Source organism: Enhydra lutris, unplaced genomic scaffold (assembly GCF_002288905.1).
Source record: "Enhydra lutris kenyoni isolate GAN:26980312 unplaced genomic scaffold, ASM228890v2 scaffoldscaffold13, whole genome shotgun sequence".
In the NCBI taxonomy this organism is placed as follows: Eukaryota; Metazoa; Chordata; class Mammalia; order Carnivora; family Mustelidae; genus Enhydra; species Enhydra lutris.
This window is the reverse complement of record NW_019154097.1, coordinates 40785409-40853683: the sequence shown is the minus strand read 5'-3', so window position 1 is coordinate 40853683 and position 68275 is coordinate 40785409. Positions and strand designations below refer to the sequence as shown.

The 68275-nt window shown below is 41.6% G+C and overlaps 1 protein-coding gene and 1 pseudogene across 1 annotated transcript; both read left to right on the top strand.

The window, feature by feature from the left end:
- Positions 1-33643: 33643 nt before the first annotated feature.
- On the top strand, positions 33644-66168 carry LOC111145487 (annotated as a pseudogene).
- Positions 66169-66495: 327 nt separating this feature from the next.
- LOC111146003 (nuclear protein 2, transcriptional regulator) lies at positions 66496-67335 on the top strand. The gene has a single exon (XM_022501366.1). It carries the CDS (start codon positions 66513-66515, stop codon positions 66807-66809), a length of 297 nt encoding a protein of 98 aa, XP_022357074.1. The 5' UTR covers positions 66496-66512; the 3' UTR covers positions 66810-67335.
- The last annotated feature ends 940 nt before the right edge of the window (positions 67336-68275 follow it).

Sequence of the window (68275 nt, the reverse complement as noted above, 5' to 3'; positions counted from 1 at the left end):
GAGAGAGAAGCAGGCTCCCTGCTGAGCAGAGAGCCCGATGCGGGACTCGATCCCAGGACCCTGAGATCATGACCTGAGCCGAAGGCAGCGGCTTAACCCACTGAGCCACCCAGGCGCCCGAGAAGCACTTTTTTAAAGGTGTATTTATTTATTTGAGAGACAGAGATCATGAGCACGGGTGTGAGCAAGTACGCAGAGGAAGGGGTGAGTGGAGGGGCAGAGGGAGAGGAAAAGAGAAAATCCCCAGACTCGTTTGCTGAGCACAGATCCCATGACCCTGAGACAGGACCTGAGCCGAAGAGTCAGTGCCCAGCGAACAGAGCCACTCAGGCGCCCCAGAGAAGCAGATTTGACACTTGCCGTTCACATGCTAGAGAGAAGTCAGGCATACTTTTTTTTCTGAAAATGGTCTGACTTTCCTATGTAATTTGAATATCTCAGACCTCATCAACTTGTAGGTACAAATAAGGTCACAAGAAAATTATAACTGGGTCTTGTGAATTTTGAACACTAGATGGTTATGCAAGAATTAGTTTCCCTCCCCAGGTGTATCTGGAGATCTCGGAAAAAAAAAAAAGTGCTTTCCTGTACGTATGTGTTACCTTTTTGTTCACCAGACTGATGGTTCAAATTTCAGCCTTACCACCTACAAGCCTTGGGCAAGTTGTTACTTATCTGTTGCTGCATTATAAATTATCGCCAAACTTTGTGGTTTAAAGCAACAATGATCACTGTATTATTTCTCATGGTTTCTGTGGTTGCGACTTTCAGAAGGGCTTGGTTGGCTCAGTGTCCTTCATGTGGTTGCAGTCAGACAGGGCTTGGAACTGGAGCAGCAGGGAATGGAGCAGCTGGATTCGCTGGGTATCTCTCCCTCTTTCTTCTTGTGGTTTTGGGACCTCTCCATGTGGTCACTGCATGTGGGTTAGTTTGAGCTTCCTCACAGCATGGTGGCCTCATGGCAGCTCAAGGCTGCAGGGTAAGTATTTCTTTAAACAAGGTGGAAAGTTCATCCCTTTTCTGACCTAGCCTTGGAAGTCACATTGCCTCATTTCTGCAGCATTCTCTAGACTACAAGAGATTCAGAAGTCTGCTCCGATTCCAGTGGAGGGGACCAGACCCCATCTTTCAATGGTAGGAGGTTCCAAGTCACACTGCAGAATAACATGTGGGTTAGGACATGTTGTTGCGGCAGCCATCTTTGGAAAACACAATCTGCCACATGTCCTGGCCAAGGCCGAGTTGTAGAAGGAAGATGATAATAATATCTACTTAGTAGGGTTGTGAGGGGGCGCCTGGGTGGCTCAGTCAGTTAAGCCACCAACTCTTGATTTCAGCTCCAGTCATGATCTGGGTCCTGGGATTGAGTCCCATGCCAGACTCTCTGCTCGCTTCTCCCTCTCCCTCTTCCTCTCCTCCTCCCCCTCACTCTTGTGCATGTTCTCTCTCTCTCAAATAAATAAATAAAATCTTTTTAAAAAATAGTGTTGTGAGAACCAAGTGAATAACTCCATGGAAAGCACTGAGAGTAGAATCCGGCACGCTATTATCATCACCATTACTATCATCAGGCACTGAACAAGGAACCATGCAGTCGTGACCCCCATGGGTCCTCAGAAGTGCCTCTCTGAGGCCAAGTACACAACTGCCTCTGGCCCCTATTTCCCTGAATCACCCTCACTGACTGTAAATCTTCCACCATTGCTAGTGGCATGCTGGCTGAGCTAAGACCCTGCAGCCACTGGTCCCCACACCTTCTCAGACATGCCAGTGCGTAGACCCCACACCGACTCACTGTGGTTTGCTGCTGCTGCCTCAGCACAATTATTGCCCCCAATCCCAAATTCTAGCAGGCAGCCCAACGGAGGAGTCACCTCTGAGTTGACCTGCCCCTGTCTCCTGCTGTCACCCCATCCCTGACTGAGGGTACCTGCTGATTCCCCAGCCACAAATGCCCAGGAAAAGCAAGTAACAGAACCAAATAAGCAAACAACTCCCCCTCGATACTATGCTCACTTATGGAGGCTGGGACACTGTCATTTGGGCCCCAAACTGATGGATAGTAGTAAAACTGTTTTCTTAACTGACAGACATGATCATTCTCCCTGGAGCAGAAACAGTCCTACGATGGTTTCTGACATCAGAGGCAAGGCTGTTTCCCAGGTCCACCTGCTCTTTCCTCTTTAGCCTGGCCCCATTTAAACATCTGGTTATCATACCAGGTGCCATTAAGAATTTGATAGTTTCCATAGTCTGCTTCTACTGGTCCCAACAAGTCCTTCCTACAGATTTATATAGTCTAAGTTGTGAACAAAACTGAAGTTGATTTTTCCCCGGAGTCCCCCTGTATAGTTCAGTAGATGCAGATGGAAACTTGGGAGGAAGAGAGCGATTTCGACCCAGACCCAGAACACATTTCAGTACAAGCTCATTTCAGTACACTCTGTCACACCTGCAAGGACCCCCTCATCCACTTGCTTGTTCAGAAAATAGGGGAAATGCTCCATGTAGGAAAAAGTTTTCATGATTTCCTTGACTTCCAGTATGGTGGGGGAGTTGTTACCTGGGTGGCTGAGATGGCTGCTCCAGGAGCGGATTGTCAGCGGGTGTTTTGGAGAAGGTAAGGAGGGATGAAGATAGCAACAGGAGTCAGACTTTGTCCTGGCGAATGAGGGGCCACAGCTCAGGCTGAAGGGGCAGTTCTCACACATGATCCTATGGGCACTGGGGTCCACACCATGCACTTTGGTGCCCAAGTCTCACGTGGCTCAGAGAAGGCTGGAGTGTCAAGTGGGGCAGGGGATCTGGTCTCACTGCGTGGACGGCTGGTTCTCTCCCAGGTACCCAGGATCTAAACTGCTCCTACAGTGGGCAATCTCCCACCTAAGGAGGCAGAGCTCACCTCTCACTGAAAGAGCTGAAAACATCAGACACTTGCTTTCCCAGCTTTGCTGGGGGTGAGGTATAGGGAGACCCACAGGCCTCGTGTCAGGGAGGGTAGATGCGTGGCAGCATCTCTATCTAGTTTCTCCTGGAGGTGACAGTGACAGGGTTCTAGCGTCAGTGGGGACAGGCTAGGTGTTCTGCCAGGCCACCATGGAGAGCAGTTTCTTCATTATAATAGCTCCCAGATAGGACCTGGACATTTGTTGCTATCTACAGAGCTTCCCATTATATTTTCCCTGGCCATTCCAGAATTTTGAAAACTATCCAATATCTAATATCATTTTAATAAGAAGTTCTTTTCCTTTTTAAATTAGCCCAAGTTGGAGTGCCTGGGTGGCACAGTCAGTTAAGTGGCCTACTCTTGATTTCAGCTCAGGTCATGATCTCAGGGTCTTGGGGTCCAGCCTCAAGTCCCAAGTCAGTCTCCACGCTTAGCAGGGTGTCTGTCTGAGGATTCTCTCTCCCTCTTCCTCCCTTCTGTCTCTCAAATAAATAAAAATAAATCTTAAAAAAACAAATCGTGATGCTTTCCCATAAAGCTATGACCAATAATGGCACTTTCAAACATTTTTTAACTCCAGAGGTTTCAGAGCACAGTGATCTCAGCAGGGATACCTGTGTCTACAGGGATGCCACTAGCTCAGCAGGGTCAGGCTTACCAGGGGGCTGTGGACATCAACCAAGGAGGCCAGAGCAGGGGCTGGGGGAGAACACGGGGGATGCCCTGGGGTAGCAAAACTGCTAGTTCTCAGGAGTACCAGTAAGATACCCTAGGAGAATCCCCTTAATGGTGGAAGGATGATCCTATGATAGTAGGTAAGGGTAAGACCCAGAGACATTTGGGATGTTCAAGACTATTGATGGGACCTCCATCTATCCACAGGCTGATGCAGCCCCAGGAAATTGTTACCCAACAACAATCTCCCCTGAACACTAGAGAACCCATCAACCAGGCCCTGGCTACAGACTGTAACCTCAAAATCAAGGCTCATTAGAATGCCTGGGGCTGAGAAAGAAAGAATTCTGGAATTTGTTGTTTGTCTACATTTTTAATTGAGGTATATCAATCTGGTTTTAGTAAAAGCAGAAAAGAAAAAGCCTCTTCTAATGTCTTTGCTTATAGCAGGTTACAGAGGAAGGAGAAAAGAAGGAAAGCAGAAGAAAAGCAAAGAGGGAAGAGTTTAAAGCCAACAGTATGACTTTCAAACTGTCGTGGAGATTTTAGGCAGCAGCATGACATGTCCAAGTTGGGCCATCCAGGGAGGGCTGACAGCAACGCCACATTCCTAAGCTTAGGAGGCCTAAAGTTCGTTTCCCAATGAAGCTAGTTCAGGGTTAAGGACGCCCTACCATTTGAAGGAAGGAAGTCCAGGGTTTGGCCACCACTTAACCTGTCTCTGTCTCAATGCCCTCAAAAGAAGAACAGAAGGGAGAATTCAGGCACTCTTTTACTATAAGTTCAAATGCTCTTTCAAAAGAAACAAGAAAGACATCACAGATATATCTAAACTAATGCTACAAGACAGGAACCATAATAGGAACAAATAGTAAGTGAGTCAGAGCCCTCCCAGATGGGAGGCTGGCAGTGAGGACCCTGAGCTTCTCCAGAGCGGAGATGGGAAAGGAGCTTGCAGGGATCAGGAAGCACACCCTGCTCCTGAATCAGCTCACAGCAGCAGCCCCCTGCACAGCCAGATAGTCTTACACCTGCAACTGTGGCCAGTTCACCCTTCTTATTTCATGAGGGTGAAAAGGTGAATGATTTTTTGGTGGGAGGAGCAAAGAATTTGACTCAGAGATTTACAGTTGAGGGGGACTTTGAAATGACTGAGTCCAACCCATTTAATAGCAAATTCAGTAAAATTAAATCTGTAAACGAAACACTTGACACATGTGAAGAAGTTCTGGAAGAGGAAACAGTGTTAAGAGAGTGAGGATTCTTGACCATCTTGGGTGATGTGTTGGTTATTTACTGCGGCACAAATTATCCCCAACCTTAGACTCTTCAGTGTCTTAAAATGACAATACTTATCATCTCACAGTTTCTCTCAGCCAGGAGTCAGGCTTCCAGAATCCACAGCCTGGCTATGTCCTCTTTCTCAGGGTTCTTACAAGGCTGCATCTAGCTGTCAGCCGAGGCTTCAGTCTTACCCGAAGGATAAGGATCTGCCTGCGGAAGGATCTGCCTCAAAACTCCCTTACGTGGTTTTGGCAGGTTCACTTCCTCACTGGTTGTTGGACTAAGGGCCTCCATTCTCTGATGGCTGGTGCCCAGAGGCTACCCTCTGTTCCTTGCCATCCATAGGGCAACTTGTTTTATCAGAGTGAGCAAGCAGAAAGAGTGAGAGAGGATGCCAGCATGCTAGTGAGACGGAAGTCCCAATCTTTTGTAACCTAGTCGTGGAAGTGATATCCCATTCGCTTTGTGTATTCCATTTCTTAGAAGCAGGTCACCAGGTCCAACCCACACTTAAGAGGAAGGCATTGTACGAGGGAGTGAATACCCAGAGGCAAGATTATAGGGAAGCTTGTCAGCCGCTGCCTGCAACAGACATATCTAGAAGGTAAGAAAGGGGTCAGAATCCTAGAAATGTAGAATTTTCTGATTGAAATGAAAAGGCCCTGTAGACCTAGCCATCCATGTGCTGCCTGAATTCCTAATACAGCTCCATGCCAAGTAGCTTTTTATTCTACATCTGTACAATGATGTGGTTAGAAGTGGTATCCTTGTTATACCAGGCTACGAACCACCTTCCTGTAACATTCATCCATGCCCATGAAGGCATCCTATAACCTGTGAGAATGGTAGAAAGGTCAGAAGTTTTTATTCTCTTTCAGTGATGGCCAACTGCTTTGATGAAAGCTAAAAAGTAAATTGTAAATAAAGATTGGTTCTCGGGATGCCTGGGTGGCCACAGTGAGGTGTCCACTCTTAGTCTCAGCTCAGGTCTTGATCTCAGGATTGTGAGTTCAAGCCCTGCATTGGGCTCTATACAGGGCATGGATCCTTACTTTGAAAAAAAATTTTTGGTCTAATTTTTAAAGTAACCTGGAACATGTAGAATGTTTCTGCAACCATTAGTTTACATAATTTGACATATAAAACACAAAAGATCTCTCTAAGAAGCTGAATGAATCAGCACGTTTTAAAGAAAAAAAATAGTGGGAGTATCTAGTATTACCAGAACCAAAGTCAGCAGTTAAAAATTCCAGAACCAAGAAAATAAACAGATCAAACAAAAGAGAAGGCCCTAGTGCTTTAATCCATTTGACATTCGGAATATTTTTTCATATGGAATTCTGAATTTGGCAAGAAATGTGAACTGTGGTCCCATGACTGGCAGGGAGCATTTCAGAGTTCACGGCGTGCTCTCTGGGAACTACTGTAGCCAAGGTGGTGACATCATGCTTGATCACTCACTTATCTACAAGACCTACCTCAAATGGCTATTTGTAAATGTCAACTCTAGTCTCGAAAGAAAGACAATTAAGTTTATCAGAAAGCAATAAAGCCAGGTTGGAAAGGAGGTTGGAGGGAAGGAAGGAAGTGGGTGGGGGGAGGAAGGAAAGAAGGAAGGAAGGAAGAAGGAAGAAAGGAAGGAAGGAAGGAAGGAAGGGAGAAAGGAAGGAAGGGAGAAAGGAAGGAAAGGAGGGAGGGAAGGGAGGAAGAAGGAAGAACCTTTCCTTTGAATAACACCTTTTATTTTGGGTGATTACAAGATTATGGGAACACACATAAGGCCTACATTGAGGACCACAGAACTATTTTGGGTGGGTGTTTATTGGAAAATAAATCTCACTAATTAACTCATAAAACAGCCAAGATGAAAAGATTTTAGGGAACATGTGTTCTCACCCCTAATTTTGAAGATGAGGAAATTGGGTCCCAAAGAGGCTAAGTAACTCACCAAGTAGTGGGAGAAGACTGACAGACAAGCTATTCCCACTAGGGATCCAATGTGGAACAGCTACAGCCAACTTGGTAATGTCTCTATCCCAGGGGATCAGTCCGTCCTTTGCCTTGTGCACGCACTCCAGCAAGAGTTATTTCTCAACATTGTGTTTATGCAAACTCTTGAGCAGCACAGACTCCTGGACTAAGAGACTCTCCACTCCGTGTGCAACTGAGGGCAAAGGCTGGGATGGCTTGGCCCTGCTCCAAACTCCTTCTGCAGAGGCCTGAGGTGACAGAAAAAACACATGTATTTTTCCCAGTTAGGTAAATAAAGACCAGGCTCATCAAGTAAGAGTGAAAGTTACTTTATGAAGTAAAGAAAAGCATTCAAACTGGAGGAGAGCGTCGACTGTCTCCATGTGTGTGAGACTTTACAACTGGCCCACTGTCAGGGAACAGGTGGGACAAAGGAGAAATCTGGAAATGTATTTCATGTCTGTGCTAGTGGAGATGGAAGTAATTCAACTGCTTTTCTTTTCTTTTCTTCCTTTCTTTTTTTAAGTTTCAGAGGTAGTGTTTAGTGATTCATCAGTTGCAACATCTGCTTTTCTATCTGCTTTCTCTCAGCCCAAATTAAACTTACTTTTTATTTATTTTTTAAATTTCAGAGTAAGCATCCTGCATTTTCCCAAGATGCTTTACTCTCTTTTTTAAAAGATTTATTTGTCTGTTTTAGAGAGAGAGAGCACAGGGGAAGGGCAGAGGAAAAGGGAAAGAGAAAATCTCAAGCAGACTCTGGACTGAGTGTGGAGCCTAACTTGGGCCTTGGTCCCAGGACCCTCAAGATCATGACCTAAGCTAAAACCAAGACTTGGATGCTCATCCAGCTGAGTTACCCAGGTGTCCCTGAAACTTAGCTTTTAATTCCAAATACAAAATAAGCAACATAGAAATGTAAGACAGCACATTAAAAAGACCCAAGAGTCAAAGGAGAAAAGGTATATCCAGAGGTTTCCATGAAGTTGGATGCTAAGAGATAAAGAAAGGAAAAAACGGAGTGTGAAGAAAGCAACATTTTGAAAGCTGAGCAGGTATTTCTTTTTTTTTTTTTTAATCAGAAATAGTGTTTATTGGACTCCCCTCCATTAAAATATTGTCTATGGAAGTAAGTTTAACATCTTGTCTCTTTGGTTCACAGAACACCAAAAAAGGAGGGGAAAGGAAGAAAGGAGATGAAGGAGAGAAAAAAGGACTTGGGTGAGAACTGGAGAAATCCCCAAGAAAGTTGGGGGAAAGGTCCATGCTTTTGCTTCTCTGCTCTCCCTTCCAATTCTATAATTAGCACAAGAAAGGATTCCAAGGCCCACTTTGGCTTATCTCTTATATCCCTAAATCCATGCCTGTTCCTCAAGTATTTAGTTAGGAAGGAGAGCTGTGAGCTAGTAAAATCTGCTCCCCCACCACCTCTGGAATTTTCCCCACAGAAATAGGACACAATAAAGTCAGACAATGAAAGCATTCACTCCAGGGATGCCTCTGTTCTGGTGAACCAGAATGAAGCTTAACCAAACAAGCTGGGGAGCAACTTAAGCGGAGTGGAAAGAGAAAATGGTTTTCCACTTCTAGATATAGTGAAATACATTAGCAATAGCTTTGGGGTCTAAGAAAACCCAATGAGTTACAAGTGATCAGTTTCATGATGGCCTGATGAGATCACAGTTGAAGTACATTAATGACGATTAAAGTTAATGAAAAAGGTGCCTACATAGTTTGTTTTCTTTAAAGTGTGTCTTTTTTTAGCCCCACTTTGTTGAGGTACGAATGACATATAAAAAGCTGTGCATATTTAATGCGTACCACTCAATGAGTTTAGGAGTCAAATCATGTCTTTTTGGGATCATGATCAATTAGAATGCTTAAACATTTTAAACATACAGAAATGCTATGCAGATCACTTACAAGGCAGTGCATGGTAATACTAAGTGTCTAAATGTAGCTATTTTGTAAAGAGCTCTCTTTGATTAGAAGGAGTTTAAAAGACACTAAGTAGGAGTGCTCTAGCCCAGAAATGATAGCGAGATTGATACAGTGGCCATGGGCTGAAGGAGAGGGGAGGTAGACGGGAGAGGTGATCTTGAGGTACATCAAATAGGACTTGGAGAACAAGCAGACCTAGTGGGGAGCATGAAAGGAAAGCCAAAGAAGGCCCAGGTCCCCAGGTTAGATGGCCAGTGTGACACACGGCATCAGTCGCTGAGCTTGCAGGTGACAGAGGAGGAATTCATGCCACTATGCAGCCAGTCCACCGTGCATCTAGCCAGTTAGGTGGACTGACACCCTGGTTAGGTGCTCTAACCACGCACCTGCAGAGGGCTGTGTGTTCTCCAGATGGGTGACAGACTCCTGCCAGATTATGGACAACTCACTCACCCCGGCTGCCTATCTTCACAGTTACAAAATGATGCTTGTTTTAATATTCTAATAACATCATTGTGTTTAGCAGTTAGTGTTGATATTCAGAAGCCCTCAGATGATGCACACATTTTATGAATTTTACGAGTAGAACAGTTAAATAAAATGAACTCTGTGAAACCAAGAATTATGCTTTTTGGATATCCCATTTGGTAATCCCTTACCGTACATACCAGGCCACATAACAAGCATGCTGGGAGAGCAGTCCTTGGTGGGGTGGGGGGATGACACGGAGGATAGGAGACTAAGGAGGTGATAAGGAACAGAGGGATACAGCCAGAGTGACACCCTCCTCTGCGTTGTCTCCAGTCTTTGTACCCTTCCTTTCTATAATCCAATAATTTAAAAATGGTTTCCCAAGTGTATAATATTTGCTTCATTCAGTGACAGAATAGACACTCAATGTTCAAATTTACTGAAAGGGAAAACAATTAAAGTGCCATTTGGAAACTTCTAAAAAACACATAACCAAGAAACTGAGAAAAAGTTCAATCGAAAGTTATTAGAGAAAGTAAAAAACAATTTTAAGGAACTCAGTGTTCATACAAATCAGTCTGATTGGTTTCTTGTCCTTCTCTCTTTCCAATTTCTTTCTCCCTCTCAAAGTGTGGGTTTCATTGACAAACTTGGGAAAAGAGGTGTTGGGGGAACATTCATTATTTAGAAACCCAAAGCTGCCCAAGGGGAGTTCTGAGTCATAATCAATATACTTCACCTGGGAGCCTGTAACAATGATTTATCTTTGTGTGAACTCTTGAGCAACATACACTCCTGAGCTAAAAGACATTCCACTCAGTTTGCAACTGGGTGCAGCAGATGTGTGACGAGGGACAGGCCGTTGTTTCCAGCGTCAAAGGAATGAATGAAGATAGTCTTGTTTGAAAGACTCCACACCCAAACTACTAGAACTCATACAGCAATTCAGTAATGTGGCAGGATACAAAATCAATGTACAGAAATCAGTTGCTTTCTTTCTTTTTTTTAAAATTTTTAATAAATTTTATTTATTTGACAGACAGAGATCACAAGTAGGCAGAGAGGCAGGCAGAGAGAGAGGAGGAAGCAGGCTCCCCTCTGAGCAGAGAGCTGGATGCAGGGTTCAATCCCAGGACCCTAAGATCAATGACCTGAGCCGAAGGCAGAGGCTTTAACCCACTGAGCCACACAGGCGCCCCCAGTTGCTTTCTTATACACTAACAATGAAAATAGAGAAAGGCAAATTAGAGAATTGATCCCATTTACTATAACACCAAGAACCATAAGATACCTTGGAATAACCCTAACCAAAGAGGTAAAGGATCTGTACTCGAGGAACCACAGAACACTCATGAAAGAAACTGAAGAAGACACAAAAAGATGGAAGACCATTCCATGCTCTTGGATTGGAAGAATAAACATTGTTAAAATATCTATACTGCCCAGAGCAATCTACACTTTCAATGCCATCCTAATCAAAATTCCACTGACATTTTTCAAAGTGCTGGAACAAACAGTCCTAAAATTTGTATGCAACCAGAAAAGAATTGCTAAGGAAATGCTGAAAAAGAAAAACAGACCTGAGGGACTCATGTTGCCTGATTTCAAGCTTTACTACAAAGCTGTGATCACCAAGACAGCATGGTACTGGCACAAAAACAGACACACAGATCAGTAGAACAGAGTAGAGCCCAGATATGGACCTGCAATTCTATCATCAAATAATCTTTGACAAAGCAGGAAAAAATATCTTGTGGAAAAAAGACAATCTCGTCAATAAACGGTGCTGGGAAAATTGGACAGCTATATGTGGAAGAATGAAACTTGACCATTCTCTTACACTATACACAAAGATAAACTCGAAATGGATAAAGACCTCCACGTGAGGCAGGAATCTATCAAAATCCTAGAGGAGAACATAGGCAGTAATCTCTTTGACATCAGCCACAGCAACTTCTTTCAAGACATGTCTCCAAAGGCAAAGGAAACAAAAGCAAAAATGAACTCTTGGGACTTCATCAAGATCAAAAGCTTCTGCACAGCAAAAGAAACAGTCCACGAAACAAAGAGGCAACCCACAGAATGGGAGAAGATATTCGCAAATGACACTACAGAGAAAGGGCTGATATCCAAAATCTATAAAGAACTCCTCAAACTCAACAACCAAAAAACAGATAATCATGTTTAAAAATGGGCTAAAGACATGAAGAGACACTTTTCCAAAGAAGACATACAAATGGCTAATAGACACATGAAAAAATGTTCATCATCACTAGCCATCAGGGAGATTCAAGTCAAAACCACATTGAGATGCCACCTTACACCAGTGAGAATGGCCAAAATCAACAACACAGTAAACAACATGTGTTGGAGAGGATGTGGAGAAAGGGGAACCCTCTTACACTGTTGGTGGGAATGCAAGTTGGTGCAGCCACTTTGGAAAACAGTGTGGAGATTCCTGAAGAAATTAAAACTAGAGCTTCCCTATGACCCTGCAATTGTGCTACTGGGTATTTACCCCAAAGATTCAGATGCAGTGAAAAGAAGGGCCATCTGTACCCCAAAGTTCATAGGAGCAATGTCCGCAGTCACCAGACTGTAGAAAGAACCAAGATGCCCTTCAACAGACGAATGGATAAGGAAGATGTGGTCCATATACACTATGGAGTATTATGCCTCCATCAGAAAGGATGAATACCCAACTTTTGTATCAACATGGACGGGACTGGAGGAGATTACGCTGAGTGAAATAAGTCAAGCAGAGAGAGTCAATTATCATATGGTTTCACTGACTTCTGGAGTATAAGGAATAACATGGAGGATATTGGGAGAAGGAAAGGAAAAATGAAATTGGGGAAACTGGAGGGGGAGATGGAGCATGAGAGACTGTGGACTCTGAGAAACAAACTGGGGATTTTGGAAGGGAGGAGAGTGAGGGGATGGGTAAGCCTGGTGGTGGGTATTAAGGACGGCACGTATTGCATGGAGCACTGGCTGTCGTGCATAAACGATGAATCTTGGAACACAGAGAAAATGAAATAAAATTTTTTAAAAAGACTAAATAAAAATGATCCGAACGGAAAAACTATATATATTCGTTTGAGAAGCCAATGATTTCCCAAGAAGCCTCCAGAGCCTGACCCCACTGGGCCTTCACAGGCACTGAATGTGAAGATGAGGGGATTCGGGATGGGTCATATTTTCTTAGAGGCCCTGCTCAAAACTTGGCCTGGAATGATCAAAGGAAATTGATGGGGTGGCTCTTCACCATTGTTGTTCTCCTTCTCTCGTCCCGCCATGTCCGATTTCTCAACAAGCAGGTAGAATGTTCTTAAAACAATGACTAGTTACTCAACCCTCCAACAATCTCCAATACTCTTAGAATAAAAACCAAAGACCTTATTAGGGGTCCAGAAACTCTTCCTGACAGGCCCCCATTATCCCTCAGTCCTCATATCCTGCCAATCTCTCCTGCTCTGGCCACATTAGTCTTCCTGCTATTCCTCAAACACGCCAGGCAGGCACCTTTCTCAGGGACTCTGCACTTGCGGCTCTCTGTGCTGGAAGACTCAGATCTTCACCTGACTCCGTTTCTTGCTTCATTCAAGTCTTTGCTCAGTTCACCTCCTGAGAGATCTTTCCTAATCCTTCCGTTTATACAGGGCCCCTCACTCTCTATCCCCTTGCCCTGCTTTATTTTTCTTCTTAGACTTATCATATCCTAACCCCACATTATATCTTTAATGCTTATTGTTTATTTATCCCACCTTCTGGGAGAAGGAATCTTGTACTTGATAAAGAAAGAAAGAAATTGATAACAACCAGGAAAAGGTTATTCCCTTTTAATTAGTTTAAATTCAATAATAGGAAATGACACCAGATGAAATGTTTCAATGGTAGGTAAGATTCTCATATAAAGATGGCAGATCCCAAAATCTCCTTTCCCTGGTACTCATTCATTCTAAAGACATTTATTGTATGCTTACTGTATGCCAACCACTATGCTAGGTTCTGAGAAGGAATAAGATGAAACTCCTGTTATATGGTGCTTATGTTCTAACCTGGGGAGGAGAACATGCAGTTTAGAAAATAAATAACAGGGCGCCTGGGTGGCTCAGTGGTTAAAGCCTCTGCCTTCGGCTCAGGTCATGATCTCAGGGTCCTGGGATCGAGTCCTGCATCGCCTGCCTCCTCCTCCTGTCTCTCTCTGCATGCCTCTCTGCCTACTTGTGATCTGTCTGTCAAATTAAAAAAAAAAAGAAAATAAAAGAAAATAAATAACAAACTATTTTTTAATGTGATTTAATGAGATTAGTTCCCTCTGTTTTGAAGGAAATAAGAGCGTGATTGATGGGAAAGAGGATAAGTTCCTTCTTTAGACAGGATGAGAAAGACTCCATAGAGCTCGTGCTTGAGCTGAGGCATGAGAGAGGAGAAAGATCTAGCCATGGCATGGGATGTTCATTTCATGCAAGGAAGAGCATGTGCAAAGGTCCTGTGTAGAGAAAGCACTTGGTATTTACAGGAGCAGAAAAGAAACCCATGGGGCCAGAGCACAAAGAGCAAGAGGGAAGGGTTAGGAGATGGCAGGCAGAACCAGATCTAGGATTTGCTATTTTATTTTATATTTATTTTATTCATTTTAAACTCGATTCTAAACCACTAAATGCTGTCAAGTGGAGGACTGACATAATATCATTTATATTTTAAAATCACTCTGTGTATCAGTTATCTATTGCTTTATAACAAACAACTTTAAGCTTAGTAGTGTAAAATAACAGCAATACTCATTATTATTCTCACAATTCTGGGGGATGACTGGACTCAACTAGGTGGTTCTTGCTCAAGGTCTCTTATGTAGTTGCCTGTAAATATTGACTGCGGCTGGAGTCATCTCAAGGTTTCCTGGCTCAAGTATCTGGTGGGCTGTTGGCTGGGACCTTAGCTGGGGCTGCCTGATAGAACACGTCTATGCAACCTGTCCATGTGGTCTGGGCTCTCTTAAGGAGTGGCAAGTGAGTTGCAGGACAAACAGTCCCAGGAGAGCCAGGTGGAAGCTATATCATCTTTTATGACTTGGGCTTGGAAGTCATGGGCATGTGACTAAGTCCACATTCAAGGGAAAAAGAACTAGGTTTCACCTCTTGATGACAGAGTGTCAAAGAATTTGCAGACATGCTTAAAACCAGCACATCCTGGTTCCTGAGTGGAAAAATAAATTGTATGGGAGCAATGGTGGAAGAAAGGAGGCCAGCTAAGTGTCAGTGCAGTGTCTGGGGAAAAATGACAATGGGGTGCAGATGAAAGACATGCAGAATGCCAGGTCACATTTGAAAGGTAGAAATATCAGGATTGGGTAATGGGCTGGATGTGGGGCATGAGAAGGATGGCCTTTGGTTTGAACAACAGGATGAGTATTGGTGGTGCCATTTACTATGATGGAGAACACTGAGGGAGGAACAAGCGAATGGGAGGCAGGAGATGAAAACCAAGAGTTCTCTATAAGACATTTGGCTTTAAGATGCATTCTCAATATACAAGAGGAAATAGCAAGGAATCGATTTAAATTTAATTTGAGTTCAAGAGGTAGGTGTACCCTTAAGGTATAAATATGCCAGTTGTTAACATATAAACAGCACCCAAAGTCAAAGGTTAGAAGAAATCATCTAGCCAAAGGATATAGACAGACAAGAGGACTAATCTTAGAGATGCTACAATATTTAGGACAATGTTGGAAAGAAAACACAGTCCAAAATTAGAAGAAAACGTCCCTACAAGTGCTTTGCACTACAGGTGAATCGGAAAATAAGAGCACAAGAACAAGAAAACAGCAACACAGAATGAGATGAAAGGAAGATTATAGAACCAAGGAAACAAAGAGAGGACAAAATACCACCATTAAAAATCTAATTAATTAGTAACAAGGAAGAGAATCAAAATGGTCAAAAATAAAAATCAGGGTGGGCACCTGGGTGGCTCAGTGGGTTAAGCCTCTGCCTTCGGCTCAGGTCATGATCTCATGGTCCTGGACTGAGCCCTGCATTGGGCTCTCTGCTCAGCAGGAAGCCTGATTCCTCCTCTCTCTCTGCCTGCCTCTCCGCCTACTTGTGATTTCTCTTTCTGTCAAATAGATAAGTAAAATCTTTAATAAAAATAAAAATAAAAATCAGGGGTACCTGGGTGGCTCAGTCATTAAACGTCTGCCTTTGGCTCAGGTCATGATCCCAGGGCCCAGGATAGAGCCCCACATCGGGCTCCTGCTCTGTAAGGAGCCTGCTTCTCCCTCTTCCACTCCCCCTGCTGTTTTCTTTCTCTCGCTGTCTCTCTCTGTCAAATAAATAAATAAAATCCTTAAAAATAATAAAAATAAAAATAAAAATTGATCTTGAGATAATCATAGTGAATTCAGAGGATAAAAGAAATAGATTAAAGTACCCCCTAAAAATTATTGATTATGGAAATTAGAAAGAGACAATCCAGGGTGCCTGAGTGGGTCAGTCAGTTAAGCATCTGCCTTTGGCTCAGGTCATGGTCCCAAGATCCTGGAATCTGAGTCCCTCATCAGGCTCAGGCTCCCTACTCAGTGGGGAGCCTGCTTTCCCCTCTCCCTCTGCCTGCTTCTCACCCTGCTTGTGCTCACTCTCTCTCTGTTTCACATAAACAAACAAACAAACAAACAAATAAATAAATAAAATCAATCTTGAGAGAAAGAAAGAAAGAATCCAGGTTGTTAACTGGTGGCCCTGAGGTAGAGAACATGAAAAAATGAAACAGGAAAAGTTTGCAGAGATATAAAAGAATGTAATCAGCAGTCAAAGGGCACACCATATACCTGGAAAAATTAATATAGAATGACTGGCCCGGAGCCAGTCCTGGCTAAGCTATTGAACTTCAAGGATAAAGAAAGCATTCCACAGGCTTTTGGGCAGAAAAGCATGACCTTCACATGAGAAAAATCTTCAGCCAGCCCCAGAACTATGCATAGCTACAGCCAGTACCAGGTGATACTGAAGTTATAGCTCGAAGGAAGACTAGAGTCATAGCTCAAAGGAAGGGAATCTAGAATATTCCACTCATAAAGATGTCATCCAAGTATAAAATCGTTAAGCAGAAGCTCTCAAACATGCACCAACTCAGGAAATAAAGCACATATGAGCTAAAATGGAAAGTGCTCATTAAGAGAATCATCATACTTTCATTATCTTTTTTATATAATGAATCTTGAAGAAACAAATCTCATTTGTGCATAAGCATTTATCTGAAATTCAGAAAATCCCCCTTCATTAGTTTCATTTGCTTCTGTTAAGCAAAATTAAAGTTAATATATATATTTAAAATACATGTAAGATATGTGGGGGCACCTGGGGGGCTCAGTGGGTTAAAGCCTCTTCCTTGGGCTCAGGTCATGATCTCAGGGTCCTGGGATCGAGCCCCACATCAGGCTCTCTGCTCAGTGGGGAGCCTGCTTCCCCCTCTCTCTCGCCTGCCTCTCTGCCTACTTGTGATCTCTGTCTGTCAAATAAATAAATAAAATCTTAAAAAAAATAAAATAAAATACATGTAAAATATGTAAAGTTTTTTTTTTAAGATTTTATTTATTTATTTATTTATTTGAGAGAGAGAGAGCAGGGAGTAGGGATCAGAGGGATCAGCTTAGAGCCTGATGCTGGGCTTAATCTCACGACCCTGAGATCATGACCTGAGCTGAAAGCAAGGCTTGAGGCTCAAATGACTGAACCACCCAGACTCAGTTTCTGTAAAGTTATTTTTAATCCATTTGTCTATCTCCCTGTTAAGTTACATATTTGTACAGAAAAAGGTATGAAATGATTATCACATAATGCTAAAACAGGTGTTTTTTTAAATGGTGGTAGGAAATTTCATGATTTGTTATCTTCTTCTTTGTACTTTTGTATATGGCTTGAATATTATATAGTTACAAATTATTTTTACAAAAATAATAGTCATTCTAAAATTTTTTAAATTAAGGAGTCATTAAGAAAGTTACAGACAATAATATTTGCTCAGCTCCTATTACATACTAGATATTTTACACATATTGGTTAATATAATCCACATATAACTCATCAAGTAGGAATTATAAATTCATTACCCAGAAGAGGGAACTGAGGTCTATGAGTATTTGTTAATCTTCTAGAGTCACGCTGCTAGTAAAGACAGAGTCAGAACCTTGCCTGATGCCAAAGCCAATGTCCTGCCTACTTGGCCTGCCTTCTGCAGATTTTATCTAGCTCAACTCCTTATCCCCACCCCCTCTTGTGTGCACATGAGTGTTCACACACACGCATATTTCTGCAGTATTCCATCTGCCCAGACCAGGAATTGTCATGAGAAGTCAAATGCAATACCCATTTCCTGACCAATGCCGTTACTCAGTATCTCTGTGATTTGGGAAATAGCTGCTGCAAGGGTCATTCTTAAGTCTTAAGAGAGGGAGCAATGACACAGCCTTCTGATCTATGTGGAAGTGTATGATATGCTGATATATCCAGCCCTTTGAGATGCTCTGTTGGCAGGTGGTTGAAGTGCAAAGTACTATTGACTCATGGTGCTCTCTGTCCATTTTCATTACTGATGATATTTTCTTCTTCTTTAGTGTTTTTTCTAAGAATGGTTTCAAAAGTCCAAGGGAAATTTATCAATTTCTTGGTATTCAAATATCTCTTTCACATTGAACATTTGTGTGATGATATATACATATAATATACTCACATATTCATTGTGTATTCATTCATATATATACAAATCAAAAAGTGAATTCTTAATGCAAATAGCAATAAAGGTGTAACCCATGCTTCCCAGACCATGTTAATGTTAGCCTGGAGATGAAAAATGAGGCCACAGCCATGGTCCTAGGAGAATGTCATTGGTTTTGTCCTGCCCACTTGTTTTCTGGGAACTCCATCTGCTATAAAATCCTGATCTGCTCAGGGCATGTGTCACATGTGTTCTTGGCTAATCCAATGGATCTTCCTCCAATGTGGCACAAACTTAATTATATCTTGTGGCATCGTTGGGGCCCCCTATAGCAATGACTGCCAGGGTTATGGCCCGCCTGAGGCCGCACTGCTAATATTCACACAAAGCTAACCTCCTGTCCCTCTAAATCTAGTTACCAGAAGATAGCCAGAGTGGGGCATATGAAACGTGAAGCAGACCATGTAATTCCCTGGTTCCAAACCCTAGAGAGGCATCCCACTACACATCCTAAATGGCTCTCGTGGCAGGGTCTGGTCCTGTCTGCCTCTCTAACAAATCTAACATGACTGTGGGCTGGAGGATGATGGGTGATGAGAGGAACAGACTAAACAGGCCTCTTAGAATTACTTTTCCCTTGATTTTGGTCCATTACTCTTGAACCACACATGTGTGCTGTAGTTTTCTTCCTTTCTGTTGAGTCTTCTTTTAATAGACCCTGACAGCCCTGCACCAGTCTTTGGGATTTGCCAAGGGGTGGGTGTCAGGAAACTTCAATACCCTCATCGTCTTCAATATCCCTTCACTAAAGTCATGCTGGATAAATCACTATAATTTAAGTCAGAACTTAGGACAAGTCAGGTAGCCACAACTCCCTCCAAATCCAACCACCTCACCCAATTTCTGCCTCTAAATCTTCTGAGGTGGAGACTCTGAAGCTGCCAGAGATGAAAACCATATGGAAAAAATATGAAAAAAGGACTATGGGACCATAAACAGAAGTCTCCAACGTCAACAGAAAAGTAAATAAGATGGCATAAGTCTTTAGCCTAGTCAAAGAAGAGTCATCATGAGGGCTTTGTATGTTAAGCTAAGCAGTTCTTTTGTCTAATTAATTAGTTGTATTTGAAGTAGGCAAATACTCCCCAAGAGATTCCAAAAATAACTATTGGGCATAAAAACAAAATACAAGAAACTCTATTTATAATAATTTTTATTTTGCCCATTTTCTTTCCTCCTTTTGTATATATTTTATACTCATAATTTTGAGTAGAACATGTATATAACTTAATGTGCATATTGTGGTTGCATGGCCAAAAACATTTTCCTGATGCGGGTGCGGGAACGAAGTACAGAGACCACAGCTATGAAAAATGGGAAACTATTTGAAGAATTTAAGCCAGGGGATGATGAGATCAGATTTTATTGTAGTAAAATCACCCTGTCCGAATTGTGGAGAGTGAATTAACTGAGGAGAAAATACAGGCAGAAGCTCTAGCTATCCAAATCCTCCAAGTGAGGCTTCAACTGAAGCAGTGGGAATGGGAATTGAGAGGGGGCTGAGGATAGGGACAAAGGGATTAGAGGATGAGAAATATTCAGCAGACAGAATCAACTTGACGTGATGATCAATATATAGGACAGCAAGGGAAACAGAGAAGTTTCATATGACTCTCAGGTTTCTAGCCTCTGTGACTGAGTGGAATCAGCACCCAGGGTATGGAAGTCACGAGGCAGGAGCTGGATACTAGAGAAACTGCCCATGTCACAGAAGTCTGCCAACGGGAACAGATCAGAAGGAAGAAGGAAAACTTCTTGCAATGTCTTTCCTTTCACCCTCTACTGACAAAGCTGAACATCATAACAGCTGGCCAAGAAAACCTATTTAAAGGGCCCATCTTTATTTCTACAGACCAGGCAATGAGGAACGACTTTGAGTTGAGAGACAATAAATTAGTAATAATGTATAATTCACCTTTGGCTTCTCAGGTTCCTTGAAAGATTTGCAGTTTCATCTGGGTCCAAATATATGTTCCTATTCCAAGTTTTAGGGTCCCATTCTTAACCAAGTGATGCCCCAACGTTTATTCCCTAGTTTCACATGGGAATTTTTTGCTTTCATTTGGTGAGACTGTAAATTCTTGTTGTAATTCAGCAATCCACATACTTAAATTTGTATTCAATTTTCAAAAATAGCCCTAGAGATACAAGAAATAAGGAATTCTTTCAAGGCTGTCATGGCAACTCTTGGGTTCAAAGACCATGACTTAAGCTGAGTGTTAAAGACTTGAGATTGTTGTTTTTCACTCTGGAAGTGCTCAAGTGCATCCATTTCACACCATATTCTCCCTAGTCGTCATTACTGTCATAAAGGTCAAGTGCCACAGTCGCTTAGCCTCCAAGGCATTTGTTTCAGTTGGCATTTCACCACAATAAACAACAAGTGATAGCTTGATTAATTGTGATGTCACATCACGTCATAAATTACCCGTATCCCAATTTCCACTGACAAAGAACAGCACTGCACGAGAGTGAAAGCATAACCAAACTCGTCATCAAATCCCCTCTTTGTGGGTCTATCACCCAGTACGACTCCTTACGACTCCTGATACCAATTCTGTGTCTGTCAGGGTCTAATCAGGAGACATGAACCACACAGAAGTTGAACAGGTAAAGTTTAATATAAAAAATTATTGTAACAGGATCAGAGTAATGAGAGACTGGCTAGCAAAAAGTAAAAAGAACTTTAAAGAACGCAAGAGTAGACGATATCGGGAGTAGTTTCTATCCCTGTGTCAATATACAGTGCCCAAGGGAGGGATCCCCTGCCCCCAGGGCTGAGATCCAGACCTTTTGGAGGAGGCACAGTTGTGCATTATTGAAGGCAGAGAAGTCACACTAGTGGAGTTGCTAGAAATTTGCCCTTTGGAACTTGCTGGAAATCTATCGTTCAGGGTCTTTTTTTTTTTTTTTTTAAAGATTTTATTTATGTATTTGTTGGAGAGAGAGAGCAAGCAGAGGGAGAAGCAGGGTCCCACTGAGCAAGGAACCCGATGTGGAGCTTGAGCTCAGGACCATGGGATCATGACCTGAACAGAAGGCAGACACCTGACTGAGCCACCCATGTGTCCCTATCCTTCAGGGTCCTACATTAAACTGTTAATTAAGAGATATCTTACTGGAGGTGCTCCACTATAAAACCACTCAAGTGGAGTACTGGGGAAACGTGCTGACTGTTAGGTGTCGCTAACCACTGTGCACTGCTGGGACTGGGTGCTGGGAAGCTCTCTACCTGTGGACATTAGTACACCAGAACCAGACCAAAAAAAAAAAAAAAAAGTCCCTTGCTCTTGCACTGTTTCTCTAGCATCCTCTACTGACAGCGTTTCATATTGCGTCAGCTGGCAAAGGAAGGATGTACTTCCATGTTCACAGAGCAGGCCTTGAAGGGTGAATTTGGAACTTAGAGGCAATCAGTTGGTAACCGGTACATGATACATCATCTCCACCTGCCAAGGAAAGAAGGAAGAAAAGCAGAGTAGAAGGAAGAGAATGGAAGTTGGGTCCTCCAGGTTTGCAGACTCAGTCTGAGGAGGACGGGAGAAAGACCATCATAACCACACAGGTTAGAGCCACCATAACTTCAAGATTGCCATCCTCCGCTGGACCCTTGATGCTTCCAAGAAGTGGTCTGCATGTTTTGAACCAGCTTTTCTTTCTTTTTTTAAAAAAGATTTTATTTATTTATTCGACAGAGAGACACAGTGAGAGAGGGAGCACAAGCAGGGGGAGTGGGAGAGGGAGAAGCAGGCTTCCTGCAGAGCAAGAAGCCCGATGTGGGGCTCCATCCTAGGACCCTGGGATCATGATCTGAGCTGAAGTCAGATACTTAATGACTGAGTCAGCCAGGCACTCCTTTAGCCAATTTTTCATTTCCCCTGTTCCTCCGGATGCTTCTCTGTGTTCTTCATGTCCGTAGCCCCAGGAGTCTGCCCCTCACTTGCAGACAAAGACTCCATCTTCTATTTCACAAGAATTTGGAAACCATCAGACAGAAACTTCCTCAACTTTTTGCCCCTAAATCTACCTACTATCCGTTATTTCATCTTTTTCACTTAGGCTATAAAGCAAGCCTTAATACCCCATCTGGTGGACCCTGTCTCACCTTCTGGAACCTTACATCAAATGTTTTCCCACTTTCCTGTATCTTTAATCCATCCTCTTTTTCAGTTCCTTCCCATTTGCATTTAAGCTACTCAGGTTTCTTCCATTTCAAAAAGCCCTCCCTGAACTCAGTTTGTTCCTCGGTAGCTATCACCCCTCTTTCCTCCACTTCACAGCCAGATTTCTTCATTGAGTTGTCTGTGTTCCTGTCTCTGCTCTCTCACTTCCCATTCCTTCTTCAGCCAACCCAGTCAGTTCTCGCCAGTGACCTCCATAGGCCCTGATCTGCCAGACTGTCAGGAATAGTCAATGTACTTGACCATCCTTGCTCTCCCAATACAATTCTTTCTTTTGGTTTCCACTATACTTGTTTGACTCTCTCCCATCTCTAGCCCCTCTCGTTTTTCTCTGTGTTTGGTAATCTACACCTCATTATGTGAAGAAGAGTTTATTTGTTCACTATTTAGATCATGAATGTCTATATTTTTCAATTGGTTTTAACGAATTATTATCATCATTTACTTTGATAGTCAAATTGTCCCAGATCTGGCAAGTGCGAGCTCCTTCAAATTACCTTCTGTGTCATTTTTAAAAAAGATTTATTTATTTATTTTATATATCGAGAGAGCAGGAAAGTAAGTGCAAGTTGCAGGGGATAGACAGAGGGAGAGGGAGAGAGAGAATCTCAAACAACTCCTCACTGAGCGAGAAACCTTACATGGGGCTTGATTTCGTAACCCTGAGACCATGACCTGAGCCAAAATCAGGAGTCATATGCTTAACCACCTGAGCCATGCCGGCACCCTCCCTTCTGTGTCTTTTGACATGTTCCCATCGTTATTTGAACATTTTCTTCACAACAAAATTTTCCAGCTCCATCTTATACATTCTCTGCCCAAGCGTTGTCAAATTCATCATTTCTCAAGGAGCTCTGTTTTACTTTTTGTAGGGAGTAGTATTTAGAAGCTGATCTGGGCAATAGGCATGCTCATTGTGTTAGGTGTCACTGCTCCCAGGCCTTCTTGGGACAGCACAGGATATAACTGTATGTCACCACTCCCCGACACACACTTTTATATCTATACTTACATCTCTCTCTACATCATAAAGCATGAATTTGCACCAACAGTTCCAATTCCAAGCCAACAACACAGGGCTCATTCTAGTTTCCCCTTTCCATATCTGTACCAATCTTCAAAAGTAAGAAACATGGTTCCCAGTGTCCCTAATATATCCATGTCTCTGTGAGCTCAATCCCTTCCATGGAGCCACCACTGGACACCACTGGGCTGTCCCTGCCACCCCACTCTCATGCTGTCCTTAGACAGGCCACCATGACAACCTCATTTGGTCTTGTCAAGCCTAAATTGAATTAGAATGCAGCGAAGGGAAGGAGGAAAGGAAAAAGAAAGAAGCAAAAAGGGAAGGAAAGGAGTCACGGGGTCGGCAGGAAGGGAAAGGAAGCTGGCCTCTCTGATTACCAGAGGCCTACCCTGCCTTTCCAACCTCTCCAGCATTTGTGCTCCTTACCCTATGACCTCTTTTCTTTTTTCTCCACCACCTCTCCCTAGATGAAATCACCCCCTCTCATGGTGTTCATCTATTTGATGATCACAACAAAATATGATTCTCTATTCTATACTTCTCTTGTGAGCCTCTAACTTCACATATTTATCTACTAGAACCCAGCCTAGGATGGTCACAGGCATCTCAAATTTAACATGTCCAAAAAGCATCTTATTATAACACTTCCCCAAAACATGACCTATTTCTGCACTTTTGTCTCAATAAAAAGCATAAACAGAAGCACCTGTTGCTCACAAGAAGCCTAGGCATTCCCTTTAACTCTGTTCACCAACTCTCATGATTCTGCCTCCTCAGATCTCCCAAACCCACTCATCTTCTCCATCTTCACTGCCTCTCCCCTGTTGGGGTCTCTGAGCCATCTGTTCCTATCAATGCCTCCTCTGCACAGCAGCCTGAGGAATGGTTCTACTCCATGAATCTGATCATGTCACTCTCCCATTTAAATAGTGATCCCTTGTCTCCTGGACAAAGTCCAAACTCAACAGTCCTACCTTACAAAGCATCATCACTGTCTTCCTCTCTCCATTTTGTCTGTTGTCTAAGTCAACAAGATCTCTTCTCTGCCCCCCAGATGACCCATTCTCTCTCTTCAGGGAGACTCTGGAGTGTTTTATGCCCTCTGTTTGGAACACTCTTCTTAAGCCACCTACTCTCAACTGGGCTAACTTCTGCTCATCTGAATCTTGTCAGCTTTGACATCACTTTCTCCTGAGCACCCTACCTAATTCCCTAAAGCTAAGTGAGGTGCTCCTCTCATGAATGAATGGAAATTAGGGAGTGTGTCTTCACAGGAAGGGGGAATTAAGGGTACAGATGAAATTAAGGGTGCTAATCAGCAGGCTGGAGACTAGAATTTCTTATAAGAGCCAAGCTCTCTCACTGGACCAATTTGGTCTCATGCACATCCTTGAACAAATCATTGTGGCCACAAGGATAAAATGAACTCATTGAAAAATGTTCATTGCAGAAGGACTCAAGAAGAACAGAGGTCTTTCAAGGTAGGCCATGTGAGTAACCGGAGAGATAGCTCATCAGGGCCCCAGGGAAGGCTCTCTGAATAGGCCAAGGAAACACAAAGCCTGGAAGGAGGGCTGATGTTTGTGTCTTTTTCAGCCATAGTCAGGTTTCTCAGGGGCCTCAGGAGGACCAAGGAAGAGAGGAGTGCCGGCTCATGAGATGAAGTTTGGTTAGGAAAGGGAGTGAGACCAGGAGGAAACTAATGGGCCAGGTCAAGGCACTAAAGATGTCAAGAAGGTTGAAGAGTTTGTGGGATAAAGGAGTCAGGGAGGAAGGGATTTGCAGAAAATAAGATTAGAGTTCAAGGCTGGAGTGAAGAAGCAGGTCCATTCAAAGGTGTGACTCTGGGTGTGGCCATGGAATGAGTGGCTCAGAGAGTTATAGGTGGAAGCTCTTGAGATCATAGTCATCATCATGATGTAATAAGCACCTACTAGGAAGTTTTTGTTTATGCCCAACTTTGAAACAGAAAGGATTTAAGGTGGTTCACAAAGATACACACAACATGTCAACAAGCTAAGGCTGGGGGGGATGGTGCTAGAAAGAGAAAATAATGGTAGGCAAGGAACAAGGAGACTGGAAGTAAAGCTAGGACATGAAATCTATGCCATGAATTCCTACACACTTGATATTCAGGGCCACAGTTTTGACTATAAGCTTTCCATTAGCCACTGTGAAGAAGGGAACAAAATAAGCAATTCCCTTTATGCCCTAAAGGTAAAAATAAACCAGTGTGTGATAAGAAATATAACTAGTGCTGGTACTGACTTCAGAAAATGTTTCCTGTTTAGGTCCCAGAGGACAAAATCCCCATGACATCACAGGAGCTTGGGAGTCCCACAGAATTTACTACATCATATCCTGGTTCTAGAACTGAAACAATTTCATTAAGATCTGTAAGCCCCAATTATCTTGTCTCTTAAATCTAATAACCCTCACTCTCCTGGGGTTGCTGTGAAGATAAAATAAGGCATAAGCATATTTTCTGTGAACATAAAAGCATATTTTATGTATGTAAAGCATATTTTATGTGAACAATTTTGAGTAGCTATTGTGAATGTCCCCAGATCAACAAACTGTTCTATTCTCAGGTCTGTGTCTTACAGCCAGAAACTTACAAGGCGTTTACACTGCCTCTTATTGCACTTTTTGGAGAACGGCAGCCTTAATAAAGATGAAAACACAATGGTCCAAAACCTCTGGGATACAGCAAAAGTGGTTCTAAGAGGGAAGTTTATAGCACTACAGGCTTACCTCAACAAGTAAGAAAAATCTCAAATAAACAACCTAACCTTACATTTAAAGAAGCTAGGAAAAGAACAACAAAGAAAACTTAAAACAAGCTGAAGGAAGGAAATAATAAATATTACAGCAGAAATAAATGATATACAAACTAAAAAAATAATAAAGCACATCAATGAAGCCAGGAGTAGGCTTTTGGGGGAAAAAAAAGCAATAAAATTGATAAAACTCTGGTCAGACTTGTCAAGGAAAAAGAGAAAGAACTCAAATAAAATCACATTTGAGAGGGGAGAAATAACAACCAACACTACAGAAGTACAAATAATTATGAGAGAATATTGTGAAAAACTATATGCCAACAAATTGGACAACATAGAAGAAATCAAGAAATTCCTGGAGCATATGAACTACCAAAACTGAAACAGGAAGAAACAGAAAATTTGAACAGACCAATAACCAGCAAAGAAATTGAGTTAGTAACCAAAAAACTCCCAACAAACAGAAGTCCAGGGCCAGATGGCTTCACAGGGGAATTATACCAAAATTTTAAAGATCAGTTAATACCTATTCTTCTAAAACTATCCCAAAAAATTGAAAAGGAAGGAAAACTTCCAAATTCATTCTATGAGGTCAGCATTACCCTGATACCAAAACTGGATAAAGACACCATTAAAAAAAAGAATTACAGGCTAATATCTGTGATGAACATAGTTGCAAAAGTTCTTAATAAAATACTGGCAAACTATCCAGCAATACATTAAAAAATCATTCACCATGATCAAGTGGGATTTATTCCTGGGTTGCAAGGGTGGTTCAATATTCACAAATCAATCGATATGATACATCAGATCAATAAAAGAAAGGATAAGAACCATATGATCATTTCAATACATGCAGAAAATGCATTTGACAAAGTACAACATCCATTCATGATAAAAACCCTCAACAAAATAGGTCTAGAGGACAATACCTCAACATAATAAAGGCCTTACATGAACAACCCACAATGGATATCATACTCAATTGAGGAAAACTGAGTGCTTTTCCCCTGAGGTCAGGAAGAAGACAAGGATGTCCAAATCTCACCACTTTTATTCAACATAGTACTAGAAGTTCCAGCCACAGCAATCAGACAACAAAAAGAAATAAAAGACAACCAAATTGGTAAGGAAGAAGTAAATACTTCACTATTTCCACATGACGTGATATTCTATACAGAAAACTCAAAGACTCTACCAAAACACTGCTAGAACTATAAGTGAATTCATTAAGCTCTAGGATACAAAATCAATGTACACAAATTCATTTCTCTTCAGATGAAGCAGCAGAAGAAATTATGAACACAATCCCAAAATAACAAGATACCTCGGAATAAACCAAATCAAATAGGTGAAAGACCTGTACTCTGAAAACTATAAAACACTGATGAAAGAAACTGAAGTAGACACCAAAAAATGGAAAGATTTCATGCTCATGGATTGGAAGAATAAATATTGCTAAAATGTCCCTACTACCCAAAGCAATTTACACATTTAATGCAACCCCTATCAAAATACCAACAGCTTTTTTTTGCAGAAATACAACAAACAATCCTAAAACCTGTATAGAACCACAAAAGGCCCTGAATACCCAAAGCAAATTTGGAAAAGAAAAGCAAAGCTGGATGCATCACAATTCCGGACTTCAAATTATATCACAAAGCTGTAGTATCAACACGGTATGATACTGGCACAAAAATGGATATACCGATCAATAGAACAAAACAGAAAATCCAGATATAAACCCACAATCAATGGCCACAATATGGCCAATTAATCTTCAACAAAGCAGGAAAGAATATCTAATGGGAAAAAGACAATCTCTTCAATAAATGGTGTTGGGAAAATCGGACAGCCACATGCAAAAGAATGAAACTGGACCACTTTCTTATACGAAAAAAATTTCAAAATGGATTAAATACCTAAACAAGAGACAAGAAACCATTAAAATCCTAGAGGGGAACACAGTCAGCAACCTCTTTGACATTGGTCATAGCAACATTTTTCTAGATATGTCTTCTGAGGCAAGGGAAATAAAAGCAAAACGAACTATTGGGACTTCATCAAAATAAAAAGCTTCTGCATAGTGAGGGAAACAATCAACAAAACTAAAGGAAACCTACAGAATGGGAAAAGATCCTTGCATATGAGATATATGCTATAGGGTTAGTTAGTATCCAAAATATATAAAGAGCTTACACAACTCGACACCCAAAAAATCAATAATCCAATTTAAAAATGGTGAGAAGACATGACCAGACATTTCTCCAGAGAATACATACAGATGGCCGACAGACACACGAAAAGATGCTCAATGCCGCTCATCATCAGGGAAATGCAAATCAAAACTGCAGTGAGGTATCCCCTCACACCTGTCAGAATGGCTAAAATCAACACACAAGAAACCGGTATTGGCAAGGATGTGGCAATGCAGACTGGTGCGGCCACTCTGGAAAACAGTACGGAGGTTCCTCCGAAGGTTAAAAATGGAACTACCTATCCCCCTGTTGCACTACTAGGTATTTACCCAAAGAATACAAAAGTACTGGGGCGCCTGGGTGGCTCAGTGGGTTGAAGCCGCTGCCTTCAGCTCAGGTCGTGATCCCAGGGTCCTGGGATTGAGCCCCGCATCGGGCTTTCTGCTCAGCAGGGACCCTGCTTCCTCCTCTCTCTCTGCCTGCCTCTCTGCCTACTTCTGATCTCTCTCTGTCAAATAAATAAATAAAATCTTAAAAAAAAACCTGATGAATGCATAAAGAAGGTGTGGTATATGTGTATGCAATGGAGTACTACTCAGCCATACAAAAGAATGAAATCTTGCTATTTGTAATGACATGGATGGAGCTAGAGAGTATCATGTTAAATGAAATAAGTCAGTCATAGAAAGACAAATACCATATTATTTCACTCATATGTGGAATTTAAGAAACAAAACACACAGTAAAGGGAAAAAATGAGAGAGAGACAAAGCAAGAAACAGGCTCTTAATTACAGAGAACAATCTGGTTACTGGAGGGTAGGTAGATAGGTGGATGGGTTAAAAGGTGGTGGTAGGGGTTAAGCACACTTGTTGTGGTAAGTGCCGGCTGGTGCATGGAAGTGTTGAGTTACTATATTGTATACCTACAACTAATATAACACAGTATGGAATTAAAATAAAACTAACTAGAATTAAAAGTTGGAAAAATATCAGCCTTTATTCGTATTGGCCTTTGGAAAAAATGTCTAGCTATGCTAGACAGACTTCTCTGGGCCAGAGTCTGCACATTTGCTGGGTCCTCTATATTGGATGGTGAGTCTTCTCCTATCTAACCGAGTTTTCCGGTTGTGGATCTTCCATTGAATGGTGACTAATGGATCCAATCAAAACCCAAAGAAGATTTGTGATGATGGAAATCAGAGAGAGAAATAAAGACCCCAAGAATAACAGAGTAGCTGGCTGGATACTAGATTTCCTTACAAGAAGTCTCCCAGTCTTCAGGTTTCCCATCTCTTCCTTGTAACCTGAAAAAGCCATATGGAATCAGTCCCTCAAAAAGAGAGCATATGGGGCACCTGGGTGGCTTAGTTGTTGAGTGTCTGTCTTTGGTTCAGGTCATGATCCCAGTCCTGGGATCGAGTCCTACATCAGTCTTCCTGCTCAGTGTGGAGCCTGCTTCTCCCTCTCCCATTCACCCTGCTTGTGTTACCTCTCTCTCTGTTAAATAAATAGATAAAGTCTTTAAAAATTTTTAAAAAAGAGAGAGAGTACAGCCTTCTCCCATAGCCAAGCCATTCTCCATGTGGGGGAGGGGCACAAGGACATATCAGGAAGCCAGGATCTATACAAACAACTGCGCACATACTGTAAGGGAAGTGTTATTACTCCCTTTCACAGATAAGAACTGAGACTCAGAAAGAATAAACAGAAGTGGTAGAATCCAGATGTATGCAGTTAACACCTTGAGTTATAAGCACAGTATCTCTTGTTATTTCATTCTTCTGCACTGCACCATGAGCCAGTTGAGGTCAAGACCAGTCCGACTAATCTTTGTGTTTCCAGCTCCTGGCACAAAGCCTAGCACACAGTAGGCTCCCACGAGAGGCTGAATCAATTAGTTGATAACTAATAACTCAATATTAATTAACTAATTGACATGGATTAATAACTATATGTCCCAGACAGTTACATTATGATATAATGCCACCCAACCCATAAATCCAAACTCTAATAAACCCTTGGGACTTGTCCCTTGGCTCCGCTGCAGCTTCTAAAGAATGCTGCGGTCCCGTGGAGCAGTCTACAGGTTCTTGGTAGAACAAAATGCATTACCGTGAGTGTGAGTCCACGGCACCGGCGCTTTGAACTTCACTTCAGCATGCCTAAATTCCTCAGGTCATGGAATAGTTTAGCAGATTTCTTTTTACTTAAAATCATCCCTCCCTCCCCAACCATCCCATCCCATCCCTCCATCTCATCCCTCCATCCCATCCCTCCCTCCCTCCACTCCCCACACACTCTAGATAGAGTCCATCAAAATTGTTGTATGTAATTTGAATCTTTAGGGATTGCCCCCAGTGAGAAGTAGGATTTTTTTAAGTCCCATGAAGCAAAATGTTTCATGGCCACCAGACGTGTCATGTTTGTGCCTTGCTGGAAACCAGTGCTCCAAGGAGCCCCCAGCGGCTCCTCAGTGTCCGCTCAGTGCCCCTCTGTGTCAGAGCTGATAGGCTCTGGTCCTTCGCCATGGCCAAGCATTCCCAGGGTGCACCATTTTGTACACTATGAGTCACGAATATTTTAAACTGAGTGCCTGTTGCTGTAAAGGCCCAGTAAGTACATTTATAACTTTCCAGTCTTCATGACTTTTGAAGAACCAAAACCACCAAAAAAAACCTGTTTTATTTTATTTTGCTTTATGATCAGCTACTCTTTTTTTAAAAAAAGATTTTATTTATTTATTTAGCCTGAATGGTAGGGAGGGGCAGAGGGAGAGAGAGAATCTCAAGCAGGCTCTGCATTGAGCACTCAAAGTGTGCCAAGGGGCTCCATTTCAGGACCCTGAGATCATGACCGGAGCCAGAACCAAAAGTCAGACGCTTAACCCACTGAGCCGCCCACAGGCACCCTATGGTCAGCTACTCTAAAAATGCAAATTGATACCTCGGCATTAATGTATTACTTCATAGTTTATTAGAAAGTATTACCCCATAAGTTGGTTTATTTGACCCTTGGAACAACCTGGGAAGTATTATTATCTCCATTTTACAAGTGAGAAGTCAGAGGTTGGAAGAGGTTTTATAATTTTCCCAAGGTCACACAGCTAATAACTGGCAAAGCCAGGACTAAAATACAGGTCTTTGAATAGCAAATAGCATTCTCTTTACATTGGAAAGAACCTTAGTGGTATTTAAGTCTGAGCTCAAATGAGAAACTGGAGCTCGGAGAGGCTGAATGAACTTCTCCATCCAACTCATCTTTCTGGGAGACTTGCTCATAGCAGAGGAAGAACATTCAATCTCCATTCTTCACAGTCTATCTTAAGAATCCACCATGTTTGGGGGCGCCTGGGTGGCTCAGTGGGTTAAAGCCTCTGCCTTCGGCTCAGGTCATGATCTCAGGGTCCTGGGATCGAGCCCCACATTGGGCTCTCTGCTCAGCAGGGAGCCTGCTTCCTCCTCTCTCTCTGCCTGCTTCTGTGCCTACTTGTGATCTCTGTCTGTCGAATAAATAAATAAAATCTTAAAAAAAAAAAAAAAGAATCCACCATGTTTGAAATCACACATATACCTAGAGGTGCAGGAATGATTTGTATTATTAATCATGTAGTGATTAGGCTGAATAAACTGAAAAATACTGTCACATTCCTCATCACAAACCTCGAAGGGAATCTCCAAATATCTCAGCTGTGTTAAAATATTGTATGGAGAATGCTTTAAAAACAGGCTGAAACCATTTTTAGATGGTGCTGTGATATTTCTGTGGTGCCCAAATAGTATGTACTTTTCTGTAGTTTGGACAGTAAAATTGATGCTATAGGGATTTTGTGACTGCTATGCCTGGTGCCAAAGTAGATATGTCCTAAGAGAGCAAATCCCCGGACACTTGGGACAGGAAGGACCAAAAGAAACTTCTTTGTTAGAAATACAATGAATAGTATTTTGGGGCGCCTGGGTGGCTCAGTGGGTTAAGCCTCTGCCTTCGGCCCTGGTCATGATCTCGGGGTCCTGGAATCAAGTCCCACATCGGGCTCTCTGCTCAGCAGGGAGCCTGCTTCCCTTCCTTGCTCTCTCTGCCTGCCTCTCTGCCTGCTTGTGATCTCTCTCTCTGTCAAATAAATAAAAAAATCTTTATCTAAAAAAAAAGAAATATAGTGAGTATTATTTTGATATTTGCTGTGGAAATTCAAGAAACATATTACTTTATTTGTTCTAAATGCTCCCTAAAGCACTTACTCTGAGCCAGTCACTTGAAATGTGTCAAACATACCCCATTTGCCCCTGTTGCTCCCTGTCTTACACAGCAGTGTAAGGTTATTTGGCAGGGCTTTGGGCCATATGGCTCTCCGGGCACCACTCAGTTCAGCATCCACCCACCCCCACTGCCAGCTCCCTGGGTGGGCTGGACTTTTTCAGGAGTCTCAAGGCAGTAAAGCACAGGCCTCAGACCCTCGCTGAACCCAACCCCAGAGGCCATCCCCCAAACTCCAACTCTTGAGTTTGCCATTGCACTTCCTCCATCCTCAATGGTCTCTCTGAGCTGCTTTGTCGTCTCCCAAACAAAAGCCTTATGGGGCGGGGAAGCAGGGTAAGGGCTCCTGGAACTATAAATTTTATCCTCCACTTAGGATTGTCAAATTGAGCAAATATAAATACAGAATGTGCTGCTAAATTTGTATGTCAGATAAACAATAACGGGGGATCTTATACTAAAAAATTATCAGTTGTTTATCTGAAATCCAAATTTAACCGGGCATCTCTTACGTTATCTTCCAATACCACTTGCACTCCTCTTTCCCCAGGTTTGCAGCATAAAAGCCATCAGGAACCTTCTAAGGATGGGGAGTGAAAACTCAGAACACAGAGACTTCCTGGATGGGGAAGCAAAGACTATAAAAATATCTCACCTTTGTTTGAGCCTCCTATGGCAGCGACACTAAAGCACAAAGGAATGGCTCAATGATTACCCTGCCAGTGAAGCAAGGTGATGGTTAATGACAAGGTTTTTATAAAATGCTGTCTCTGTGACAAGGCAACTTTAGGATTTGGACCGAGGGTAGATTCTTGGCATTCACAGGTCCAGTCCTGAGACCTTCACAAATCCCCAAATTCATGAGTATTACTTCAGTGTAGTTTAGTTGAAAATTTTAAGTTATCCTTCAGACTCTTAATGATTCCTATAGATACAGGATTTGAAAGTCAGTTATCAAATAGTCTTCTGGGTAAAAAAAAAAAAAAATGAGTAGATGCCTCTTAGCTTTTCCTAAATTTCAGACACCAGATCTAGCACTGACTTTCATTTAAGGCCACTTTTCATTAAGGTGCACCTTGTACCTGAATCTGAGTCTGGCCGAGGCCAGCAAGTCCTCGGCTTGGGGCAGGAGCCACAATGTCTCAGGCTATGCAGACAAATGGAACTCAACCATTAAGCAGAATATGGGAACTCAGTTTATATGAATTACAATGAACACCTAAGGAGGCAATAACAGATGGCTTAGAAAGTGTGGTTTCATCTCCAAGTCTACACAGTGAATTATTGTGCCCAATTTGTTTGGATATGTTGAAGAACACCATGACTTCAAAAGAGTGTTTACACCGTTTTTGTGCAGATTGCATTATTACAGCCCTTGGAAGTGGCAATGAAGAATATCCTGGGGTGCCCAAGCGGAATAGTTGGCTGAGTGTCCGACTCTTGGTTTCTGCTCAGGTCTTGATCTCAGGGTCCTGGGTTCGAGCCCCAAGTCAGGCTCCATGCTAAGCGTGGAGTCTGCTTGGGATTCTCTCTCCTTCTCCCTCTGCCCCTCCCACTTGTGCTCTCCCTCTCTTTCTCTAAAGTAAATAAATAAGTCTTTAAAGCAAGCAAGCAAAGAATATCCTCCCTGTTGGGAAAAGCTAGTTTCTAAAAGATTACTAAGGCCAGCCCAAACACTGATGCACTTATCAGCAAAATTTATCCACGTCGTGGTGAGTATACTCTCAAGAGAGCATGATGATCTCATACTTCATCAAGAGAGAACTAGCCAGTGTCAGTAAGCATGATAATCAGCAAGCACTAGGTGACAGCACTGAGGAAGGACTGAAGATACAGGCCGTGCACAGATTGCAGTGAGGCAAGAAACAAGAGCCTGAAAAACGGGAGCGGGGCCGAAGACAGTGGTGACAGTTCTCACTGTTCGCAGGACCTAGTACCAAACGGACCGAGACATCTGATGATTCCTGGTGTGAGCTTGGTAACAGCAATGCAACAGTGGCAGTCGGTCCAGTACTGGATATTGCTAGTGAACGGACTAAGTATTCAGGTCTCATCCCCCACTGATAGAAGAAGATGATAGGGCACAGACGAGATAAAGCCACTGTTGATCCCTTATCCAAGTACCTGGCTATGAGGTCAGCTTTAGAAGAACGTGAAGCCAAGGGAAACCAAACCAGATGACCCTCCATACAGTGAGTGACAAGCAGGAGTATATCATTTACGTAGCAACACCGGTGGGCAGTTCACTGCATTAAATGGCTCTTTTTCTTTGGAATTGGCCAGTGAGTAGTACTGGAAAGTGCACAAACCCATGGAACTTTATTATGGACCCACAAAGTAGCACAAACGAGCTTTTACTAAAACCATGTCTGAGAATGAATTTTTTATAGCCTTTTTCCTTAATATTAAAGATGTAATGTCTTTACTTTTATAGACAGAATCTTGGATACATTGTTTGGTTTGCTTTCTGAGCCAAGCTCATTTACACTATTAGAATCTTATCCTCTTAATTTAAGATTTCCTTTTTGGAAGTAACTATAATTATTTAGTATTTTTTCTTTTATTTTAAAAATATATCTAAGTTATATGATTTCACAGACTTGTGATTCCATTTGGAGCACCCTTTTGACCCAGCAATTTTTCGTAGTTCTGTATTCTTCTTTTTTTCCCCCAAGATTTTGTTTTTAAGTGATCTCTACATCCAACCTGGAGCTTGAACTCACAACACTGAGATCAAGAGTCCCACGCTCTACCAACTGAGCCATCCAGGTGCCCCCATAGGTCTGTATTCTTAAGTGAAGATTCAGTTGGCTATTCTTTTTCCTCCCCTCAAAAGTTTTCTAGGCCTACAGAATGTTAAGTAATATGTATTTTGACTTTTTTTCCTGGAGTGTTATATATTTATAGTTTCCTATATAAGCTGTTATCTTCACGAAGACCAAAGCTCAAATTTATTGTGCTTAAGAAAACATTCTCATATTGTTATTATTATTTTCATGGTATTTTCTTCCATACTATCTCATTTTTTAAATTAACTTGTAATGTGTTATTTGCTTCAGGGGTACAGATCTGAGAATCATCAGTCTTACACAGTTCACAGCACTCACCATAGCACACACCCTCCCCATTGTCCATAACCTAGCCACCCTATCCCTCCCCTCCCACCCCTCCAGCAACCCTCAGTTTCTTTCCTGAGATTAAGAGTCTTTTATGGTTTGTTTTCCTCCCCGGTCCCATCTTGTTTCATATGATAATTGTCTTCCTCTGATTGACTTATTTTGCTTAGCATAATACCCTCTAGTTACATCCACATTGTTGCAAGTGGCAAGATTTTGGGGTTTTCGATGGCTGCATAGTATTCCATTGTGTATATATATATATATATATATATATATATATATATATATACACACACACACACCACATCTTTAACCATTCATCTGTTGATGGACATCTAGGTTCTTTCCATAGTTTGGCTCATAATATTTCATTTTTTAAAAAAAGATTCTTTATGAACTTCATTTCCATTTGTCACACAATGTTATCATTTTTCTATTTTTTCCTTCAAATTTTGGAATTTCTGATCCTGGGAAAAAGAAAACAAACAAAATGTCAAGTTCTATGAAAACTTGGTTCACTTACAGATTTCACTGAAGAAAAATTAAATTGATCTTCTGTAGCCTTCAGGTATATACTTATTTTTTAAAGACTTTATTTATTTATTTGAGAGATAGAGCGAGTATGCCCATAGAAGGAGAGGGAGACGTAGACTCCCAAAGAGCTGGGAGTCCAACTCGAGACTTGATCCCAGGACCCTGGGATTAAGACCAAAGCCTAAGGCTTTGACTAACTGAGTCATCCAGGTGCCCCTCTTCAAATGTTTATTTAAAGAGGTGGTTTTTAAAAAATTAGTTTTACTACCACTTCAGTTCCTTTATTATATATGTTTGATGTTTCTTCCTATTAAAATATGGAAATACGTTGCACTTTAGCCTTGAAAAAAAGTACAAGATATGTTCAAAACTTCCCTAATTCTTTTCCTATTGGTAACCATGTAAGTTTCAAGAATAACATGGCACATGGAACGAACAATTGCAGGGAAAATTTTGCTTCTGTTTGAAAATTGTATTCAGCATTTTGAGGGGTCCTATCAGTTTATAAATTTGGTGCTCAGCTAATCACACCCTAGAGAAGCAAGTTCCTGGAACTTGAGCCTTGTCCTAGTGAAAGATAATTCTGTAACAGAATGTCAGCAAGGAGATCATTTTTCTCTTCTTACTTTAGTTTTATATTGAGGAACAGTGTTGGGCATTTGGTGCCAGGAAGCTTTATGAAGACAGATCAGAAATAAAATTGACTTGTGTATTATTTTCCATCATTGTCTTGATTCCAAGTTTATATTATCACAATATTTACAAAGACTTCTTTGCACTGAGAAATTAACCTCAAAGGCTGTTTGTTTGCTAGAGCAACTGCAATTAAATAACCTGCCCATTCATTGTAAATATTTATCTGTCATTTTTTACAGATTGGGGCCAGCTTGATGTTTTAAATCTTCAGCCTGATAGGAAAACTAAAAGGCTTATCAAATTTCTACCATTTTATTGATAATATTTAAAATCTGTTCTTAACAATTTTATTGGTAACCTGTGCCTTGAAATTTGATGACCACCAAAAATCAAGGGAAATTTCATATTCAGTTCCTTTTCTGGTGTTATGTTAAGTTATATAGATTATTAACATGTGTCTACTGGTTATAACCCTGGTTTTGTGATATAACTGCTTAGATTTTATTGGTGACATTAAATTAGTTGCTGCATTAAATAACTAAATTCCCATTGTGATTGAGAGTTTGTTTTTTTGTTTTGTCTTTTTTTTTTTAATTTTATTTATTTATTTGACAGACAGAAATCACAAGTAGGCAGAGAGGCAGGGAGAGAGAGAGGAGGAAGCAGGCTCCCTGCTGAGCAGAGAGCCCGATGTGAGGCTCGATCCCAGGACCCTGAGATCATGACCTGAGCCGAAAGTAGCGGCTTTAACCCATTGAGCCACCCAGGCGCCCTGTTTTGTCTTTTTTTTTTTGAGGGAGAGACAAGGAGCATGAGTGGGTGGGGGGAGTGAGGCAGAAGCAGAGGGAGAGAGAGAACCCCACGCAGGCTCCATGTCCAGTGCAGAGCTCCACACTGGGCTTGATCTCACAGCCCTGAGATCACGACCTGAGCTGAAATCAAGATTCAGATGCTGAACCAACCGAGCCACCCCGGCAGCCCCCTCACACACACACTGTCACTAACTGAAAAAAAATATATATGTTTTATCGCTTCACACTGCTAGGATTACTATAACAAAAAAGACAAATAATAATTTGGTAAAGATGTGGAGGAATTGGAACCCTGATACATACATTGCTGGCGGGGAAGCAACAGCTTTAGAAAAGAGTCTGGCAGTTTTTCCGCAGGTTAAATATACAGTCTCCATATGATCCAACTGTTGCACTCTTGGGCTTATATCCAGGAGAAGTGAAAACATATATCCATGCAAAAATTTGTACGTGAATGTTCATAGCAACATTTTTCACAGTAGCCCAAAAGTGAAAATAAACCAAATGTCCATCAACAGTGAATGACCAGGGGCACCTATGTGGCTTAGCTGGTTAAGCGTCTGCCTCAGGCTCATGCCTAAGGGTGAGCCTAAGGTCCCAGGGTCCTGAGATCAAGTCCACATTGGTCTTTCTGCTCAGCAGGGAGTCTGCTTCTACCTCTGTGTTCTCTCAAATAAAATCTTAAAAAAAAAAAAAAGCAATGCAAGTTTTTATCACTTGTGACCAGGTTTGAGGAGGAGTAGAGAAAAACAAAAAAGCACTGAGTTGTAATGCTGGGTAGCTGGTTACCTAAGTCATTAGCTGAGTGGCTTTCAAAACTTCATTAGTAAAACTACAACTCTGGAAGGCAGTCATGCAGAGTCCAATTACAAATGCTACATGCATTACAAATGCCACATCCATTACAAATGCCAGTAGTCTACTTTATGTGCCTTCCAATGAAAAAAGTTCAAAGTGCCTAAATAGCAAGAAATGTGCAATGATAGCAGCTGGGTTTTTAAAAAGATTTTATTTATTTATTTAAGAGAGAGAGGGTGCACAACCTGGGGGGAGGGACAGAGGAAAAAACAGATGCCCCCACAAGCAGGGAGCCTGAGCAGAGCTCCATCAACCCAGGACCCTGACATCATGACCTAAGCCAGAGAGAGATCCTCAACCGACTGAGCCACCCAGGCACCACAAGAACAGCTGTTTTTTAAAGACTATTTTTTAAATGACATCTTCAATAATGATACCCAGAATGTTCCATGCTAAAAAAGCTGTAATTTCACATTTGCTCAAGTATTGATTTGATTTAGCCAATGTGACACCACCTTGGATAAAGTATGCAAACAACTTAATTTCATTTCCTCATTAATCAAAACTGAAAGGGAAAAAAATCAGTGAGGTGTTATAACAAAGAATCCCCCAAACCATACACATATATAAGATTATCAAAAATGATGAAATAAATCTGATTAAATTTGGGGCGCCTGGGTGGCTCAGTCATTAAGCATCTGCCTTCAGCTCAGGTCATGATCCCAGGGTTCTGGGAGGCAGCCCCGCATCAGGCTCCCTGCTCAATGGAGAGCGTGCTTCTCCCTCTCCCACTCCCCCTGCTTGTGTTCCCTCTCTTGCTGTCTCTCTGTGAAAAAATTAAATAAAATATCTAAAATTTTTTTTACTAAATTTAATTGACGATGTGGAGGTCTCCTAAGTCTTAACATCACAAACCTGATTGCATGGCTATAGTGCTGCAAGGGTGCACAGCCAAAGAGGGGCTGATCTGACCTGAGATTTCTTTAATCTAGCTTTCTGTAGTTGGTAGGCTTGGGAAAAAACAGTATTATTTTCAAAAATCATTTAAGAATTTCACAAAACTAAAACCCAAGCTTGACCCCATCTTCACTCACACCCCACATCTAGTCCATTAGGAAGGAAATCCTGTTGATCTTCAAGAAGTATCCAGGATCTGACCACTTCTGTGACCCTGGGCACGGTCATCTCCCACCCAGATGCTGCTATGGTCTCCCTGCTTCTACTCAAATCTTTCTGCAATAACTTTTCTTTTCTTTTAAAGGTTTTATTTATTTGAGAGACAGAGAGAGTGCAGGGGAGGGGCAGAAGGAAAAGCAGACTCCTCGATCAGCAGGGAACCTGACGGGGAGCTCATTCCCAAGACCCTGGGAATCATGACCTGAACAAAGGCAGCTGCTTAACCGACTGAGCCACCTGGGTGCCCTCCAGTCTCTTCAACTCAGCAGCCACAGAACCTTTTTAAATCAGAACACAAATTGTGTCACTTCTCTGCTCAGAACCTGCCTGTGATTTCCATCTCAAAACAAAAGCCAAAGTCCTGGCAAAGACTTCCAACGGCTCACATGAACTGCACTGATGCATGCTTATCAACACTCTGGCTTCCTCCCCTACTTCTCCCTCACTCTCTCTGTTCTGCTGGCTACCTCCCTGAGCCTCAGACACAGCAGACAGCGCTTAGGGCCTTTACTCTGCTCTTTCTGCCTGAAATGCTTTTCTCCCAATTAGCCCCTTGGCCAGCTCCTTCACCTCCTGCAAACCATTGCTTTAATGTCCACTTCACTGAGGCTAACCCACTCTATTTTATATTATTCTCTGTGCCCATTCCCACTATTAATTTCTAATTGCTGCTGTAACAAATTGCCATAAATATAGTGGCTTAAAACAACACAAATTTATTGTCTTACAAATTTATTATCTTCTGGAGGTCAAAAATCCAAGTTAAGTCTTATAGGACCAAAATCAAGGTGTCAGTTGGGTTGCATTCTTTCTGGAGGCTCCAGAGAGAATCTGTTTCCTTGCCTTTTCCAGCTTTGAGAAGCCACCTGCATTTCTTGGCTCATGGACACTCCATCTTCAAAGTCAGCAATGTGGCATCTTCAAATCTCTCTCACACCTACTTCCATTGCCATCCATATCTCCTTCTCCAATTCTGACTCTCCTACCTCCCTCTTTCCCTTAAAAAGACCATTGTGATTGCACTGGGTTGACCCAGAGTCTCCTTAATCATATATGCAAAGTGCCTTTTGCTATTTAAGGTAAAATATTCACTGGTCCCAGGCATTAGGACATGGGCATTGTTGGGAAGCCATGACTTTGTCTTGCATTAATGAGTTTCTTACCCTACTCAAGTTTTTTTCTTTTTTTCCAAAATACTTATCAATTGTGTTTTACCTATCTACTAGATTTATTGTTAATCATCCCTCCGCCATAATGTAAGCTCCACGAAGTCATGAATCTTTGTCTCTTTTTTGACTGGCATACCTCTAGCAACTAGAATAGCCTCTGGCATTTAGTAAGTGTTCAATCAACATTTATTGACTGAAAGAAAAGGACTAGTCATCGAAACAAATCAAGAACAGAAAATATCTTTGTTACATACAAATGTCTAGCAGACACATGAAAAAAATGTTCATCATCATTAACCATCAGGGAAATTCAAATCAAAATCACACTGAGATACCAGCTTACACATGTTGGAATGGCAAAGATTAACAAGGCAGAAAACAACAAATATTGGAAAGGATGTAGAGAAAGGGGAAACCTCTTACACTGTTGATTGAAATGCAAGGTGATACAGCCACTTTGGAAAACAGTGTGAAGATTTCTCAAAAAATTAAAAACAGAGCTACCCTATGATCCTGCAATTGTACTACTGGGTATTTACTCCAAAGATACAGATGTAGTGAAAAGAAGGGCCACAAGTACCCTGATGTTCATAGCAGCAATGTCCACAATAGCCAAACTGTGGCAGGAGCTTAGATGCCCTTCAACAGACAAATGGATAAAGAAGATATGGTCCATATATACAATGGAACATTACTTAGCCATCAGGAAAGATGAATACCCAACTTTTCTATCAACACGGATGGGACTGGAGGAGATTATGCTGAGTGAAATAAGTCAAGCAGAGAAAGTAAATTATCCTATGGTTTCATTTACTTGTGGAGCATGAGGAATAGCATGGAGGACATTAGGAGAAGGAAAGGAAAGTGAATTGGGGGAAATTGGCAGGGGAGATGAACCATGAGAGACTATGGACTCCAAGAAACAAATAGAAGGTTTTAGAGGGGAAGGGGGTGTGCAGATGGGTGAGCCTGGTTGTGGGTATTAAGGAGGGCATGTATTGCATAGAGCACTGGGTGTTGTACATAAACAATGAATCTTGGAACACTGCATCAAGAACTAATGATGTATTTTATGGTGACTAACGTAACACAATTTTTAAAAAGCTGAAAATTCAAAAAAAAGAGAAAGTGTCCTTGTTTATCTGTCCAAATATGTCAAGTGGGATAGGAAACAGAAGGAAACTGTTCCACAGTAGCCAGCTTTCTGAATCAGTCTATAAACATGGGAATCAAGCAGTTCTCCAACCTCTTTCTCCGTGTACAAAAAAAATCACTGGAGAAACATTTACAAATTCAGATTCTCTTGCCCCATCGTTCCCAACCCTGGATTTAGATTTATTGAATTTTGGGTGGGGCTCAAGCCAGCTCCAGTGGGCTGAGGGCTATAATCAGTAGTTGGGCAAACATTATTGGCTTCTCCCTAGCAAACCTCCTAAAGCAGAGGTTCTTAACCTTTGCCTGCACATTGGAACATCCTAGTGGGTTTCATAAAATACCAATACCCATAATCTATCCTCAGAAATTCTGATTTACTTGGTCTGAGTGCAGCCTGGGCATTGGGATTTTTAAAATTTAAAATCAATTAACATATAGTGTATTATTAATTGCAGAGGTAGAGTTTAGTGATTCATCAGTTGCATATAATACCCAGCCAGTACTCATTACATCTATTGCCCTCCTTTATACTCATCACCCAGTTACCCCATTTCCCCCCAACCTCCCCTCCAGCAACCCTGTTTTGTTTCCTATGGGTAAGAGTTTCTTATGGTTTATCTTTGATTTCATCTTATTTTTCCATCCCTTCCCTTACGTTCATCTGTTTTGTTTCTTAAATTCCACACATATGAGTGAAATCATAATATTTATCTTTCTCAGACTGACTTATTTCACTTAGCATAATACCCTGGTTCCATCCATGTTGTTGCAAATGGCAATATTTCGTTCTTTTTGGTGGCTGAGTAGTATTCCATTATGTATTGTATATGTATATGTACATATACACATACTCCATCTTCTTTATCCATTCATCTAGTCGATGGACAGCTGGGCTCCTTCCATACTTTGGCTATTGTGAACATTGCTGCTATAAGCATAGGGTACATGAGTCCCTTTGAATCACTGTGTTTGTATCCTTTGGATAAATACCTAGTAATGCAATTCCTTGGTCATAGGGTAGCTCTATCTTCAGCTTTTTGAGAAACCTCCATACTGCTTTCCAGAGTGGCTGTACCAGTTTGCATTCCCACCAGCAGTGTAATAGGGTTCCCCTTTCTCTGCATCCTCACCAACATCTGTTGTTCCCTGAATTGTTCATTTTAGCCATTCTGACCTGTGTGAGGTGGTATCTCATTGTGGTTTTGATTTGTATTTCCCTGATGTTGAACATTTTTTCATGTGTTTGTTAGCCATTTGTATGTCATCTTTGGAGAAATATCTGTTCATGTCTTCTGCCCATTTCTTGACTGGATTATTTGTTTTTTGGGTGTTGAGTTTTTTATAGGTTTTGGATACTAGCCCTTTATCTGATAAGACATTTGCAAGTATCTTCTCCTATTCTGTAGGTTGTCTTTTAGTTTTGTCAGCTTTTTCCTTTGCTCTGCAAAAGTTTTTATCTTGATGAAGTCCCCATAGCACATTTTTGCTTTTGTTTCCCTTGCCTTTGGAGATGTGTCTAGCAAGAATTTGCTGTGGCCAAGGTAAAAAAATGTTGCTGCCTGTGTTCTCTTCTAGGATTTTGATGGATTCTTGGCTCACATTTAGGTCTTACATCCCTTTCCAGTTTATTTTTGTGTGTGGTATAAGAAAATGGTCTAGTTTCATTCTTCTACATGTGCTTGTCCAATTTTCCCAAAGCCATTTGTTGAAGAGACTGTCTTTTTTCCATTGTATTCTTTCCTGCTTTGTTGAAGACTAGTTGACCATAGAGTTGAGGGACCATTTCTGGGGTTTCCATTCTATTTCATTGATCTATGTGTCTGTTTTTGTGCCAGCTAGTACCATACTGTCTTAATGACTACAGATTTGTAATATGGCTTGAAATCCAGAATTGTGACGTCACCAGCTTTGGTTTTCTTTTTCAATATTCCTTTGGCTATTCAGGGTCTTCACTGGTTCTATACAAATTTTAGGGTTTTCTGTTCCATTTCTGTGAAAATTAAAAAGTTTGAAGAAGAATAACCCATATGGCCAAGAATTTCATTTCTGGGTATATATCCCAATTGTCCATCAACAGAAGAATGGATGAAAAAAAATGAGGTATGTGGTGCCTGTGTGGCTCAGTCAGTTAAACATCTGCCTTCAGTTCAGGTCATGATCCCAGGATCCTGGGATCAAGCCCTGCACTGGGCTCTCTGCTCAGCATGAAGCCTGTCTCTCCCTCTCACACTCTCCCTGCTTGTGTTCCCTCTCTTGCTGTGTCTCTCTCTGTCAAATAAATAAATAAAATCTTTTTTTAAAATGAGGTTTATATGTACAGTGTAATATTATGCAGCTTAAAAAACAAGGAAGTTCCCTCACAGGCTAAAACTGGATGAACCTTGAGAACAATATGCTAAGTGCCATAAAGCAGTCACAAGAATACAAATACTTTTTGACTCCACTCATATAAGGTATCTAAAATAGTAAAAATCATAGAAACATTAAGCAGAAAGATAACAGCAGGTGGGGAGGGGAGTAAAGAGGAGGAATTAGTGTTTAATGGATATAGAGTTTCAGTTTTGCAAGATGAAAAGTTCTAGAGATCTGTATATATTTTAACACTACTGAGCTGTACACTTAAAGATGGTTAAGATGGTAAATTTAATATCATGTGTTTTTTACCATAATAATAATTTTTTAAAACCTTTTCATCTAGTTTGCTGAATTATCCATCCCTGATGATGGTTTCCTCGACTGTTGACCTTATTCTCCTGGATTCAATGTTTTCCTTCCACGTGACAGTCTCCTTCCTCATTCTGCATCCTCAGTGCCGTGCACGGAAGTCCCCAGGCGAGCCTGGTCAGCTAACTCCAGACCCCGGACCCGGGTTCCTGCATGCTGGGTGGAGCCCTGGGCACTCTCCGCAGCCCCTCATTTCTCCACTTCTAGCAGCTTCTCCAGTGTCCACCTGTGAAGGCGGTACTCAGCCTTCTGGTCTGTGTTCCCTTTATGTTTTTGCTTTTGAGATACTATCTCCTAACAAAGCTTCCATGGCTTGCTTCCTATCTGCTTCCAAACCCATCTTTTTAGCACCACACTCATTTCCAGATGTCTTCTAGTCTTATCCAGATGGATGCCATGCACCTCCAAGATAAAGCTCACCAAACAGACTCAGTGTATGCACCCCGAAACACATTTTTTTTCCTCATCAAAACTTCATACTCTTTTACCATCCACATTAAGCCAGTCACCGCAACCTCACTGGTTCTACCTTCTAAGAATCTGTGGGTGACTTCCTTTCAATTCTGCAGTTATCGTCTGGGCTCTTGCAACAGAAACCGCTGAACCCAGTGTGTGGCAATCGTTAAAATCTTAGTTAATAGTGCCTAGCTAATTTCCTGCCTTCCTCTTTGTCTCCCTTTCTCTTTCCTTCATATTTCTCTTCCTATCCAATCAATCCATTGTCATGCCGCCACCAAAGTCACTCTAAAAACCAGATTTGGTTGTTATTCCAAAATCTTCAGTGGATCCCTGTGGTCTCTAAGAAAAAGTCCAATCTTAACATGACAAGCAAGTGCCTCCCCAACCTGGACTATCCACTTTCTTCACTGATGAGATGCCTGGTGCTAATGAACATAGCATACTCAAAGTTGGACCAGACCCTAAATTTGACTGTTTCAATAGCTATATGAGCTTGAGCAAATCACTCATTATTCCTAAGTCTTAACCACCTCATCTGTAAAATGGGGACAATTACAGCACCTGCCTGTGTTTTTTGTGAGCATTAATGAAATATTATGCTTAATGTTTTTGTGACTATCATTACTCTCTTTCAAAACATCCCAGCCCCTCTTAACACACCATACCTTGAACAAAATACACCATCTTAATTGTCTAGCTCTTACCAGGGCCGTTCCCATATCTGATTGGCTCCCTCCAGCCCCATTCCTTTTCCTCTCTGACTCTATTCCTCTTCCCTACCTTTCAAAATCCAGCTTAAATATCATCTTATCTGTGGAGCTTTCTCTCACTTCCCCTTAACTTGATTCTCTTCATAGTACTCGAGACATGCACTGTTATTTGATCATTCTTGAGTTACTGACCATCAATGACATGTTGCATCACTGTGAAGCCCAGGATAGAGCTGAAAATAATAAAAGACATCTTGAGAAAGAAAGAAAGAAATAGACAGTTTAGCACTTACAAATTTTAAATGGAATGTGAAAAGTTACCAAAATCCAAAGGCTTATGAGGAAAACTCAGGAAGGAAATGTTACCAGGATATGATACAAGTTTGCTTTTTAATTAAGTAAGGCACTCATAGCAGATTTGTGAAGGAGCCTAAATGCCAACAAGGGCTCATTAATAAATGGTGATATATCTATAAAATAAAACACTATGAGACCATGAAAAAGGTTAAGGTAAACCCATAGGTGTTAGCATAGAAGCCCACGATACATTGAAGTGTAAAAATAGGAAGTGAGATCTACTTTGTGTGTCTGTATCTAGAATAATATGCCCCAAATTGTTCACAGTAATTCTTTCTTTAAATAAGAATATGGGGCGCCTGGGTGGCTCAGTGGGTTAAAGCCTCTGCCTTCGGCTCAGTTCATGATCTCAGGGTCCTGGGATCAAGCCCCGTATCGGGCTCTCTGCTTGGCGGGGAGCCTGCTTTCCCCTCTCTCTCTGCCTGCCTCTCTGCCTACTTGTGATCTCTATTTGTCAAATAAATAAATAAATCTTTAAAAATAAATAAATAAATAAATAAGAGTATGGAGCATGGGTGTGAAGAAAATTTTTCACATCTTATTTCAAAAGTAACCATTTACTATTTTTATGATTAAAAAAATTAAGTAAACAGACCATCAAATTGGCAAAAGAAACATTAACTATAAATAAATGGGTGAAATGAACAAATGATTTAGAAAAGAAATAGAGCTATTAAATGAACATAAGGAAAGATATTGAATTTTGACAAGTAGTGATGAGGTCTTTTATCTATTAAGAATAGTAAAAAAAATAACCTACTAAATTACAATACCTCATGCTATTAAAGATACATTAAATTAGGCACTTTCTTGTGCTTTTAGTGACATTTGTATTTTATATGAGCCTTCAGGGATAAAAATTGGCAATTTGTATCAAGGGCAAGAATGTTCATGTCTTATGACTCACTCACTTCTGGAAATATCTCACTTTGGATTCAGTTCAACTTAAAGAAAGGTCATCTGTATAAAGACAGTGAAAATTTGGAAGCAATTTGAGGTAGAGTGGCTAAGTAAAATAAAGTTGTTGTGAGAAATTAAATAATCTATGGTATTTATAGGCATGTTGTACGAGTTCAGTACATTTTAGCTACAGCTGTTATTATTGTTGTTTTTGTTATTGTTATGGCAGTTGTACACAATATAAAATTATGTATCATTAAAAATTATCATTGTCAAGTCTATGAAAAAACAATGTGTCTTACAGTATAACCATGCAAAAACATATAATATTAAAATATTGAAAATGAATTTACAAAATGATCATGGATGTGTTAGGATACCAGAGTAAGGGTGATTCTTTTTATTTTCTTGTATTTTCCAAACTTTTGATAATATGGTTATATACATCTATAATTTAAAAATAAATTGTGATCCGAAGGGGCACGTGCACCCGAGTGTTTATAGCAGCAATGTCTACAATAGCCAAACTATGGAAAGAACCTAGATGTCCATCAACAGACGAATGGATAAAGAAGATGTGGTATATATACACAATGGAATACTATGCAGCCATCAAAAGAAATGAAATCTTGTCATTTGCGATGACGTGGATGGAACTAGAGGGTATCATGCTTAGCGAAATAAGTCAATCGGAGAAAGACAACTATCGTATGATCTCCCTGATATGAGGGAGAGGAGATGCAACATGGGGGGTTAAGGGGGTAGGAGAAGAGTAAATGAAACAAGATGGGATTGGGAGGGAGACAAACCATAAGTGACTCTTAATCTCACAAAACAAACTGAGGGTTGATGGGGGGAGGGGGGTTGGGAGAGGAGGGGTGGGGTTATGGACATTGGGGAGGGTTTGTGCTATGGTGAGTGCTGTGAAGTGTGTAAACCTGGCGATTCACAGACCGGTACCCCTGGGGATAAAAATATATTATATGTTTATAAAAAATAAAATAAAATAAAATAAATTTAAAAAAATTTTAGCCCATTACTCATCTAGCCTCAAGTCCAAATTTTAAAAGCCATATATATCTCCCAAAGTTAATATTATCAAAACATTCTGAACAAAATATTGTTCAGAACCTAGTAAAGAGGTATTTAGAGCTATTTTGAGTTTGTCCCACACTCAGCTGTGACAATCATACTATGAAGAATAAAGTTACATTCTAAGAATTACACCAATAAACATTAACACAATAAAATGTACCAGTGAGAAAAACCTACTTTAGTACGCTTTTTGAAATTTTAATTGAGGCTTGAGAAACACCTAAGTCCAAATAAGGTGACTAGAAACAAGTTGTAAATGTCGATGAAAAAAACTGTAGCTGAATTAACTTATTGAAAATCGGACAGAGACTAGAATAGTAGAGACGTGTAGGCTAGGTTAGCTGTTCACACTTAAGAAATGCACTTACATCTTGTAAAGGAAAAATTATGACCCTCTAATGTTGACCTGTATTATTTTTATTATAATGAAACTTAATATACAAATAGAAAACTAGATATAAATGCCTTATTCTTGTTTTTGTACCATTCTTTATGTATGTATTCATATATTTGATAAAAATGTCACAGAAGTGAAGTCATTATGATGACATCAGTTTAACTATACAGACTGACCCCAAGGGTAGAGTCAAGTTGCCAAAAATCAGAACACAAGCAGCACACAGTTCCTTAACACCTGTGCCCTTTCACACCCTTATCCACAGCCAGCCGTGCTCCAACAGTCACAAGTGCTAAGTTCAGACATAACCCCCGGAACTTTTCCCTGGCTTCCATCAAGTCCTGGGATGAGAAGAGAGAAACGGTCAATGAAAAGAAGCTGGCATGGCTCAACACATCTCTGTTCTAACGACTCAGAGAAGGCAAGACATGGAACACTGGGGCAGTATTTCCTTATAAATGCCTTATTCTTATAGCTGCTTCTATAGGTATAAAACCAAAGCTGATTTTAAAATTAAATGTCATTATACCAAATAAGTAAGACTCAAATGAATAGCATTAATTTAATATGATGGGTGATGTTTTCTGAAAAGGAAATTCAAATTAAACCCATGAATTACCATTTCCAACCCACTAGAATGGCTAACATTAAAAACAATGACAAGGAAATAGAGGAACTGAAACAATCATACATCATTGGAAAATGTAAAATGGTAAAACACTTTGGAAAATGTGGTGGTTTCTCATAAAGTTAAATATCATCTACAGTATGACCCAGCAATTTCACTCCTAGATGCTTTCCAGAAAAGAAATGAAAATACATGTGTCTTGGTTTCCTTTCTCCTCCTCCTCACCATGTTCACTTATTTTGTTTCTTAAATTACACATATGAGTGAAATCATACGGTATTTGTCTTTTTTTGACTTATTTCACTTAGCATTGTACTCTCTAGTTCCAGCCATGTCTTTACAAATGGCAAGATTTCATTCTTTTGTACAGCTGAGTAAAATTCCATTTTATGTATGTGTATACATACGCACACACACAAACCACATCTTCTTTATCCAGTCATCAGTTGATGGACATTTGGGCTTTTTCCATAACTTGGTTATTGTAAAAAATGTTGCTATAAATACAGGGGTGCACGTATCTCTTCAAATTAGTATTTTTGTATTCTTTGAGTAAATTCCTAGTAGTGCAATTGCTGGATCATAAGGTAGTTCTATTTTTATTTTATTTAAAATTTTTGGATAAATTTTATATTATATAATAATTTTTTTCTTGCAAATTCTACTTGCTCTCATCAAAATATATACCAAATACCTTTTTTTCACAATAAACTGGAGTGTAGGTAAAGTTGCCTTCATAATTGGGCTAAGTTCCTTATTATACTCACAAATATCTCACTATATTAGCTAAATAAGGCATACAAACCTATACAATAGAGTGTAATCACAATTTATTATAAAATGTACTAAAATTATAAAATGCAGCTACTGTACTTATTAATAAGCAGGTAAGCAGGTGATTATTAGTTAGATTTAGATTTTAGTCACCTAAATAAATGCTCTAAAAAAGCATATTAACTTTTTATCTGATATTTATAAAGTACCCTCTTAACACTTCAGGCTATTTATCATATTTTATCTAATAGACACACACTTCAAACCTTAATTCCTAAAAGACATTAAAGCAAACAGTTATGCATCTCTTAACATGCAAATTACCTTTGAGTTCCTTGACTCCCCATACTTTCTGTCTTCATTTAAAATTTAAAAAAATTTTTTTAAAGATTTTACTTATTTATTTGACAGAGATCACAAGTTGGCAGAGAGGCAGGCGGGGGGCGGTGGGGGGGGGAAGCAGGCTCCCCGCTGACCAGAGAGCCCGATGCAGGGCTCGATCCCAGAACCCCAGGATCATGACCTGAGCCTAAGGCATAGGCTTTAACCCACTGAGCCACCCAGGCGCCCCAACCACATCTTCTTTATCCATTCATCTGTTGATGGACATCTAGTCTCTTTCCATAGTTTGGCTATTGTGGACACTGCTGGTAAAACATTGGGGTGCCCCTTTGGATCACTACATTTGTATCTTTAGGGTAAATACCCAGTAGTACGATTGCTGGGTCGTAGGGTAACTCTATATTTTCAACTTTTTTTTTTAAGATTTTATTTATTTGTTTGACAGACAGAGATCACAAGTAGGCAGAGAGGCATGCAGAGAGAGAGAGGGGGAAGGGAAGCAGGCTCCCCGCTGAGCAGAGAGCCCGATTCAGGGCTTGATCCCAAGACCTGGAATCACGACCCGAACCAAAGGCAGAGACTTTAACGCACTGAGCCACCCAGGCGCCCCTATTTTCAACTTTTTGAGGAACCTCCATGTTGTTTTCCAGAGTGACTGCACCAGTTTGCATTCCCACCAACAGTGGAGGAGGGTTCCCCCTTCTCCTCATCCTTGCCAACTCCTGTTGTTTCTTGTGTTGTTAATTTTAGCCAAATAATGTATTTTTAAAATACTATATTTTCTAAAACAAAAAAAATAGGGAGAAAAGTGGACTCATTTTTCATTTTTGCATGTCTCCTTAATGTCTGCCTTAATAAAAGACAGCTGGATTTTCATATTAGCATTCAATCTGTTGTGAAACCACACTTCATGTAGCCTCTGGAAAATTTCCACTCTACACTAATGAGAAAACAAGAATGAGAGGTAGATACCATCTTTAATATTGTTATCAAAACAATTTTCACCTTGTGGAACCCCTTTGCTCGTAGTTTGGAAACCACTGACCTAAGCCCTTAGACACATCTAAACTTAGATGGAGTTGGTCAAATTAAAAAAAAAAACCTAGGTTTTACCTTTTTAAAAATAGTTTTGTTCAGGAAAATTTACTGTTAAAATGTAGAGTTTGGGGGCACCTGGGTGGCTCAGTGGGTTAAAGCCTCTGCCTTCGGCTCAGGTCATGATCCCAGGGTCCTGGGATCGAGCCCCACATCGGGCTTTCTGCTCCGCAGGGAGCCTGCTTCCCTTCCTCTCTCTGCCTCTTTCTGCCTACTTGTGATCTCTCTCTCTCTGTCAAATAAATAAATAAAATCTTTTAAAAAAATGTAGAGTTTGAATTCTGCCTGAACCATAAGGATTCTGCAATATGTACTTAAAGTTATCTCCTGCAAAATGGGTTTATTATTCAGGCACTCACACAGCATTATTTGGTACTGCTGGTCTAATACCAGAAACTTCGTCTTCCCTTGTTATTTGCTTTTACTTTAAATGTTATTTATTTGTTAATTTTAGAAAGGGAGAGAGAGCCATGCATGGGGGCAGTGGGCAGAAGGAAAGGGAGAGGGAGAGAGAGAATTTCAAGCAGTCTCCAAGCTTAGCAGGGAGCCCAACCTGGGGCTTGATCCCACCCATCCTGAGAGCATTACCTGAGCCAAAACCGAGAGTCTGATGCTTAACTGACTGCCACCCAGGTGCCCCCATTGTTACTTGTTTTTTAAGCTTTACTTAGCTCTTAAAGAAAAGTCTGCTTATTGACTTCAAACAAGTTATAGATTTGATTTCCAACTTAAAAAAAATCACAATTAGGGGCGCCTGGGTGGCTCAGTGGGTTAAGCCTCTGCCTTCAGCTCAGGTCATGATCCCAGGGTCCTGGAATCGAGCCCCATATCTGGCTCTCTGTTCAGCAGGGAGTCTGCTTCCTCCCCCCTCTCTCTCTGCCCCTCTCCCTACTTCTGAGCTCTGTCTGTCAAATAAATAAAATCTTTTTTAAAAATCACAATTAGTTTTATAAAAAAAAACAACAACACTGCCATACTGTCTTCCCAAATGACTATATCATTTGATATTCCCACCAGCAATGAATGAGAGTTCCTGTTCCTCCAAACCCTCACCAATATTTGGTGTTGTCAATGTTTTGAAACTTAGCATTCTAATAGGCATGCAGTCATGTGTCATTGTTGTTTTAATTTGTAACTCCCTAATGATACATGATGTTGAGCACATTTTCTTTTTTTTTTAACCTTTTTTTAAAATTAAGTAGGCTCCACACCCAATGTAGGTCTTAAACTCACCACCCTGAGATCAAGAGTCACATACTCTACCAGCTGAGACAGCCAGGCACCACTTGAGCATATTTTTATATTCATATTTGCCATCTGTATACCTTCTTTTGTGAGGTGTCTGTTCAGATCTTTTGCCTATTTTTAAGCAAATTGTTAATTTTCTTATTGTTAGTTTTAAAAGTTCTTTTTATATTTTGGATACCAGTTTTTCAGCAAACATTAAGTTTTGCAAAGGTTTTCTCCCAGGTCGTGGCATGATTTTTCATTCTCTCAACAGTGTCTTTCACAGAGCAGGAGTTTTTAATTTAAATGAGGTCCAATACGAATTTTTTCTTTCATGGATCATGTTTTTGGTGTCGTTTGTAAAAAGTCAATGCAAAGCCCATGGTTAGCTACATTTTTCACCTATGTTATCTTCTAGGAGTTTTATGGTTTTTTATAGTTTTGCCAGAGGCTGGGGGCAGGAAGGACAAATACTTGGAGTAGGGGGATTTTTAGGGCAATGAACATACTCTCTGTGATTCAATAATGATGGACTCATGTTATCATGCATTTGTGAAAACACAGAGATTATACGACACAAAGAGTGAGCCCTAATGTAAACTATTGGACTTTAGTTAATAATAATATATCGACATTTGCTCATCAGTTGTAACAAATGCATGACACAATAGAAGATGCCAATGTGGGGAAACAGTAGGTAGTATGTGGAAACCTTCTGTACTTTCCCATCAGTTTTCCATAAGCCTAAAACAACTCTAAAAATAAACTCTATTAATTTTTAAATTACAACTACCCCTAAAACTACTACAAAATAAGCAAGTACTACAAAATGAAATTAATAGGGGTGCCTGGCTGGCCCAGTCGGTGGAGCATGCAACTCTTGATCTCAGGATTGTGCTTGGGAGCCCCATGTTGGGTGTAGGGATTCCTTAAGAATAAAAAAAAATCTTTAAAAAATGAAATTAAATTCAAGTGAGGCTTTGTTTGTTCAAGATTATCGGAACTCATACTTTACCAACACTGTGCACAGGTAATTCTTGAAAGCCCAAATCGAAAGGATCAACTCTTTATCTTCATGGAATTTTCTGTTCACTTCAAGATATGATTAGGATTGTGACATAGGGAAATCTTCATGAAAATGATTATCTAATCCAATTTATGCTGGAACTGGGACGAGGGTTTGTTCGTGAAGTATTTATGGCTTCATTTACTGTTATAAACTGTTGCTAGTGTTGTTTACAAAGCAAAAGCCTCATTCCAGAACTACTGGCAGGGAAAGGTGGCACCTGGGGAACAGGTGTTGAGGTCAGTCTGCCTCAACTGTGGGTGCTGAATGGAACACATTTGTCCATCATCTTTCTCTGTTCCCGCTACTGGGAAACTACAGCTCATCCAACTCAACAGGACATCATTTGCTTTCACTTGGCAAGAACCACAAATGCAGGAATGATCATGAAAGCACAGGATGGTACCTGTTCTTAAGGGAATCCTGGGCTTAGGTGAAATTTTGTAAGAGGAGAACTAAATTGTCAAAAACTCATCCCAGTCTGTCCAGCCTTGGTTGATGGAGAGGGTCCTCTGGTCAATAAAGAGGTGCGTTCTTTTTTGGAAGAGATACTGACCATCAAGCTTGTTCATGGCTTCTTTCTGATCAGGAGCTTAGTTTTCCAAGAACCTTTACATTGGGACAGGAGTCCTTGGAGAGTGGACCTGAGTTTTGAGGCTACTCCAAGGGTAATGCCCCCTTTATAAATTGAAAAATGGACCACCTGAATTAAAAACCAAGGAGTTTCTTTTAGAAGGAACATTTCCCTAAGGCCCTGCCTATCTATATTGGGAACATGAAAAACCAGAGTTCCTGGCATATTGCAGGCCATGTTCTGTACCGAAGAGACCTTATTGAGGTAGAGCACTGCCAAAGCACCAGCCCACTGTTTCTATGGGTCCCTATGTGTGTCTGTGGCTGTTATTTCCCCCAGAGGATGCTATATTCCAGCCCTCCCTAATGTTTTGTATCTTGCACAGTTCCTGGCACAAGATCTTGCAACATGGCAGGCTGCTGAGTCAGTGTGGACCTACTGCAGCTCTGACTTCAGGTTCCATCAGGGCAGTTTTCATTTCAGAAAGCAAACAGGAGAGAGTGGACCCAGCCAAGCACTGGCCAGCTAAGCAGTCTAAAGATAGATGCTGTTCAAAATGGGGGCAATTCTTCCGATTTTCTGGGTCTATCTTTTCTCCCAGGGCCCTTTGGATAGAATAAATTTGCTTCTTCCGAGGGCCTCCCAAAAATACAGTCCCTACAGAGGGTGGACCCATCTATCTCTCTAGAATTCATATCTTAAATCCCTGTCTTTGTTTTCTTCCCCTCCCACCCATCTGCAGGGATAGCAAACACAGATCTCAGTGGGGCAGACAGCCACTTTAAATGAGGGAAGCGTTCCTGTTAATATGGGGACTGGTGGGAATTGTGGAAAACTGAAAAACATTCACATTTGGAACTTTTTTTCTTTAAGATTTGATTTATTTATTTGACAGAGAGATATACAGTGAGAGAGGGAACACAAGCAGGGGGAGTGGAAGAGGGAGAAGCAGGCTTCCCGCTGAGCAGGGAGCCCGACGTGGGGCTTGATCCCAGGACCCTGGGATCATGACCTGAGCCGAAGGCAGATGCCCAACAAATGAGCCACCCAGGTGCCCCATATTTGAAAGTTTGAAAACTGTCTTGGTCAAATGAAATGCATGAACAGGAAGTGCAATGCAGTCACCAGCGGCCAATGTGGGATGTTTGCTCTACACTGTATAGTGTAAACTGCTTTGCATGAACAAAAGTGCCCTTCCCAGCCTGATCTCCAACAGCCTGCCCTGCAAGTCCAGCCACTCCTACCCATGCCCCTACACTCTGCTTATGTAACGTACTTTCATGCATACTCTCCCTGTCACTTTTGCGTACATTCTTTTTGTTCCCTAACATTTATCAAACACCTAATAGGTATCAGGCACTATAGCAGGTGCTGAGGAAACGATGGTGAACAAAAGTTTCTGACTTCATGGAGTTTATAGTGTAGTAAGGAGGCATATATGTCAGACAATTACCAGCCTGTGAGAAGGGGTATGAGAGAAGTACAGGGCATGACTGAAACATACACAAAGTCACAGAAAGCAGGCTTGGAAGGCTTCCCAGAGGAGTAGATACCCTCACTGAGGTTAAGGATGAGCTAAGGAAGCAAAGACGAGAGTGAAAGGGTAAGGGGGTGGGGAGAGGGTTTCCTGGAAGGGGAGCAGTACTTGTATAGGTCCCTGAGGAAACTGACATTTGATGTGGCTGGATAGCATGGGTGTTCGAAGGTGGCACAAAATAAAACTGGGAAGGTGAGCAGAGGCCAGATGTTCCCAAGATTTGTGCCCCAAAAGGAGTCAGATTTTGTCCAAAGGGCAATGGGCGGCCACCAGCAGTTTTTGCTGAAAGACCATTCTGATGCGACTTTGCATTTTAGAAGAATCCCTCTGGTGTCAGTGTGGAGAAGAGTCTGAAGTGAGCAAGCCTGGAAGGAAGGAGGACAATTACAGGTTCTCATAATAAACCAGCTAGAGATGATGGTGGCCTGGCCTGAGGAGCAATCGTGGGATAGAAGGCATGGACCCGACTTGGGAGACAGAGTTGATATAACTCAGACATTTATTATGAGAGCATGAGGAGAAAGATAAGAGGACATGTTAATGATGAACATGGAGTGTCCTGATTGCCTACTCCTCCTTTCAGCTTAATTCTCTCATTAGTCTTCATGGACCTCTGAGGCACCTTCTTACCTACTGTCCCCAGGACTCTGTCCCACTACTGGTTTAGCACAGCATATCGTATGATGGTGAGAACTTGTATGTCCTTCTTCCTTGTAGTGTTGGGCAGGGACCCTGTATCAGTCAGGGTCAAATTAGGAGATGGAAGCCACACAGTAATTTTAACAGCTAAACTTTAATGTGTAGAATTAACTGTAACAAGGGATTTGAGTAATGAGGGTAATTGGCTGGTAAAAAGTAAGAGAACTCTAAAGAATATAGGATCAGCAGACATAAGGTTCACAGACCACTTCTGAGGCTAAGGTAGAGCACCCAGGCTGAGACCTTATTGAAGAGGACATGGCTGTGTGTAAGTGGAGGGCACAGAAGTTGCTTGGTGCTCTGCCAGTGGTAACTGCTGGAAATTTGCCCTCCACAATTTGCTGGAAACCTACCTTCTGAGCTGCCAAAGAAAGTCATTTCATAGAAAGGTGTCTCACTGGAGGCGCCCAGCTACAAAGCCAATGAAAGTGTGTTTCAGGGAGAAACTACTGGCTCCTGGGTGCTGCTAACCACTGTTACAGGAGGAGCCAAGTTCTGGAGGGGCTACATGAGCGGCAGTGCCATGGTGCTGGAAAAGCCATCTGCACTGCAGGAGCTGGGCACTGAGGAATCCCTGCATACTGCCGGAGCCTGCTGGAATACACCAGAACAAAGAAAACCCCTTCCTCATGCAGTTGTTCTCCAGAGCCTATAGCTGACAAAGCTTAACATTGCACTACCTGACAAAGGAATAATTACTTTTGTATGGTCCAGCTCCATTTTTCCACAGCAAGCAATGAAGAGTGAATGTAGAACCAAGAAGCAATAAATCTGTAAGCAGCAAAATCCCTTCCTGTTGATGGGGCACCTGGGTGGCTCAGTGGGTTAAGCCTCTGCCTTCAGCTCTGGTCATGATCTCAGGGTCCGGGGATCGAGCCCTGCATCGGGCCCTCTGCTCAGCGGGGAGCCTGCATCCCTCCCTCTCTCTGCCTCCCTCTCTCTGCCTGCCTCTCTGCCTACTTGTGATCTTTCTCTCTGTGTCAAATAAATAAATAAAATTTAAAAAAAAATCCCTTCCTGTTGATCATAGCTGGTGGAGTACCACAGGGGCTAGAAGTCAACATGTCAAAGAAGGTCCAGCGTGAAGAAGTGTATATTTGCCCATTTTAAAATTAGGTTGGTTTTTCGTCGTCGTCATTGTTATTGTTGTCAATGAGTTTTATACATTCTGGATCTAAATCCCTTATCAGATACATGGTCTGCAAATATTTTCCCCCATTATGTAGATTGTTTTTTCACTCTCTTGATAGTGTCCTTTGATGCACAAAAGTTTTTAATTTTGATGAAGTTCAACTTATCTATTTCTTTCTTTTGTTGCCTGTTGCTTTTAGGTTCATATCCAAGAAATCATGACCAAATCCAATGTCATGAATTTTTCCCCTATGTTTTCTTCTAAGAGTTTTATAGTCTGGTCTCATGTTTAGGTCTTTGATTTACTTTAAGTTAATTTTTGTATATGATGTAAGGTAAGGGTCCAACTTCATTCTTTTGCATGTGAATATCCTGTTTACCCAGCACCATCTGCTAAAAAGCACTTGACCATATATATGCCAGGGCTTATTTCTGGGCTCTCCTACTCCACTGTTCTGTATGTCTGCGTTAATTTCAGTACCACACTGTTTTGATTACTTTAGCTTTGTAGTTTGTTTTGAAATCAGGGAGTGTGAGTTCTCCAAACTATTTTTTTTTTTCAAGATTGTTTTGACTGTTAAGTTTCCCCAGGATGGGCTTTTCTATTTCTGGAAAAATAAAAAAATTCATTGTGTTGTGATAGGGATGGCATCAAATCTGTAGATCACTTTGGGTAGTATGGAAATGTTAACAATATTAAGTCTTCTAATTCATGAATTTGTTTTTCTATTTATTTACAACTTCTTTAGTTAAAAAAATTTTTTTAAGATTTTATTTTTAGTAATCTCTACACTCAATGTGGGACTCAAACCTACAACCCAAGGTCAGGAGTCACATGCTCCACTGACTGAGTCAGCCAGGCACCCCTATTTACATATGCTTTAAATTTTCAGCTATGTTTTGTAGTTTTCAGTGTACAAATCTGCCTTTTGATCAAATTTATTCCCAAGTATTTTATTCTTTTTAATGCTACTATAAATGGAATTTTGTTAATTTCCTTTTCAGGTTATTCATTGTTGATGAAAAATGTGATTTTTCAATGTTGATTTTTTATTTGTAATTTTGCTGAATTTATTAGTTATAACCTTTTTTTGTGTATGTGTGGACTCTTTAGACTTGTCTACATATAAGATCATGTTATCTGCAAACAAGAATAATTTTACTGCTTCCTTTCCAATATATATGCCTTTTATTTCTTTTTCTTGCCTAATTGTTCTGACTAGAACTTCCAAAACTGTACTGAATAGAAATGGTGAAGCTGGCACCCTTGTCTTGTTCCTGATCTTAGGGGGCACATTTTCAGTCTTTTACCATTGAGTGATGTGCTAGTTGTGGGTTTTTCACATATGACAATATTTATATTGAGGAAGTTTCTTTCTATTCCTAGCTTGCCAAGTCTTTTATCATGAAAGGGTGATGAATCCTCACAGATGTTCCTTCTGCATCAGCTGAAATGATCATATGGTTTATTTTTTCTATTCTGTTAATATGGTGTATTACATTAATTTTCTCATTTTTTATTTTTATTTTTATTTTTTTTAAAGATTTTATTTATTTATTTGTCAGAGAGAGAGAGAGAGAGATCACAAGCAGGCAGAGAGGCAGGCAGAGTCAGAGGGAGAAGCAGGTTCCCCGCCGAGCAAGGAGCCCGATATGGGACTCGATCCCAGGATGCTGGGATCATGACCTGAGCCAAAGGCAGCCGCTCAACCAACTGAGCCACCCAGGCGTCCCATTTTTCTCATTTTTTATTAAAGTATAACTGACACATGACATATTAGTTTTAGGTGTAAAACACCACTATTTGATATTTGTTTATACTATGAAATGATCACCACAATAAATCTAGTTAACATCCATCATCATACATAATTACATTTTTTTTCTTGTGATGAGAACTTTTAAGATCTACTCTCTTAGCAACTTTCAAATATGCAAAACAGTATTACTAACCATAATCATCATGATAGACATTACCTCTCTATGACTTATTCATTTTATAACTGAAAGTTTGTTGATGTTCTTTTATTGAACCATCCTTGCATTCCAGGAACAAATCCCACTTGGTCTTGGTCTATAATCCTGTTAATATGCTGCTAAACTTGCTTTACTAGCAAATTTTGTTGAGGATTTTTGCACCAATGTTCATAAAAGAAATTGGTTTATGGTTTTCTCATCGTGTCTATCTCGCTATTTAAGAAGGTGATGCTGACCTTATAGAATGAAGTAGGAATGTTCTTTTCTCTTCAGTTTTTTGGAAGAATTTGAGAAGGACTGGTATTGATTCTTGTTAAGCTTAGTAGAATTCACCAGTGAATCCATCTGGCTAAGGGCTTTCTTTGATGGGAAGTGTTTGATTACCAATTGAATCTTCTTACTTTCATAGATTTATTCAGCTTTTTTATTTCTTCATGATTCAATCGGTAGGTATGTGTTTCTAGGGATTTGTCCATTTCATCTAGGTTATCCTTTGATTCCTTTCTCCTTTCCTTTTGTATTATATAAATATTTTCTTTGTGGTTACCATGGAGATTGCATATCAAAGTTATAACAATCTATTTCAGATAGATACCAACTTGACTTCAATGACACACAATCAAAAACTGCACTGGATACAACTAATACTATCTGTTATTGATATCACAAGTTACATCTTTATATATTGTATACCCATCGACATAGATTTATAATTATCTCCATGCATTTGTCTCTTAAATCTTGTAGAATATAAAAAGTGGAGTTACAAACCAAAATTATAACAATACTGGTTTTTATATTTGCCCATGTTTTTACCATTCACAGAGATCTTTATATCTTTATTTGGCTACAAGTTACTGTCTAGAATCCTTTCACTGTAACCTAGAAGGCTCTCTGTAGCATTTATTGGAAGACAGATCCAAATGGTAATGACCTCCCTTAGGTTTTATTCACCTGAGAATGTCTTATTTTCTCCCTTGTTTTTGCTGGTTATAGAGTTCTCATTCACAGTTTTTTTTTTTTTTTCCTTACAGCAATTTAAATATAATCTGGGACTGTCTTATTTTCTCCCTTGTTTTTGCTGGTTATAGAGTTCTCGGTTGACAGTTTTTTTTTTTCTTCCAGCAGTTTAAATATATAATTCCACTCCTTTTGGGCCTCCAAAGTTCTCACTGATAAATTGGCTGCAATTTTTTTTTAAAGAGATTATAAAGTAATCTCTACACCCAATGTGGGGCTTGAACCCACGACCCCAAGATCAAGAGTCTCATGCTCCAGATTGAGCCAGCCACGTGCTCAGGCTACAAATTTTATTGAGGATCTCTTGCACATGAAAAATTACTTTTCTCTCACTGCTTTCAAGATTCTTTGCTTTTCCTTTTCACAGTTTGATTATAATGTGTTTTGGTGTAGTCTCTTTGGGTTCAATCCTATTTTTAAGTCATTGAGTTTCTTGGACTTGTAGATCCATGTATTTCCTCAAATTTGTGAAGTTCTTGCTCATTACTTCTTCAAATAATCTCTGCCTCTTTCTTCTTCATGTCTCCTTGTGGAACTCCCATAATGCATATATGCATAATGCATGTTCCTTCAGCTCTGTTCATGTTTCTTTCTCTCCTCAGATGGGATAATTTTGAATGTCCTATCTTCAAGTTCACTGATGCTTGCCTGCTAAAGTTCTGCTGTTGAGCCCTTCTAATTTATTTTAAAATTATTGTATTTTCTAGCTTAAGATTTTTTTAGTTCCTTTTTATAATTCCAACCTCTTTGTTTATATTCTCATTTTGTTCACATATAATATTCATGATTTCCTTCAGTTTTTTGTACTTAAAGATAGTTTTTTTTTTTTAAGTCTTTGTCTAGTAAGTCTGATGCTGTGATTTTTCAGGGATGTTTTCTGCCAATTTATTTTCCTCCTTTAAATGGGTCATGTTTTCCTGTTTCTTTATATGCCTTGTAATTCTGTGATGTTGTTGAAAATTGGGCATTAGAAAGAACCCATCTCTCCTAGTCTTTGCAGACTGGTATTACACTTATGCATTCTTTCTCTAGTTATCTGGCTCATCTTTAGACTTTGAGATCAGCTCGAGGTGAAAGCTCAAAAGTCTTCTCATGTCCCTTCTGAGTATGTGTCTTCCCTCAGCTTTTGTGTCTTTACTAATTCCCTCGTATACATGGCTACTTTTTAATGTCTTAATTTTCCAGAGTCTCATCCAGCTTCTTCAGACTATAGACGGCCTATTGTATATCTCCACCTATAATCCCTTCCCTCAGGCATCTGTGGGTCTTTAGTCCTCTGCAGCTTTCTTGAGCCATACCCATCACTTTTCTACTTGAGCTTTCAGTGAGACACAGCAGATACAAGTCCTTCAGCACCCCCAGCAGTTTAGAATGTTAAAGTAAGTTCTGCTCTGCTCTCTCTGGTTTGAAGGAGGGAATTGGGGACTGGGCTGCTGCCTCTTTCAGGTCAAGACCATTGCTATGCCATGAATGATGTGGGGCAAGGACAAGTAAAAATAGTACAAAATTTCCTACTGTTTTGAACGTGACTTTTTCTTGATTGGGTATTTACTTTAACTGTTTACCAGAACTCCTAGAGGATTATTTTAGCTAGTTTCTGGGTTTTGAATTTGTTTGTTTACTTTAATGTCTTGTGTGAGAACAAGAGTTTGGAGGTTCCTATTCTACTATTTTGCTCATGTCACTTTTGGTATCTTCATTTTGCCCTTTGTTCCCATACCATTACCTCAAAAAAAAAAAAACCTTGTGTCTAAAATATTCATGACATTTTATGCTGCATATTTCTTAATTGCCTTATCACTGAGAGATCATATATTACATACTTTTTATTGTCTGTCTCTTCTAGAGTATAAAATGTATGAGAGCAGGGAACTTTAATCCTGAAAGTCTAAAACAATATCAGGCACATGCTACATGTTTAGAAAATATATTTTGAATGAATGAGGTTTAAATTATTGTTTAAATTTTGCTCATTTTTGTTAACAGCTTTTAATGGTTTTTGTTGTTTAAACATATGTATTTATTCGACAGGCATTTATTTTATAACTACTGTGAGCCGGCGATGGGGTGGAGGCAAACGTGTTTCTAATGTTATAGGGGAGCTAGACAAATACACAAGTAATGCAAATGCATGAATAAATGGGGAAGAGAAAGAAGTGTTGGATATAAGCCGTAGTGAGCTCTGAGCTTGTGAATGAGTGTCACTTAATGCAGACACAGGGAGTCACTCCACCATAAGCCTTAGGCAAGCCATATGACCTGGATGAATCTCCATTTCTCTTTCCACTACCCTATGAGGTAGTTGCAATAATCTTTAGAAAGTGATGAAACAGAGCTTTATAAACTGTACATGGTTATGCTAACATGAGGAATTAAAGTCTTGTCCTGAAGCACGCTTATTAGTTTTTATCCCCTGTCTGGAGTCAAACCACTACATAAGGTACAAAGTCCACTTTAAAATCTTACTGCAAGGGGCGCCTGGGTGGCTCAGTGGGTTAAAGCCTCTGCCTTCGGCTCAGGTCATGATCCCAGGATCCTGGGATTGAGCCCCGCATCGGGCTTTCTGCTCAGCGGGGAGCCTGCTTCTCCCTCTCTCTCTCTGCCTGCCTCTCTGCCTACTTGCGATCTCTCTCTGTGTCAAATAAATAAATAAAATCTTAAAAAAAAAAATCTTACTGCAATGATATCATCAGAATCAATTCAGAGTTCTGGGGCCAGAGAGCAAGACAGATGGTGGCACCTGTTTTTAAGTATCATCTCAGAAGCTAGGAGGGCAGGAATGTTTAGCAATCTGTGAACTGACAAGGAGTTTCTATGAAGAGGCATAGTAAAATGGAAGAAACGGTTACATAGGGGTCAGAAGTTCTCACTCTTAGTCTGGATCTGCTTTTTATTAGTTATATAATCTCAGGGAAGTTGTTAAATTATTTCCTCATCTGGAAAACTGGGACAGTAATATTTCACAGGGTTTTTGTAAAGACCAAGAAACGTAATACAAGGCCTTAAGATTGTTGTGTCTAAATCCATTCTCTACACTAAAAAGATCAAGGACTCCTTGGGGAAATAGCTAATTCCAGGTCTGGGGCATACAATGTATAGGATGAGCCTAGATGGACATCTTGGTTTACCCACAAACAAAGGCATTCTCCAAGACTACTAGGTTAATGCCAACAGAACGTAAGAATCACATGAAGGAGCTCCCACTGGCCAAAGACGGAACAATTTGACCATTAAAAGAGAGTAAAAATGAATGAAATTGATTAAACACACTGTGTTTTTAAACGGTACTTGAGTTCATAATGATTCTCAATAGGAAAAAAAGGTAGAGTCTGTTAGAACTCTGCAAACCCATCTGTAAAAGGGAATTAGGGGCGCCTTGCTGACTCAGTTGGAAGAGCATGTGACTCTTGATCTCTGGGTCATGGGTTTAAGTGCCAGATTGGGTGTAGAGATTACTTACATAAATAAATAAATAAATAAACTTTATTTTAAAAAATATTTTATTTATTCATTTGTCAAAGAGAGAGTGCACAAACAGGGAGAGCGGCAGGCAGAGCAGGCAGAGGGAGAAGCAGGTTCCCTGTTGAGCAAGGAGCCCAATGCGGGACTCCATCCCAGGACCCCAGGATCATGACCTGAGTGGAAGGCAGATGGTTAAACAACTGAGCCATCGAGGTGTTCCAATAAATAAACTTTAAAAAATGAAAAGGAATTAAGCATTTTGTTTTGCCTTTCTTGCCAAAATGTATCAGGGTAACTTCATGAGAGAAAGAATTCTAGCAAATAAATGTGGAAGGAATGATTGAATTAGAAAGTTATATTTTGTGGCCTATAATGAAATAATAGCAAATAAACATAATAGCAAATAAAGCAATGAACTATAGATGAAATCATTAAACAAAAGTTTATGTGGAACTTGACAATTTCAAGGAAAGGCTGTTACTACCTGCATCACTAAAACTGAGACAATGAATTATTGTGGAAATCCTGGTGTGATACCAACACACATTACTTCCTAGGAACTTTTCTTGACCCCCAAATTGAATCTGAGTACAAACAAGCCTCTAGATCCAACCTGAATTTACAGGAAATGTGGCAGAGAGAGGAACAAGTTAAATGACACCACAAAGAAGCAAACAAATCTACAAAGTGGGACATTTTACAGGACAACTGACCCAGTTTCTGCAACAAGTCAGTGTCAGGGGATATGAAGGGGACAGGGAGACTGCCCTAGAACCTGAGAGACTTCCAAGCAAGCTTCATGTAGATTTCGCTCATATTCTGAACTGCATCCCGGTGTCTTCTAGACAATCAGAGAAATGGGATTCTGGACTGAGTATGAGCTAATAACAAGACTGGCTGATTTTGTCAGGTGTAAGATAACACTGCAATAGGTCTAGTTTTTTAGAGCTCATATTGAGAAATATCGGGGTGAGATGACATGAGGTCCGCCGCAGAAGAAAACAGAAAGGGATATGCAAAGCAAACGTGACAGGATCTTGGTAAGCGTGGAAACCGCGTGGAGAGGTACGGGGGTTCATTGTTCTATTCTCTGCACTCTTGAGGTATCTGAATATTTTCATAACAACAAACTCCGGAGAGATTTTTTTTAAAGACCGTGCGTGGGAGAGCAGTAAAACGATAAATATTAGTTTCTCTTTTTCGCAATAGCAAATATAAGACGTGGGCGGAAGAGAAAATCCTCTGGGCGTTTTATTAAAAACACTCTCGGGGACCCGTTCATTTAAGGAACCCCCCGAAACCGCCCTCGGAGAGGGTACGCAGGCCACGCCCCAGCCGGGAGCCGGCTTCAGAGCGCGAAGGGAAAACTCAGATCCGCACCAAACCCTGCAAGATCGAGTATCAGGGAAGGCGTTTTTTGTTTTAAGTCGGGAATTATTTTTGATCTGTTGTAAAGAAAATCCCCCAGAGGAGAGCCGCAATTTTTGTGGGACGAGAATTATCTGGGCTGGTTAACCCTCCGCACAATGAAGACGTTCGCCGCAGTGACTCCCGGGAGCGGCGCCGAGAGCGACAGCAATTCGGGAATCGGCCCTGGGCGTCGCCGCCGAGCCGCGGGGGCCGCGGAGCGCGGAGACCTGGTCTTCTCGGGCGCAGTGCCCCGGCCCGGGTCCTCTTGCCCCCGCCCCGCGCCGCCGCCCCTCCTTCGGGCCCCCGCCGCGAGCCGCCGGCGCGTCCAGCTAACGAGTGCGGCCCCGGGGCCGGGGTCTTGGGCTCCCGCGAGGAATCCGCAGTCGCGCGGCTCCCGGCTCCGCAGCGGGCCCGCGTGGTGATCTCTCGCTACCCCTCATCGCCTCCCGCTTCAGATCCTTCCTTCCTTCCTCGTCGAGAGCGGGGACGGCGGAAGGGAAAGGGACCGCGCTCATGCGGCCGCAGTGCTTGCAGCGCTCTGACGGGCCTCCTTTCGGTCTCCGCTGTGGACGGCCGTGGGGCCCTGCACTGCCGGGACACCAGAGTTGCTCGTACGGGAGCGACCGCTTCACCTCACGTCACCACCGAGCACTCCCTCCGTCACCTACAACCTGACTGATGTTCACGGCTGCGGAGAGTCTCCGGACGCGCGCGGCCGGTTTCCCGTACGCAGTCTCTCACGGCTGACTTGGGGCCATTTTCCAGTTCGGGCCAGCGTAGACCGAGTGCTCGGCCGGACTCCGCCGAACGCCCCTCTCGCACCCACCACCACAGGCCGCCGCAGAGGGAGCGGCCGCTGCTCCTGGGACCGGAGCGCGGGCCCTCGCGCGCGACTCCTTCCGGGCTCTGTGACGTCACCCGAGGCCCCGCCCCCGCGGGCAGAGCCAATCGGAAGGCGGGGCACGGTCTTCCAGGAGCGCGCGCGCGCGCGCGCGCGGGCGGGCGGTCCTGGGGCGCGACGCCATGGATCCGGTCCTCCTCAGCGCCCAGGCTCCCGTCACGCCGCAGCCACCGGAAGGGTGGCCGCCCGTGATCTCCGAGGAGGAGCTGTACGACTGCCTGGATTACTACTACCTGCGCGACTTCCCGGCCTGCGGGGCCGGACGCAGCAAGGGTCGGACGCGGCGCGAGCGGGAACTGCGCACCAACTGGCCGGTGCCCGGCGGCCACGAGCGCAAGCTCGCGCAGAAGCTCCTCAACGGCCAGCGCAAGCGTCGCCAGCGCCAGCTGCAGCCCCGCGCGCGCACCCGCCTGATCTGAGCGCAGGTGCGTGCGGGCCGTAGACGCCGGGACCCTGGCCCAGCATCCTGGCCACCCGGGCGCCGGTCGCGTCGGCCGTCTGCAACTGCGGCGGGCAGTGGCGCCCCCTCCGCGGCGGCTCCCGCTGGCGAGTCACGGCCGGCCCCGCTCGCCCCTGGACCGCAGTACGAATGGTGTGAAGGATCGGCACGGTCAGATTGGGGAGTCGGAGAAGAGGCTCGGCGGTGCGGAAACATCTCTTTAAGACTGAGTGGAGCATTTTCCTCCAGCGCCTGCGCGCGGGCCGGGAACGGTGATCGGCGTGTCGGTTCCCTGCAGGGTGCCCGGCGGCACCGAGCGAAGCGTTTTCTCCGGCTCGGCGGCAGCTGTGCTCGGCAGGGGAGAATGCATGTGGGCCAGCATGACTCCTTCCCGACGTCGCCCAACTTGACCGCCGCAGCCTCTTTTCCTTGTGATTGTTAAGTAACACCAAGTGTCCAAGGGGTGTGCCTTTTTAGGGTTTCTAATTAAAGCAGCAAGAACGGCATTTTAACTCTCGGTGGTTTCTTTTCCCCGTTGCTACGGTAACTCGTTTCAAGTCCACAAAGGAAGTAGTTCATTTTACACGTAACGAAGATGAATGGGGGGGGAGGCAAAGGCCGGAATCTGTACGATTCACAGATGTGGTGTGCAGGCTTAATACTCGCCAGAATAGGAGTGTATGCCGCTGTAATCGTGTACATGGGACATTGGCTAAGACTTGATCTCGCACCAGTCCTTCCAGGCGGGCCCTGCTAGCTCCCATTCTGAAGAGGGCATTCTGGGGCGGAGGAGTTCCAGTCACTTTCCAGAGGTCATGCAGCCCGTTGCAAAGGTCAGGTACGCAGATCCTCGAAAGCATCAGTTTCCTCTACTCTGGGCAACTTCCTGCTGTTCAGAATCACTCACAAACGCCATGTCCAACGACAGAGTTGAGTTGTGGCTTAAACTTTATACAGGCTATCAGAAGGCTGATCTCTCTGCCTGCATTCTTTTAGGCCTCTGTGCCCCTTGGTGAGTCCTTGCTTAGAAGGCTGGTGTGTACTAGAGGAAGCAACCTGAGTGTTAATCCTCACTGTGACTCTTCATTGCTGTGGCATTCAGCAAATTTCTACGGTAACTACTGCCAGGTTACACCAAGCCTCTGCTTTCTCGTTTGTAAAATGGGACTGATACTGGATTACTTTACCAAACTGGATTATAGATTATATAAAACATCTCGCTCAGATAAGAGCCTCGCAGTATGAGGTACCCAATAAATAGTAACAATGTTTCAGTTTACAGAGCACAATCCCTTCTCCTTCCTCTCTACTCAAAGCCTTAATTCTTCATTTACTATATTCATTCTTTTAAAATGCTTCCCTGTGGTGTGCTATAGTAGGGAGTCCTGACTTCAAGGAATCAAACACCTGTATGAACTTGGGCAAGCGGCTTATCTGGATATAATA

What these genes read in the sequence shown, in the direction of transcription:
- LOC111146003 (XM_022501366.1), top strand. Translation starts at nt 66,513, where the DNA reads ATGGATCCGGTCCTCCTCAGCGCCCAGGCTCCCGTCACGCCGCAGCCA.